The sequence below is a fragment of the Wasmannia auropunctata genome, unplaced genomic scaffold (assembly GCF_000956235.1).
Source record: "Wasmannia auropunctata unplaced genomic scaffold, wasmannia.A_1.0 LD336078.1, whole genome shotgun sequence".
In the NCBI taxonomy this organism is placed as follows: Eukaryota; Metazoa; Arthropoda; class Insecta; order Hymenoptera; family Formicidae; genus Wasmannia; species Wasmannia auropunctata.
Window position 1 is genome coordinate 2071695 of NW_012026812.1, and position 67313 is coordinate 2139007.

General features: G+C 43.5%; 12 protein-coding genes across 21 annotated transcripts in view; 7 read left to right on the plus strand and 5 right to left on the minus strand.

Moving 5' to 3' along the window:
• Positions 1-11308: 11308 nt before the first annotated feature.
• Positions 11309-20281, minus strand: LOC105448825 (protein big brother-like). Its single transcript, XM_011687621.1, has 3 exons — positions 19798-20281; positions 18492-18683; positions 11309-11725 (listed from the first exon to the last, which is right to left on the minus strand). Exons 1-3 carry the CDS (start codon positions 19972-19974, stop codon positions 11309-11311), a joined length of 786 nt encoding a protein of 261 aa, XP_011685923.1. The 5' UTR covers positions 19975-20281.
• A 4060-nt stretch (positions 20282-24341) lies between these two features.
• Positions 24342-26135, plus strand: LOC105448824. Its single transcript, XM_011687620.1, has 3 exons — positions 24342-24381; positions 25081-25216; positions 25697-26135. The coding sequence occupies exons 2-3, from the start codon at positions 25139-25141 to the stop codon at positions 25922-25924; spliced, it is 306 nt and encodes a 101-aa protein (XP_011685922.1). The 5' UTR covers positions 24342-24381; positions 25081-25138; the 3' UTR covers positions 25925-26135.
• Positions 26136-26386: 251 nt separating this feature from the next.
• On the plus strand, positions 26387-28324 carry LOC105448823 (leucine-rich repeat-containing protein 23-like). Of its 3 annotated transcripts, none has more exons than XM_011687616.1 (4): positions 26387-26618; positions 26926-27332; positions 27464-27635; positions 27856-28324. In XM_011687616.1, exons 2-4 carry the CDS (start codon positions 26931-26933, stop codon positions 28260-28262), a joined length of 981 nt encoding a protein of 326 aa, XP_011685918.1. In that variant the 5' UTR covers positions 26387-26618; positions 26926-26930; the 3' UTR covers positions 28263-28324. The 3 variants fall into 3 exon arrangements, with proteins under 3 accessions (XP_011685918.1, XP_011685919.1, XP_011685920.1); XM_011687618.1 differs by lacking the exon at positions 26387-26618 and adding an exon at positions 26639-26659; XM_011687617.1 differs by lacking the exon at positions 26387-26618 and having other exon boundaries at positions 26628-27332.
• A 1358-nt stretch (positions 28325-29682) lies between these two features.
• Positions 29683-33618, plus strand: LOC105448822 (adenosylhomocysteinase). Its single transcript, XM_011687615.1, has 6 exons — positions 29683-29858; positions 30655-30845; positions 31572-31913; positions 32495-32710; positions 32882-33105; positions 33185-33618. The coding sequence occupies exons 1-6, from the start codon at positions 29831-29833 to the stop codon at positions 33480-33482; spliced, it is 1299 nt and encodes a 432-aa protein (XP_011685917.1). The 5' UTR covers positions 29683-29830; the 3' UTR covers positions 33483-33618.
• A 156-nt stretch (positions 33619-33774) lies between these two features.
• LOC105448826 (WD repeat-containing protein 59) lies at positions 33775-39911 on the minus strand. 4 transcript variants are annotated; one of them, XM_011687623.1, is made up of 20 exons: positions 39663-39911; positions 39519-39568; positions 39129-39264; positions 38786-38999; positions 38560-38693; positions 38333-38482; positions 38087-38246; positions 37925-38004; positions 37774-37840; positions 37502-37707; positions 37163-37426; positions 36934-37084; positions 36677-36870; positions 36447-36583; positions 36153-36368; positions 35733-35859; positions 35143-35172; positions 34518-34672; positions 34098-34351; positions 33775-33999 (listed from the first exon to the last, which is right to left on the minus strand). In XM_011687623.1, exons 1-20 carry the CDS (start codon positions 39711-39713, stop codon positions 33860-33862), a joined length of 2916 nt encoding a protein of 971 aa, XP_011685925.1. In that variant the 5' UTR covers positions 39714-39911; the 3' UTR covers positions 33775-33859. The 4 variants fall into 4 exon arrangements, with proteins under 4 accessions (XP_011685925.1, XP_011685924.1, XP_011685926.1 ...); XM_011687622.1 differs by having other exon boundaries at positions 36447-36586; XM_011687624.1 differs by lacking the exon at positions 35143-35172 and having other exon boundaries at positions 36447-36586.
• An 886-nt stretch (positions 39912-40797) lies between these two features.
• Positions 40798-43857, plus strand: LOC105448827 (repressor of RNA polymerase III transcription MAF1 homolog). Its single transcript, XM_011687626.1, has 5 exons — positions 40798-42182; positions 42273-42422; positions 42606-42887; positions 43041-43160; positions 43245-43857. The coding sequence occupies exons 1-5, from the start codon at positions 42100-42102 to the stop codon at positions 43315-43317; spliced, it is 708 nt and encodes a 235-aa protein (XP_011685928.1). The 5' UTR covers positions 40798-42099; the 3' UTR covers positions 43318-43857.
• A 609-nt stretch (positions 43858-44466) lies between these two features.
• LOC105448828 (ER membrane protein complex subunit 4) lies at positions 44467-46192 on the minus strand. 2 transcript variants are annotated; one of them, XM_011687629.1, is made up of 4 exons: positions 45995-46192; positions 45374-45645; positions 45058-45287; positions 44467-44729 (listed from the first exon to the last, which is right to left on the minus strand). In XM_011687629.1, exons 1-3 carry the CDS (start codon positions 46060-46062, stop codon positions 45091-45093), a joined length of 537 nt encoding a protein of 178 aa, XP_011685931.1. In that variant the 5' UTR covers positions 46063-46192; the 3' UTR covers positions 44467-44729; positions 45058-45090. The 2 variants fall into 2 exon arrangements, with proteins under 2 accessions (XP_011685931.1, XP_011685930.1); XM_011687628.1 differs by lacking the exon at positions 44467-44729 and having other exon boundaries at positions 44929-45287.
• A 531-nt stretch (positions 46193-46723) lies between these two features.
• LOC105449105 (rapamycin-insensitive companion of mTOR) lies at positions 46724-53768 on the minus strand. Its single transcript, XM_011688105.1, is given in 9 exon segments — positions 46724-47698; positions 48067-48174; positions 48254-48356; positions 48595-48962; positions 49051-49200; positions 49446-52707; positions 52824-52980; positions 53559-53603; positions 53708-53768. Coding segments are annotated over 9 exon segments (4677 nt in total). The 3' UTR covers positions 46724-47275.
• A 1651-nt stretch (positions 53769-55419) lies between these two features.
• Positions 55420-56852, plus strand: LOC105448829 (hydroxymethylglutaryl-CoA lyase, mitochondrial). Its single transcript, XM_011687630.1, has one exon. It carries the CDS (start codon positions 55536-55538, stop codon positions 56523-56525), a length of 990 nt encoding a protein of 329 aa, XP_011685932.1. The 5' UTR covers positions 55420-55535; the 3' UTR covers positions 56526-56852.
• Positions 56853-57021: 169 nt separating this feature from the next.
• On the plus strand, positions 57022-59892 carry LOC105448831 (periodic tryptophan protein 1 homolog). Its single transcript, XM_011687634.1, has 11 exons — positions 57022-57229; positions 57299-57363; positions 57657-57781; positions 57874-58050; positions 58154-58261; positions 58383-58557; positions 58641-58799; positions 58875-58983; positions 59064-59155; positions 59233-59465; positions 59527-59892. The coding sequence occupies exons 1-11, from the start codon at positions 57161-57163 to the stop codon at positions 59613-59615; spliced, it is 1401 nt and encodes a 466-aa protein (XP_011685936.1). The 5' UTR covers positions 57022-57160; the 3' UTR covers positions 59616-59892.
• LOC105448830 (RING1 and YY1-binding protein A) lies at positions 59882-64426 on the minus strand. 3 transcript variants are annotated; one of them, XM_011687632.1, is made up of 4 exons: positions 63694-64426; positions 63425-63597; positions 62498-62976; positions 59882-62327 (listed from the first exon to the last, which is right to left on the minus strand). In XM_011687632.1, exons 3-4 carry the CDS (start codon positions 62672-62674, stop codon positions 61968-61970), a joined length of 537 nt encoding a protein of 178 aa, XP_011685934.1. In that variant the 5' UTR covers positions 62675-62976; positions 63425-63597; positions 63694-64426; the 3' UTR covers positions 59882-61967. The 3 variants fall into 3 exon arrangements, with proteins under 3 accessions (XP_011685934.1, XP_011685933.1, XP_011685935.1); XM_011687631.1 differs by having other exon boundaries at positions 63425-64426; XM_011687633.1 differs by lacking the exons at positions 63425-63597; positions 63694-64426 and adding an exon at positions 63093-63414.
• Positions 64427-64807: 381 nt separating this feature from the next.
• Positions 64808-67313, plus strand: part of LOC105448833 (WASH complex subunit FAM21) — a 13051-nt gene continuing 10545 nt past the window's right edge. The window contains exons 1-7 of one of the 2 annotated variants that reach the window (XM_011687637.1): positions 64808-65302; positions 65871-65999; positions 66073-66261; positions 66384-66544; positions 66624-66984; positions 67089-67212; positions 67305-67313. The exon at positions 67305-67313 is cut by the window's right edge and continues 180 nt beyond it. In XM_011687637.1, coding sequence (XP_011685939.1) covers positions 65300-65302; positions 65871-65999; positions 66073-66261; positions 66384-66544; positions 66624-66984; positions 67089-67212; positions 67305-67313 — 976 coding nt within the window. In that variant the 5' untranslated portion in view covers positions 64808-65299. Of the gene's footprint in view, positions 65326-65870; positions 66000-66072; positions 66262-66383; positions 66545-66623; positions 66985-67088; positions 67213-67304 lie in introns of both variants that reach the window. The other variant, XM_011687638.1, reaches the window with a different exon arrangement.

The window sequence follows — 67313 nt, forward strand, 5'->3', positions numbered from 1 at the left end:
GCGAATTAAGTGACATGCTAATCACGTCACTGACGATACACGCGCGAATGAATAATCGGTTACTCTCCTCCTCTCTCCCCCATCACGCCGGGAAAAACCTGTTTTCGAAACGCACCTTGCGCGATCGTAAACAGCATCGATTGTCGTGTGAATGCAAAAATTAATTATTGCACAAACACTTAATTCATTATAAAAATTATGCAGGATGAATCATAAAGCCTTTACTATGATATCATCTAAAATAGCATAAAAATAATTTAAAATCACGAAAGTATTCGGTTTAAGAAAATTAAATTATTTAACGTTATTTGATAGTTGATCTTTAAGTATTATTATAATATCAACAATGACAATTAACATAAGCATACCATTTCGCTTAAATAAAGACATTCGAAAAATTATATTATCATATACTCGTATTTTATCAGCCTCGACTTCAAACTTCTGCTTGGGCAGAAAAATTTGACATAAAGTAAAAAGAGCTTTATATTTTTACAGTTCCTAAGTTAACATAATCATCTTTCCAAATCGACCCATCTGCACCGATCCTAGTCGGAAGAGTGAACGCAATTGCGTGACACGCATTCGGGACGCAATCGCGCGGAAAGCTCTCGCCGAGTTTCGAGGTGGTCGAATTCTTTCCCGCGATGACACGCCCGTAATGTGTCACCTGGTCGTGTTCGACAACGAAAAAGGGTTGAGGCAGTCGATCGGAAGAATTTGCCCTTACTGCGAACGCTCGCCCTTCGATCGAGTTCATCGAGACGAAGAATCATTCGGTTTTCGCGCGAGGCGTGACCGACCATTTTCGAACGGAAACGAACGTTTTGTTCTGTGAATCTCTCGCGAACTCTCTCGAATTCAGGTATAATCTTAAGCATAATTTTCACATCGTCTTTTGTTTCTTGGAATATAATTTAGCATGTTTAATTTAATTTTAAGAATTAATTAATAATGACAAAAAAATGTTAAATAACTTAGCGATAAAATTTTGCCAAGTACAAACGGAATCCATTCATAATAAAATCTTTCAAAAAAAAACTATATTATTCTAAATATGTTACTGTGTTCAATTTTTATTTACTTTAAATATTTTATCTGACAGATTTAGTATAAAGTATGTGTAATGTATATTTTTAATTTTATTAACATTATATTACTAACATTTTTACACACACATTACTTATATTCATATATTATCTCCAATTTTACACGAAATAAGGAAAATCTTTTTTAATTTACACAGCGATAACGAATCCTCGGCAATAATCGGATGTCGGCGCACTCGCGTTTCGTTCCGTTCTCGTTGCTCGTAATGTTCCCGTTAATGGGGGCCGGTTTTTACTCGCGGGCTGCAAAAAGAAAAGGAAAAAACTGCTCGTCGTTCATCTTACCTGGCTCGTCCCTGGGAAACGTCAAATTCACCGACTTCCCATGCCGCGATGACGAAACGCTCGCAAGTATGTTGTATATAGGTATGCGCTATGTGTGCGTATCTACGACCGACTACGACTTGTCTCGCTGTTGTTATCATCAGACCGCGAACGAACGTTATCATTTCTTGCGCCGCCGGCTGTCCCCACCCCTCGTCTCAAGCCAAAAATAAAATCGTAGAAAACGTGTCGTACACGTATTTAATATCATGAAAATTATAGAACGTATTTCGCCGTGTTTCGATGTGTTACTTAATTATACAATTAGAGAGTACCTGATCCAGACAATCGTATTTTGTTCACCTGCTTCGCGTTTCCACCCCGCTTCTCTCCTCTCTTGTTTTTTTAAACAGCGTCACGTGTTGCACTCGTCGTGGCGAGACGCACAATTTCCGCTCGCGCGTATTCAAATTCCACGCGCGATCCCGCCCCCGTTAAATGCAAAACAAAACGCGCGGGTTGCGTTCGGGGGGATCGCGCTGCCGCGAAAAACCATAAATCACGATAAAGGGACGCACGTGCACCCTCTCCCGCGCGAGAAACCGACTAGGAAAACTATTAACACCCTGTAACGCGCGAGACAAGGGATTAAAGGGACGAGATACGCGATTCAAATGAGTTTGGCATATGTTACCGAAGATCAAGCTCCACGTTCGATAGACATTTTAAAAAGATATTGATATTAAAATGAGAAAGACAATTTATAGCAATAAAGATAATAATTTATGTAGCAGCGAGTAAATGATTAAAAAAAATTGGACGAATTGAATTAGTGGTGAAAGTCCGCAAAACGGACAGACAATATAATTTTGTATAATCTTATAACGACCAATTATCCAAAAAAGCTAATCATTTCTTTTAGATTTTTCCTTATAATTGACATTATTTGTATCTAATTTTGCAATTAAATATTTGTTGTGATTAATTAATGCATTTTTTTTTTTCAAAAATATGCGTGAGTAGGCTTTTTCTCATTGCCGATATATGTAACTCATTAGGTATATATATGTATATAATTGGTATACTTAAAAATAAATTAACGAAATTTATTATATCAGCAACTTATAATTAATGCTAATTATCGAAAGCCACCATATGGCGCTCGAACGCGTTGAAGGAGAAATGCTAAGCGTACGCGGAGGACGCGCTGGTCCAGGAAGCACCTGCGAGCCTGGCGGAATAATTCATGGAAATATAGGCTCGACAATTAGGTAATAAATAGTCGGAACACCCAGCCAGACATCCCGTGTGCGCCTATCTCACCCTCGCGACGTTTCGCTACGTCGTGAAATCGACAGTGCTGGAGTGAATTAATAAAACGACCCCCGGCTGTGTATGTGCGACATTAAGTGAGTGTGCGTGCGCGCCTCGCCGCGCAGATGTGCCCCTCCAGTGCTCGCGCGTTTGCTCGCCGAAGGGCGCGTTTCTATTATTTTATTGGGGGGATTAATGGAATAGTTTGCATGCCTTAAACAATCAACGCCCAGGGATATTACATTCCTTCTTCGAGCCACGAGGACCACCGTCGATGGAAAGAATGACGGGGAGATGTCGATGAAACATCCGTGTTTTTTCTTAGCCCTTGAGATAATTAATCAGCGTTTCCGAGAAAATATCGATCAGGACCTTTGTGCAATTAGTATTGCATTCGCTGCTTAATAATATTTCATTTTAATAATATTTTACCCTCGTCGTGACAAGATATAGTTTAATCTTATTTCTTGACATGTAATTAGATTCATTTTTTAACGAGAAAAAAACTTCCGATTTGATTATTAATATTTGTTGTATCAGTTAATTAAGTTTCTTTATTTTATTATTTATGTGAAGTAATAGAAATTTTTATTAAATGTTATCAAATCTATAAATCTGTTTTTCTATAACAAGTAAGGGATGATTACGCGAAAATATTGTAGCAGAAATGTGAAGAGAGATTTCACATTACGTTCAAATTTTCCGCCAGATCGCAGCAAATGGGAAATCTACGGGGAAAAAATCGGATTTGGTCAACGAAAATCGACGCGATCGTGTTCATTAAATATAATGCAGTGTCGGCACAATGCGCGACGACAAGCTTTTTTTTCCTGCGACCCGAGGCCTATACCGGGGTACCGAAACAGCGCACAATGCAACCGGGTGGAAAAAAAGGTCTCGTCACCTACCAGCACGCCGCGTGAGATCGCAGATTCGAAAAATCTGGGCCTGCCATTAATCGTTCCTTCGTAGCGACGCGACCGCCCTTCGCTACCGCGCGATGACACGCGTAAATCTGTCGCTAAACGACTTCTTTAACCAGCGAGAGCGAGTGTGCGTTCGCGCTAACATCGATCTTATAATAGTAAATCGACACAGTTGCGAGCGCGGTTGATGTTCTTCATAATGATATCAATGCATTAGTTTGATCCAATTTGTTTCCTAAAAAAAAACTCGTAAGAAAATCTTAATAAAACAAATATTAGATGCGACAATTGGCTCGTTTTTTAGAGAAAACTGTAAATGTAAGAAAAATGATCTTCTATCGTTAAAAAAATTACTTCTATAATATGCTATTAATAATTATTATTAATATCATTATTATTACTATTAGTATTGCAACCGTTATTCAATCAAACTGTCTCTGTGATTTTATTAAAAAAAAATAATAAATTCGCTTTTTAATTCGCCCAAGTTCTGCGAATCAAATCACTGTTACAGGTTACACTTGAGTACGCGGCCCTTCGAGATCCTTATTAGAAGGATATACGCGGAGTCGACCTGAGTCCCGGATTCTCCCGCGGGCTCCGCGCAGTGGGGTCCGCATAAGTGCGTGCCGCTCGGCAAATCGTACCATCAAGCGGAGACGACGGGTACGCATTGAGCGGAGGCGGTCGTCTGTGAAACGCATTTAGCTTGTTGGTACACAGAGCACGACGGGCGAGAGAGACGCCGCGTCCCCGCGCTCATTGTGCGGACGCGCCGGCGATACGACGTGTGCAAGTGCGTGTGTCACGATCATCAAAAATCCGCCCGTCACTTTTGGAAATCGCTTTCCAGGAAACCGAGAGAAACCGGTCGACGAAAGGCCGTCATAAATTTATGTCTTAACGAACAGAATGATATACGCGAAAGAGATAAATGTAGGTAAAATAGCCGTGTAATATTATTAAGTGTCGATATGTCACGATATTATAATTATTATATTTCAATAGAGCGTAAAGTATATAAAAAATTAAATTGAAAGATAGAAGAGGGTTGTGAGACAAAATGAGAACAAATATAAAATCGATCAAAATTATTTCCTCTCTGTATAACTTCTTTTTATTTGTCAAATAAGAAAGAAAAGATTACTTATGAGTGACTCGAAATTCTGCCCTTCCATCTCGCTGTTTGTGCCCCTTTCTACTCCAATAGAGCAAGAAAGGACCACTCGCGTAATCTGGCACCTGCGTTTTGTATCATTAGAGGATTACGGATGTACGTCTCATGCGCGTCCTCCACATGGAGGATGCGATCCCGCGTGATCTTTCTCTCGCTTTCTGTCTCCTTCTCCCGCTCTTTTTCTATCTGCTCTTTTGCCGGCAAAGAGATCAAATTCCACTCGAAGTCCCCCATGAGCTCTTCTCGAAGGCGATCCTTCAGGATCCGACAATGAGACCGAGAGTCGTGGAGTGGAGAGAAAACAGAATCGACAGCAGATGCGGGCCTCTATTCTCGACTTGTTCTGTCAAAACACGGACGACGTTTATAGGTAACGTAGCGTGGAGAATGGTGCGCGCGAGAGCACGAAGAATGGAGAGAAGAGCAGAAGTGTTTTCCTCTTCGTGCTTAGAAGCGTAATTTATCGAGCGACGCGTGCTTTTCGTCGCTGTGAAAAGTACGAGAAATTAGAGCCTTCCTTGTCGTGCCTATAATGGGACGTATAATGGGACGATGATTTAAATCGTTATTGGCGTCATTGCCGTATATGTCAAAGCTCGCGCAACTTGTTTCGTGTCGCACATTTGTTTTTATTCGTATAAAGAAATTAAGTAATTAAAATTTCATGATTTTTAACATTTTTAATTTCCAAATTTAGCCACAATGTGTTTGCGATAACGTTATTATCTATAATATATATAGATATAATTTATAGAAAGATTTTTTCGCACGTTCAACTAAATCTCTTTTTTATCTTATTATATATTTTTTTATTTTATTTTCTTCTTTTTTCCTAAACACAATTGGCGCGAAAAGGAAGACAGCCTTTAATTGCGATTTTCTTTTATGAGACATGCGTGACGTTAGATATGTCTTTCAGGGTGCGACGCTATTCTTCGAACTCTCCCGTATCGATGACACATTCGATTATCACAGTTCGATGAACGGGCCGATCGGTGTCGCCATAAATTATCGCCGTAAACGCGACTCCGTGCCCTCCCCATTATGCAAAATCACAACAACGACGGGGTCGCTTGGCCCACTCGAAAGTCGGTCGACTCCTCTCGTTCGGGCCCCGAAGAGATGCCCGAGAAGGGCGAGAGAGAGTCATCAATTACGATTGGGAATAAATCGAAGGCAGATGCGGCGATCGCCCGCAGGGCCCATCACGGCGGGTGACCGGTTCCTCACCCCCTCTCCCCCCCCCCCGCGGACAATACGACTGTTTTCGGCAAGTACAAAGCGATACACGAGCCCGAATGCGATTGTCACTCTTCGTCCCGTCCGAATTTCGGATTCGTTCCCCGTTTTATTACTTCCGACGCCTTCGACATGACGATTTCTTTCAAAGGCGACAATAATTTCTTTCAAGGCGACACAACAATCTCCTTCGAAGTGTCTTAAGAAATAATGTTGTCTCTCTCGCAAATTGTTTCCAATTATCTACTTAAAAGTAGCGTGAGACGTTACGATGTATATACTCTTCAAGGACTAATACTAATAATTTCGTAAAGCTGGTCGCAAAGTTCTCGATAATGTAAAAGAAAAATTTATGCGTTACGTAAAAGACATTTTTAGCATTCCCTGTGATTCTCGTTAAATAAATATTCTGAAGATCAAATCTCACTTATAAATTATTAGATATTAATAGATAATATCCATTCATGAATTGCATATATCATGTTTTAAAACAATTATATCACAGTTAAAGATAATTTCGAATTATATAACTTCCGCAACAGAATTAATTCTGCAGTCTCTTATATAAATCGAAAAGTTCTATATTCTTACTTCTACTGAAAGTTTATACTAAAATTAATTGCATTCAACGAGACGGCTGAATTATCAGGGGGAGGGGGGGGAGGGAGGGTCTTATCGAGTGTGTGGTTCCTGTGTGCCGTTACTTTGACAAGTTAATAAAAAAATAATCGGCTGCGCGTGTTAGTACATCGTAACGAGGTACGCGATAGTACTCTTTTATCTGCAGACCACAGGAAGCCGGTAGCGGGTCCAACGATAAAAATCCTTCGCGAAGCCCTGCGAGACGTGAGAATGTTGTCGGTTTAACGTGTTAAGCCTCGCCCGCGAGATATTTTTATCTGACATCGATGAAAACAGTTTTTTTCGTCACGCACACCAAAAGATATAAATAACGGAGATATTCTCATTATAAAGGATTCACAGATCCTCCGTTAAGAGGCCTTCGTTAAATCCTCGAAAAGGTAGGGCGTCTTGAATTATCACAGTTTTGAATTATCACAATTCAAAAAATATACAATAAAATAACTAATAAGTGTTAGTGTTGATAATAACGCTACTATTATCTCTAATCGTCGATTCTGACTCCCTATTTCTCGAAAGTTGCAGCCGCCCTGAATTTCCTATATAGCCCTCGCGATTCTCCCGCCGCTCGGCGCAATAAATTTCATATAACTTCGCGCTGTCATGTCGTTACTCGAGTAAAGTCACCGTCTTACGTATCGAATAATCGCGAAAGGTTACACCCTTTCGCAGGGTCACTCGATACTGTCAACGAACGAGTCGAAGGTCCTGAAGGCGCGGGAGGAAGGAAGGGGCCCGCCCTTCGTAGGGCTTCTTATAAGAATTCCTTCGCGCCGGAATGCACGGCGTCATCGTGTTACACTTGCGCCGAGTTTCGCTCAACTGCCAGAGAGAAAGAGGGAGAGGGCCCGTCTCGTTTCTCTTGCCGAACCGGTTTTTATTCGTCCTTAAATCGCAGAATCGACGCGTTCCGCCCTTCGTCCCCGCCGTTTATCGAACGATCCCGCGTCGTTTGAAACAATAAAGCCGATTCCATTCCGGGGGAGATTCGCAGATCCGATTTGGCGGGGCCGGGATAATGATCCCGGATTGCGCCACGCTTCGACGCCCACGGCGTTATTCCTGCAAGGACGACGGAAGGGATATCCCCTTTCCGCCCTCGCGCTGCGCAAATACGCGCGGGATTAAGGTGCATTAACGGCCGCGTCGTATGTTTCAATCGCGATTTAATTATTATGGGTGCTCGACAGTCACGAGTTGCCCGATTCAAACTATATATCCATGCTTCAAATTCTCGAAAGCAATTTTACAGAATTATCTAGATATTTTCCATCTGTAGATATCAATCAAATTTTGTCAGGGCTTTTAAATTTGATTTACTCCCGAATATTTGGGTATAATATTTTTGCCTTCGTGACTTCAGGCATTTTCGCTTTAATTTCAGATTGATGAATAATGACGAGACTTACAAAATGTCGAAAGTTATTTTCTGGTTTAATTCGGACAAATTCGTTTGATATATGGGACTTAAAAATGTTAGGATTTTTCGAGGTCATTGTATTGATAAATACTTTACGCTTCGAGAGTCAACAATGATTTTGCTATTTGCCTTTTCTTTGGAAAGGCTCTTTTACCTTTTACCTTTCCAATTTTCTCGGTACTATTTTAGTGTCGAAGAATCCGTAAGGGAAAAGACGCGAAGATGATTAATGGAATCGTGTCCGACTTAAGAACGTGCTTTTCGCCTTTTCTCCATGTGTGTCCTACTTCCGGAAAAAGGTATGAAAAAGGCGTGCGATTTCCACAAAGCAAAATCAAGGCCAACTTTTTTTTGACATTGCAACAATAGGATAACATGCGGCGTAACTGTCTCGTCAGTCTCGTCACACTTTAATAGGTCACTGGCTGACACAGATCTACTCGGAGAAACATTTCTCATTCCTTGTAGCGGCAGTTCGAGCATAGAATTTCTCGGAAACTGATTCACATGAATTAGACGTTACATTTCTTCGAACGGGCTATCAAAAAGAGAAAAAAAATACTTCATTTCTTAGCACGTGAGAAATGTTAATATAAAAAGAAAAATACGGGAATAGATTAAACGATGATGGTCTTTAGAAATCTTCGTGGTATTATTTGAATTAATTATAATACATAATATGTGAATTCCTAGAATAATGGAACGGTTAGAATTACGATGATTACTCCGTATCACTTAAGACAGATAAAAAATTCAACGAGTGAATTAACATCTACCGACGTGAACGTGAGAAAAAATGTGTATAAACTGTATGTGTGTCGTTCAATAATCTTATCCTATATTTCTTCGTGATTACGCAGGATATTTCGGTGTAAGCAAAGGGAGCAGGTCGAAACAGGCGTTGCAAATCGCTGACGCAAATGATATCTTTAATCTATATAAATTCTTTACAAATATTTACAATAAGAAAACAAAAAGTTTTCTCTTGGCATTGTCGTATCCAACTTAAACGTGAATAACGTAAGCAATGATCGACAATGATTCATCGTACTCGTTAACGTTCGAACGGGAATCATCGTGATTCACATAATTCGTCACTGGCGAGCCGTCGTTCGTTCGATGAGCATAGTCATCACGGCCGTTGTTTGTATCTCCGCGATTAGGCGCGAAATTCACGACGATGTTGCACGCTCTCGCAGCGGAAGACGATTAAAGATAACGATACCTCTTACGATCGCAAAATTTGGAGATTGATTTCCTTCTTTTTTTCAGCATAATCACGAGATATATCGTGTTTATATCTCCTCGTGAGAGTAATTGTACGCCATTAAAATTTAAGAGTACAATAATGTAAAAAATGTCAATAAAATCAAACGCTGAATTAAAAAAAATAATTTATAATGTATTTCGAAAAGATTCAGTTCTAAAAAAAATATTCGAAAAGACAATGATGTGCCTGTTCTCTCTAAAAAAATGCTCAGGAATATTAAAGTTACTAAAAAATTATTAAAAAAGCGAGTATTGTATAAAATGATATGCCGCGATTTCCGACACGAAGATGCCTGTTCTACGACAGAATTAATTATTATTCGCCGTTTTATTTTTCGTAGAATGACATTCGTAGAACGAGTGTTATCTTGAAGCCATCTATTAATCGCCGTTATTGTTGCTCCGTGAAACGTAAAGATTACATCAGGCTTCAAGATAATGCTATTGTTCTAAAACAATCGGTGCTCGTTTAATGACGTTACGAGGCCTGAAAATACGCAGAATTAAAATGTAAAGTGTACGAGTGCTTTAATGTTCGAGCGATCATTCGACAGAGCAGATGCGTATTGATAAAATAATGCGTGCTACTGCTCTTCGAAAAAAAGCATTAGAGCGCATCGTTTTGTCACGATAATTTTAGAATTTGACAGGCGTGGAGCAGTCGATAATTGAGAAGATTTAGAGTCGTTTTCAGATACGACATTAACGATAAAAACGTATAGAATCGAATAACGAAATTAAAACTCGAATTACGATATAGTTATACACAAAACATAATTATATACAATATAATACAAGTTAATATATAACTATCTTTATATAAAAATATATTATATAAATCAATAATTATATATAGCAATAGGTTTTTGTATAACTATAGGTCAATTTTCAATATATTTACAGATAATCTCGCGAAATCATGACTTTTCCAAGACTGAAATTCAATTAATTATCAACCGATTGGTACTAGCAACATCGAGATAATAACTACATCGAACTTATGAACGTTTCACGTGAAGTTCATGAAAATCGTGCGCGGGAAAGCCATGGTACAGGCGACAGTTCACCTCGTACTTCGTCTCGATCAACGATTAAACAAATGATATCGGCCGACGGAAACTAACGGGTCCACACAAGCCCCGAATTTATGGGAATACATCCCGTAACTCTACGTGGCGCCGAATAATTTTCCTAACACGCAAGAGGACATTTTTAGAAACTTACTTTCTCCGCGACAACCGCAAAAAATCGATTCGTTCGACGGCAGGAAGCAAAATCCCTTTTGTCCTTCGCGAGACGGTATTCGTGTGCACAGTTATATATAAATATACTTAAAATTGACCGTGTACTTCGGTGAAAGTCAGTTATCGCTGCGCCAACACGTCCGTTTGTTAAAAGCATGCTGCAAAAGGCGAGTTTATAGCATCAAGAAAGAAGGAACTACGTTGTTTTTTTTTTCGAAAACTTGTCGAAAAATCTCGAAGATAAAACACGCGTAGCACAAAATTCGGCGGGAATATAACGGGCATTGAAGATAAATCCCTGCACGACGAAATAAACGCAGGGTATTTTATCGAGCGAATGAATACGTGAAAATTAATTTTCGCAGCCGAAACGAACTGCTGCACGCGTGGCAATATAGCGAAAAATGTAAACGAAAATTCTTTTCTTTGTATATCACTGAAATTTGACTAGCAATCTTTTCGTTACAAAAGCAGACGGAACGCGACAGGTTCGCGACGCGCTCACGGCTCGTTCACGTCGCAGAACAGGCGTGCGAAGCTTCGCTCGAGTATCGATATATTCGGTATCGTTCTCCAACAAGCCGCGATTTCGCGCTAAAACGGTATATCACGCCAAGGGACTAAAGGAGACCTATCGTCGTCGAGAGATCATCATCATCGTCGTTTTACCATCATCGGGGGCAGTCGGAGGGTATGCACGGGCCTCAGAAGGCCCGCAGTCGTTCCATCTGATCGGGATCCTGGCGGTGCGGCAGGTGGGGCTCGATGCCGGTCGCGGTGGCACCCGTGGCACCCGCGCCGCCCACGTGCCGGCTGTGGTGGCCGTGATGGTGATGGTGGTGGCTGGTCGAGTGGTGCGTGTCGTGATGATAGTGATGATTGAGATGCGGCGGCTGCGCGACCGACCCTGGGCCGCCACCCCGATACGTTCGCTGTTTCTCCTCGAAATCGCGAATCCGCTGGTTGTAACGTTCAAGCTGGTCGCGCAGCAGCGCATCCTCCTCGGCGGCGCGCTCCTCGTCGTACTCGAGGCAACCGACGCCGTCCAGCCTCTCCAGGTCGATCCAACCCCGCCACCTCACGCACACACCGTTCATGATGAGATGCGAGCGCAGGTGTATCTGGAACATCGCCGTCGGGGCGGAACGAAATTGTTATACGGGTTCGTTGCTAACGTCGTGCAATCATATCGCCGTGGATCCTGATGATCGGGATACTCTTGGATGGTCTCGGGATCGGTGGAGAGTTTGATGAGAGGTATTGTTTGGGAAACTTCTGACGCAAAGTGTGTCTTGAAGTGAAATCGTTTTGCGTTGAACATCTCTTGTAGGATGTAGGATTAATTGCAATGAGAATAAGAGTAAGATTTCCGGATTTTCCAATATTGAAATAGATAGCAGATGAATAATTCCTTCGATTCCATGCAATTCTTATTGCAGGTGAAAAAAAGTCTATGATACACGTATCTTGCGTAATAAAATCTTGCGTCCATTGTCACATAAAAATATGAGTTATCAATATATTATTTCCTCTTTTCTCAAAATGTATTATAGATCGCAGTACAATTGACGTCCATTATAATGAATGTCGGAATCGAAAAGATTCGAAGGGCTTAAATATCGTTCTTCCATATAGTTCTTTCCTTATTATCGAAATCATTATTCAGTTTAAAACGATTTTATAGTTTCAAAAATTTTCAATAACTATATCACTGAAGTTTGACGACTCGTTATTTCATCGAATGTCGAGTGTATTGTATTAATTAAAATAATTAATAGCTATTTCAATAGCGCAATGTCATATCTAACAGCTATACTCGCAATTTCAACATCGTTCGTAAATATAAATTAACTAAACGAAGTTTTTGTGAAGTCAATATCTTTGTCGCGACGGAACGGTACCGCCGGATTCGAACGCGTTGCTCTTCCTCGAAGTCTACGGGAGAAAATGACGAGGCGCGTCGATCTCCTCTCAAAGCCGTCATCGGTCGCTCGTTTCGCTCGCGGCAACCGCTCGATCTTCCTTTTTGCGAAATCTACAGTCGGCGCGGGTTGTAGGAGGGCTCCATTACGTGCTCCACGACCCGCAAGTTTCAATCACGCGGCCTCCCCCCTCCCCCACTGTTCTTTCGTCCCCCCCATTCGTGTCCGACAACGGCGAACGTTCGCTTATTTCCGGAGAACGATTACGCAGATTGGAAGGTACGAGGAGGCGCCTCGCGATCCGCCTCGAGATGAAGGGAGAAATGAGACTGAGAGAGGCGAGACTACGTTCCTCGTAAGAAGTCAATTACGAGCAGAAGTAACCCTCGTGTCGATATCGCGTTTGCACAATCCTCGCCGTAAAAACCTGCCGTAAAAAAACTATTACCTCGCATATTTCGATTAGCCGCAATCTTTACGGGAGATTAGAAAACCTAGTCAATCGTGCGCGGTGCATCTTAAAATGTCCAATGGAATGTTGGAGAAACTGCGGAAATTCTATTTAACACATCGACGTGTTAATTCTTTGTTTTTTCAGTTTGATTTAATTATATACTGTAACGTGACAGACATATGAAAAATGGTACGATACAATAAATCCCCGAAAGTTAAGAAACATAAGAAATATAATTTTATAACAATATATAATAATTACGAATAATACAGAATGTTCGGTAAATTACTTATTTACTAGAAATTAAAAAAAGAGAAGAAAATATAAAATTATAGAGACGTTAAAATTGTACGATCTCGATCTTCTGCGTCTACCTGTGTTATTTTCCTGGTTTTATTTATGTCTAATTAATACGGGAATATTGCTGTAGGCGGTGTTTTCCGAGTAGAGTCTAATGGGAGGCTCTCGAAAAGCTGACGATTACCGGGTTCTGCCGCCGACGATGCAACACGGTGTTATTTTATTTTCTGGCAAACGACCCGACTTCCGGTCCCGCCGCCGGAGCCCAGATATTATTACGAGGTCAAGAACGCTCGGGGAAAACCAGTCGAGACCGTGCTTGTAATCCCGACGTAACGAACGGCGACACGCAATCAACGAAATGAGTCAAAGATCTAAACGATCATGGGACTGTGTGTACAATGTCTCATTCTCGATTTTATATAATCAAGGATTTTAACACGTAATTCAATAGTTGTAACATCAATGATAAATAATGTTACAGAAATACAGTTATAGAAATTCATATCACACAGGTATATAAATATATAGATAACATGTCATATTATATCATGTTATATCATGTCATATTATATCATGTCATATTATTTCTATTATTGTTACGCAGTATAATTATTTTCGATATACATAATTAAAACCGTATTTTTCCAAATTAAATAAGATCCCTGAAAAATAAAAGAGAAAGTTATGCCAAGCTATCGTTTGTGTGTTTCTTTTCCAAATTATTAGAGAATCGAATTTTTGTTGGCATACTGACAGCTATACGTTCTATTTACAACGCAATTAATTCGGCGTGAGACTCACGCGAACGAGCGAACGAATGCCCCGGCGGTGGTAAATCGGACGTTACATCTCGTTACATTCTTTCGCACAGCGCTTACAGCTGCGTCTCGCCGACAATGCGCCGCGGGACGTATTTTTATGCAGTAATAATCGAGCCGCGGGGGGTGCGAGCCACGCGGGGTGGCGGAGTCTTAAACGTTTTTCCCTAATCGAATCGCTCGCGGCCCTCTGCTCTCAAAGGACACCGAGTCTCGGGTTTACGTCTTTTGAAAAAAAGCGCTTTTCTGCGTAATCAGCCGAGCAGTTGTTTACGTTGTATTAAAAAAAAATGCAGTGTATAGATTTTTCTGCGTGCCTCTACGCATCCGGATTGATTCTCAAGACGTTGTTATCTCGCGGGCAAGCGCGAAGCGATAAGAGCAGTTCCTGCTCGAGACAGAGAGGTTTTCCCTTTCGCACACGCGATCTTATGCATATTAACGCGCCTCCAGATAAAGCAAGGCCAAATGATTATACATTAAATCTTATGCAGTGCGCATATTAACATAAGTATGAAACGCAAGCAGGAAAACACGTTCGGTCTTTCGACGTATAAGAATATTCATAGCGTACGTGTCCTTTGCACGTTTCTTGGTAAAGGACATCGCGAGCTCTGTTCGTGTTATATTATTTTTAGATGCGACTGCAGTTTTATAAAATGTTATACCTTTTCTGTTTTCAATATAGAGAAATAATTTATTTTTTATAATAAATATTACTTGTAATAAAATTCGAAAGAAACATCGTGATGCAAAACTCTCACGAGTATTCTTCGAGCATTTACTAAAATCGACGATTATAGATTAAAATGCGTGAGAAATTGTTTCCTTAAAAATCGCATGTTTACCGTTTCAGATCGGAGCAACGCGCGTTTCGTAATCGCGGTGATACTGACACCTTTTGCATCTCTGTGGCGTCGCGAAACGAATCGAGTCGAGATATGTATATTCCGAGCGGCAAACGAGACGCGCAAAAAGTCGTCACGAAGATCGGCGAGGAGAGAGAGGAGTGGACGACATACGACGTCGTCATTAGTCATCGCCTTCCTCGTTCTCACGAGGAAAGAACAGTCGGCAACATTTGTTTTTTTTCTCTCTCTCCTTCCGCGCACGGGCGTGACGATCATTATCGTCGCATAATGCCCGTCGTAATAGGCGATATTTAAACTGTAACGCGCGCCGTGTAACCCTTTCTCTGATTTGCATTAGCGAGCGGAAAAAAAGTAAGAGTGCAGAAAAAGGAGAGGAAGAGAAAGAGAGAGAAAGAGAGAGAGAGGCACTAGCGGGCACCGCGAGAAAAGGGGTGAAAAATCGGCGGCAAGGGCGGGCGAAGAACACCTAAATGCCCCGAGACAAACGACCGGCTATTTCACCGGCCCTTTTGTTTCTCGATGGGCGTCGCCAGCAGCGCCTTTTTGCCGCCCGGTCCACTATTCCACCCGGGACCCGTGAATATACCCCCGGAACATTCGTCAACGGTGTATTCCGGTAGAAAGAACGGCGCGCGTGAGGGGCATACGGTCAGCACGGCGCATCGTCCTTTGTCTCTCGCCCAGGTCCAGTTCTATACCCTTAATTTTTACGGATGTGCACAGGATGTGTGTGTGCGTCCCCGGCATCACTTCCGAACTGTAAATTCTCGAAACGGTCCAAGGCTATGTGTATAAATGAAAAAAAAAAAGCATACCCGCTGCGAGCTAAAGGGTACGCATCAGGATTGTTGCATCACCCTGACCCGAGGATGCATAAAAGTCTTCGAAAGATCTCATTCTCGAGTTCTTGTAAAATTTATTTTTCCCCAACATTCTTTGCAATTCCGACCAGATTTTTTTTTAGTTCCATTTTTTAAGCTATCCTTCCATGCTTGAATAGTCCCGAATATTTTGTATTTCAAAAAACAAATTTCTAGGACCAACACTAAAGCGACCAAAGATAATATCGCAATGCTGTTAGTATTTTTTCTGAATTTAACGCCAAAATTTATGTCAGTGAGAGCTTCGTGGCTCTGTTATTATACGCACGGAGAACTCTGTTCTCTTCTTTTGCCTTTTTTTCCGTTCGATGGGCAAAGGGTTAAAAGCTTCGTCATTAAGCTTTCGTCGGGCACCGCACGCGCTCTCTCTATCGCCGCGTTTATCTCGATCGCGAATAAAATCTCTCCTTTAATTATTACCGTCGCCCGACGGGGCACACTCGGTGGGCACAATGCACGCGGGCACGTGTGGTCGCGCGCCGCTCTTTATTCTCTCGCTCATTGTCGATTAAAACAAAAAGAAGGCCCGCGGGTCGTCGCCGTAAACAACATGCCGTGCGCAGGATCTAATGAATCGCTTCCGTTCCATTTCGTTTCCTTTGCAAAAGGAGACCCGAGACGCGAGAGGTAGTAATGCTTAGGAAAAATTTTGGAGTCATAAATAACGTAATAATAATCAATACCGATGTGATAAACGAGAAGATATCAATTGAGCGTTTTTTTTTTAATAGAATAATCAACATGAAATATTTTCAATATTATTTAAATTTTGATTTTTCAATCTCAATTATTTTTTAGTTATTAACTGAATACATATTATGTCACGTATATAGCTTTGAAAATAATAAAAATTCTGAGGAAATAAAAATTGTGAAAAGTTTAGAGAAAATCAGATATTCTATCCGGATGAACTGTGAAAAAAAAATACTGACAAAAACTGCGGATGTCGAAAATTTGGAAAAAAACAGAGATACTATGGAAGGAAAATTCAGCAGGTTACTAGGACTGTTTGTCCGACCTTTGCGAGAGACAGAGAGATTTACGAGCCATTATGTACCGTGTGACTGGCGGAGCAGCTTCGAGGCATCTGGCGGCGTTTAACGGATTTCTACAGCGCTAATTGCCACTAGTGCCGACTAATAGCAACGCGGCTTTTACTTTCCTGTCGTTTATAACAAAGTTACGTGAAAGGATGCCCCCTCGATTACGAAAGATACTCGAATCAGCAGCGCAAGACTTATTTTATTCCCTCAATCTAATAATGAATAATTAAGATGCGCTTCCAAGATTCAGATAGATTAGAAGACTTCTTTACTTTTCTTTTAATTACGAATTTAATAGAAATTACAGTTATGTTAATAGAATTTAATTTATAATATTTAACATTATATTTGAACATTTGTACTGCTAAAGTTTCGGAAAAAATTATGTACAATTAAAACATTGTCAGAAAAAAATCAACTTTAAATTAATCAGAAAACATCTAGATTTAGATGATCTTCAGATAGATTTCTCATGTATTACAATACAGATTGTATAAAAAATACAAACTTATCATTTATAAAATCAATGCAATATAGAGGCTTGCAAAAATTACAGGGAAAGGTAGCGATTGAATAATCTGGAATATGTATTTCGAGGCATCTGCGAAAGGATCAGCGCGCGCATTTTGCAAAATGGCGTTGCGACGACGCCGCTATCGATCGCGATGGCGACGCCGAGAGAGGCGTCGGCCGCGGCGCCGGCGTACGAGATTGCTACAGTCGACGACCTAAAGACTATTTTTGGGGGGAGGATGCAAATTTTGCATCCATTATTCGGAAGCTGCGTTCCTCAATTTAGATCATTTTCCCATCATTCTAATAGCGTTATCATATTCGTCGCTATACATACGTGTTACGTTTAAATCGTCTTGGTTTTTAATTTTCGGCCCGTTTCAGAGACGACAAATTCGTATACCTTCGACACGAAGATAAATTAGACCAGTTTGTCTGGCTCAAACAAGGTCGGACCCCCGTGGAGGGGCCCGAAATTTCTGGGGACCGGATGCGCGGGTGACACGCCGGCGCCATTGTTCGAGAAGTGGCGGCCGGATACTAAATTACGGATGCGAAAGGTTGCACAGCATCTAACGGCCCCTAATTTGCCCGCTAGTACTAACCAATTACGACCGCACGACTCGTATTTGGGAACCGCTTTTCGAGATCCAAGCTGTCGGGGTCAAAATCGCCCGCTGAAAGGCGATTACAACGGAGGAGGTCCGTTTTTTCTCCAGTTTGCGGGATTCGGCAATTTTTGTAAATTTTGCACGAAAAATAATTCAATCTCAAAAGTCACTGGGATCGTTAAAAAGAAATACGCCGTTCTAAAATACTCTTTTAAGTTCGAAGCCGATGATTTTTAAAAAATTTCCCCCCTGTAGACTTTCGCGCGATGTGAATTCTATTTCTTCCGACGATTTAGTTAATTTTTATAACAGGAGGGTATTTAAGAATGGAATTTTAGGTTCTAATGGCGAGGGAAAATACGTTTGTGTAATTGAAAATCGGCTGTGGTCCATCGGGATGATATGGTCGGGATATAATCCACGATAATCGAGACGGTCTTAAAAGAGCCGAGAAGAAGATGTCCACTTACCTTGCCGGGTTCCTTGTCGAAGTCGCAGTCGCTGGGATCGACGGGATAATTTCCGGATGCGCCGCCAAAAACAAGCTGGAGATTGGTGCCCGTCGCCGCGAACGCGATCTCCGTGTGGCCTTCCCGACAGCCATTTTGGAAACGTACTTGACGTTCTTCGAGCGGCCGGTCTCTGTAACCAGTGTATCTCACCTGCAAAAAAAAGCAGAAATAATCGCCGTTAGCAATATACATATTAATGTATGGAATTTCTTATCCGAGGAATTACAAGTGTAAAACAGTCATCAAGATGCAGTGAAGCAAATTAATTTGAATTTTAAAAGATACGCATTTAATTTGCGTGCGTACTTTTAGATTTTACATTTATACTCTTTTCAGATACTACTTTCAATATACAGATTTAATAATATATCTAATGTATCATTATATTTCTAATTTTATCAATGTTCCGTTGAACAGATAATTTTGCAAAAATAAAATACGGAAAATCGATTGAGATATCGTGAATGTCACGAGCACTGATCGAACGATATAATTTTTTAACGATAAAAATTGCCAATGTTTTCTAATAATTTCTAGCGATTCTTGTCAATATAAATTCATTATACTTTTTCAGATTGCTAAGAAAAAATCTCGATGTCTCTTCATTATTGTCCCAATAATTAATAAATTAGATATTCGTAAAGATAACGTATCGAATTCTCGACTGGATTCTCATTTCGAGAGTTTCTCTATGAATCACGGAAATTAAAAACACGAAATGAACACATAGAATACTAATTCGCCGCTCGTGGGTGATCCACAGGTTGAAACAAATTCGAAGAAAGGACGACATTCCTACGGCATCGCGTATTCCACGCCGGCGAGCGACGGGAAATCCTTTGATCCGTGTCGAGATCTCTCACACTGCGCATTGCGCCACGTAATTCGAAAGACATTTCCTCGAGGCATCCGACCGAGATTGATCAGCGAATAGTAAATAAAGAACTTAACGTCGATGTCAAAACAAAGTGATTAGTTCACAGAATTAATAGAGCAGCGATTACACAATGCAATTACTATAAATATCGCTTAAAAGCCTCTCTCGGCATATTATATCATCGTCTCACTTATCCTTCGAAGTAACGTCTTTAAAGACTTAAATTGGAGAGTCGTCACATAAGATTATGCCAACTGTAATATTCATGTTGGCTCGCGTATTTACAAGCAGAATTCAATTCACAACACAACGAGCATTACAGTAACGAAAGTAGTACAGTGCGTCGCGCGCATTTCTTCCGCGTCTTTCCGCGGCGCGGAAACTCACCTCACTTTCGCGGCTCAGCCTTCTGAACAGCTCGTCGCTCTCGAATTTGGCTTTCTGATCCGGCACGACGCGCGGCATCTTAAAAACTAATCGGGTCGGACGTGGTTGTTCGTACAGACCCATGCCGTCAAACGGCAGGACGCCTACGCCGGCGTGCTCACTCATTGCGTGCATCATCTTGGTCGATGCAAATTAACCGAACTTGCTGGACCACTCTATTCGCCTCCTCCTCCTCCTCTTCCTCTTTCTCGCGGAGGACGTCACCGAGGTCCGTGACTGTCACTACTGTTATTAGCTGCCGGAAGTACGCACGAAAGAGATATTTTTGCGAAACGAGCTCCGAAGGTACGCAGATGACGAGACGCGGGGAATCACCTTATTATATATCCTCTTTCGCGATTTTTCACCACGCTCGATCCGCGGGATAACCACGAGGACCACGAGCTCCCGCGAGCAACGATACGAACAATGTGGCGCCTCAGTGAAGACTGGAGCATCAAAAAGCACGCCGAGTTCCCCCACGCCGAGCTCCTCGCTCCTCGCGAGCTCGCGCGCGGAACGCCTCTGGACCGCCCCACAATTCTCCCTCTCTCCCGACCACGGAATCACGGAGCTTCTCCTAGCCAGCCAGCCCGGCTCCCGATTTTCAACCCCATTTCAACCCTCCGGAGCCGATAGATAATCGTAACACCCGAGAGCGGCCAGCTCTCGCACCACCCCGACGCGACGCCGAGGGTGAGAGGAGGGAGGCTTGTGCCCGGCAATCTGGTTTCATGATTTTATAAATGGACGGAAGAGCGTTATTGCCCGCGGTCTTGCGAGTCGTTTATTTTCAAAATGCCTCGAAACGCGCCTTATCTTCTTTTAAACGGAGGGGAGGGGGTGCGGGTTGAAATCGGAAGTACGTATCATACGAGAGCTTTAACGGAAAAGCTCCCGGATGATACAGTTTCGGTAATACTCTACATGAAAAAATTCACTAAATTTGAACGCGGTATGCCGAACGCTTCTGTTTATTTGTATCCTCGTTCAACGATAAAGTGTAATAAATTGATAAATAATAACATTGATAACAGTTGATACTTCATGAACCAATTAAATGATTATTTAACACTCTTTCCATAGTGAGTCAAATTAATATTCCAAGAATAGTAAAAAAGAGCTAAAACATTTTGCTGATGCAGATAGATTTCCATATATAGGTGTCACAACAAAAATGCATCGCTATAAATGTATTTCGTATCTGCTAAAATATTATTTGTTTATATATAGAAATTATAAGCAACATTTTAGCAAGATCTTCTAGAAAATATATATTTATTCGTCTTTCGTCGCTAGTCTTTTCTGCGTAACACAATCAAACTTTACAAACAAGTATGATTGGCCTTAACATGAAAAGGTCACAGAAAAATTTTCTTTCTAATTTCATTAACAGTTCTGATATAAATTCTGTCTCTGTCATTTAGATTGATTAAGTAAATATCTATAATATCACAGTATTTACTAATCATTTATCTACTTCAGTTCTCGCATTTCTCGCAACCAAAAATTTTTACTGTACTTGCAAGACCATTTTTTAAAAGTGTGCATCTTATAGAAGGAAAAACCGACGATTTTTTATCAAAGTAATCTTTCAAATCCGGTACTATAAATGATCCCGAATGATCTTTTGTAAATTAGTCTAGTCAACAAGAGCCATGTAATTCGCATGAGATCCATGTTGTGTTAAGCTATAGTTGTAAGTAAAGTTTTATTACTGCAGGTTCTGTAACGGAACAGGCAAAGTTCTGTTATCAGTTCCTTCCTCGTGCGCATTTTTCGTATCTTTCCGCGGCGGACTCACCTCGGTTTCGCGACTGAGGTCTCTGAACAGCTGGTCGGTCGTGAACCTGGTTCTTTGATCTGTATGAACTCGAGATATACAAAACAGAGAGGGCAGCGGTGCGTACGAATTCTGTGTATCGAACGGCGGATGTACGTACGGCTCGATATACAGCGAGGCGTACGGATCCCGAGTAACGAACGACTGACCCATGGGATGTATTATCCTCATCGACGCAGGTTAATTGCGAAATCTTCTGGATACTCTTTCCGACTCCTCTTTCTTCTCGCGGATGTCACCGAGGTTCGTAACTGTATGTCACTATCTTACTATATAGCTGCCGAAAGATCGTGCTTTTCGGAGCAATGAGCTTCGAAAATATTCAGGTGACGAGAGATCACCTTTCAGCCTCTTTCGCACAATTCACCACGAGTTCGATCCACGAGAGAATCACAAGGAGACACTCTCGCAAGCAACGATGCGAGCAACGATGCGAGCAATGTGCCGTCTCCGTGAAGACTGAAGCGTCAAATTTACATTCCTACAGATTGTCTACAGAGAAACTATTTATTTATATGTCTAAGAACTGTCGGTACTTTTGAATATTTCCACAAGGGAGAAATCGAGAACTGCGTATAGCCAATCAACTTGCAGCGGAAAAGCAGCAATTGTATTGACTGTACAGTCTATACAATTGCTGCTTTATATACGATTCGAAAACTTGGACCGATTTCTAATATATACATATATTGTGGACACAATAGGCTTAGAAGAATAGAAGACAATGAAATTTCTTGCTGGTTTTCTTGAACGACGGCCATAAAATTTTTTTTTTGCGCTCTTGACAATACGAAGGGATACGGACCGTTTAGTTTATCTACAGCAATATACTACAGTAGGATCGGAGAGAGTGGCCGGATTGGCTGGCTACAGTGTCTCTCGCTGGGATACGGGAAATACGTGTCGGACGCAGGGAAGGGAAGATGCGCCCATTTCGGTCGCCGGATGCTTATATGTATAGATAGTATAACACCACGTGTATCCCCTCAAGGGCAGAAATCTTCATCGTCTCTCTCTCTCTCTCATTCTCTCTCTCTCGAGTGGCGGGGCTCATCCATTTGAGAGGATCATTGTCGAGGATCCGCGCGCGATTAAGATCGACGACCCTTCGGCAAGCGCGCGATCTACGGCGTTACCGGTCATGGATATCCATTTATCCTTTTTTCCCTCCCTTTTTGTCCCCCTCCCCTTCAAGCTCTTGAGTGCAGACGATGTTACAGCTTCGATTCTCCGGTTAATCCTGCACTGTTCCGTTCGTCTCCTGTACGTTCGGTACATGGAATTTTCTTTTAAAATTTACTCTGAAAATCATGTTAATCATAAGATAATATCATATTTCGACAAATTTTATGTGATTTCTTCTGTTTTCTTACTGCACACTATACTAAATTTGTTATAATATATATATATTAAACAAAATAGTGAAAATCACATCAAATTCGTCGAAATACTGTGTTGTTTTACGATTAACATGATTTTCAGGATAATTTTTAAAATAAAATTCTCTCCATGTACATTCAAACGAAACAGACGTTTAGATATTTTAATCACAATTTCTCGAATAAAGTATGTTCATTCTATATAAAATATTTTCGCATTGTAAAAATTGGTAAGGCAAACAGCGAGATTAATCCATCAATCACAATAAGTTTTATTACTGATCTTTGTAGCAGCCACATTTTATAAAGTGTTTCCCATTTTAAGAAATTTGAAGTGGTAAAAGAAGGAGAGAGAGAGAGAGAAAGAGAGAGAGATCACAAGGTTGAATAATTGCATGAAAAATTAATGATTGTTCATTCTGTTCTTTCATTGCATAGCATTTCTCGGAAATGATTTATCTTTCCTAATTTGTAGATATAAATCTACAAATATGGAAATTTTGCTGTACATAAGGACGACAAAAATATGTTTTTGTTAGAAATGCAGAAAAATAAAAGTCAAGGTTAAAATAATTTTTTTTTGGCTATTGTTCAGGTAAAACTTTCTTTTGCGTAATAAATTCTCAGTTTATAGAGAGAGATTTTCAATTCTTTCTCCCTTCTTTTAAACATATTATTTTTCATGCAAGATCATACATGCTTCGTTTAATTTCTTTGTTTCTTTACAATACCATTCATATGACAATATCTGCAGTAGGAACATTCGTTTTCTCTTTTACGACACTATCCTGCACAAAATACAAATTTAAAATAATTATCCGTGAAGAGGATTTTTATTCCTTTCTGTTCTCTTTTAAATACCAGCGCCCCCGTGTTGTTCCTTCAAATTCTTATTTTCATGGACACGTAGGTACACATTTAAATGTGATTCATGATATCTATTACATAAAAACAAAATCGAATACAAAATCGATTGCAAAATTGTTATAAAACTCTATACAATTAATATATTTATTTAGTTCCCTAATCGTCGCCCGTGGTCGTTTCCTTTTGAGCGTTCGTTCGCATGAATATCTAAGCGTGGCGTAAGAGAAATTTCACGCGCGTCCCCGAGATGAGCGAATCTCCGCCCCTTGCCGCGCACCATTGGTCCAGCAGCCTCCGCCAATCGCAGCATCCTCCTGCATCCGCGAAGGGAGGAAGTGCACGGTGCACGCACGATGCACACGGGCGCACACGCGCGCACGTGCGTGCGTATGACATATTGTTAGCTGCGTACACATTGTATACGCAGGAGGACGAAGAAACATGGCTCGACAACGGGTTCGTTTTCCTACGCGTACAGACTCTCGAGAGATTAGCTCTTCATCCATTTTCTACTCTCAACGTATATAGTTACACATACGTGCGCGCACGTGTGCGTGTAACTAACAACCTAAATCTCATCTTAACTCTGTAATTTGCAACTTCACTCATAGGCTCTAGGGAAGCCAAAATAAATGCAGATTTATTCATCTTCTGCAGAAACTTATGTAAATTTCCAGAATCCATAATTAAATTTGTGGTCTGCGCATTTCGTATGTACAGTCTCGATTACGAAATTCTGATTAAGCACGCGTTTAAAATTTATAATCGTTGCTGTGTAATGTACAGATAGACTTCAATCAACTATCCGATTTACACTTGCAAACCTTGATATCTATTAGTATCTATCTAATCACCTAATTTATTATTAGAAAAAAATGGTAATTTTATAAGTTTAGAAAAATTTCCAATTCCTTTCACTTTGCATTAAATAGTTAGACATACAGATTTTATTAATTGCATTTAAATTTCTCTCTGTGCGAAAATATCACTTTAAAATATGAAATTTTCTAAATTATAAATCTAAAAATTGTTTCTAATTTTCTAAATATTATTAATTAAGGCGACAATATATATAAATAGTCGTGAAATACATAAAAATCCGCACGCGTTTCGAAGGGCGGCGAAGATCAATATCGTGAACGTTTCCGTTGCCAGAGAAACTTGGGGTACTCGCGCTATACACTGCAAACACCCGCGCTATCAAGTATGCAGGATGTCGAACCGAGGAAGGATACGAAGCGAGGACGAGCTTACCTGGCAACGAAGGGCGTACGAGCGTCACCGTTCTAGGGTGAGCAGTCATGAATTATATAAACATTAATCTCTCGATCCAACTCTGTTTAATATTTTATCGGTCGATATTTCTTTCATCGGATCTCTCTCTCTCGATGAAAGCTCCGAAAATCTAACGGAAACCTCCGTGCTAAAAGTAGCCGTGGAAAGACAGCGCTCTTCGAATCACAAAAGCGATAAAATAAATAATATTCTCGCGCGAGATTGTAGCTCTCTATAAAAATAATTTATATGTCAAATGATATTATTATACATATATTACATTCGTGTAATTTTTATGTTATAGGTTTAAAAAATTCTAAATAATTATGTTGTATTAAAGACAGTTACACATATACATAATGGAAATTTTGACTTCGAGGTTTATTCACTGATTGTGAGTTAAATGTTTTTTTTCTCCTACCTCTAGACTTCACTTTTATGACGACACAATCTTCTCAGATAATTTACGATTATCCTCGTCCTCGTTGCTTTGCAGGTGAAAACGGCCAGACCGACGGTGGACGTGAACCCGCCGGTGGGCAGACCTCACGTCTCGTTCAACGCGAAGAGACTGCAGCTGGAGCGCGAACGGCAGGCGCGGATTCTCAGGGACAATTTCATCCTGCTGAAGAAACTCCGCGAGATCATGCACCGGAAACGACGAGTCGCGGAGGACACTCAACGGGTCCAATGGCAGGAATCTCGATGCGTCAGGGTTCGTTAGGAAGATGAGAATTATGGATATCTATTTGCCATTGTATCGTTCGCGATTTACATGTGTATGAACACGTCTTTTGTATTTTTATGCGCAATTACGAAGAGAGTAGCACGCACTCATCTAATCGATCTCTAACAAATCTTTTTCTACCTTGATGCAATCATTTATCTCCGCCCCGCTATGGATTTCTATAATAAATGTTTTCATAATTAATATTTCCAAAACTGCATTTTCATCTTTCCTGAACAGTGTCTCGAAGTCGCGAGATGACCAACAGTTTGTTGAATTAATAATGCAGTTCTCATTACAATTTACATAATCGTAAATTATCTGAGAAGATTGTGTCGTCACAAAAGTGAAGTCTAGAGGCAGGAGAAAAAAACATTTAACTCACAATCAGTGAATAAACTTCGAAGTCATAAGATTTCCATTATGTATATCTCTTTATTTTTCTAAAGATAAATATACGCAATATTTTTGAATTATCGGAATATAATATTTAATCTGTATCGATACATTTCGTGTAATGGATTTAATTCAAATTTCAATCGTCTGTGATTCAATTTGCCGAATCAAAGCTGTAAAGCTATTATTGTTTAAAATTCACGTCGATACCGATTTGTCTCTCATTGGTTTTCAAATTCCAGTCGATATTGTCCGATGTATCGTTATTGACGTTATTAACGCGTCAAGGAGAAAGGTTAGAGTTTTGCAAATAATATCACATTCTTTTAATGTAATGTAAGCGTCTCTTACATTAACACATCTTACAGATTTATATATATGTGTCTAGCTATTAGAAAATTTTATACTCATAATATATTACACCTAACAATAAATATATAAACTTGAAATTAAGTTAAATGCTGATTAATTTTCCACCATCTCATTGATCTTATCATTAATAAAATTAATTATGCAAATGATCAAATATTTCTATTAATGCTATAAATGATAGCCTGAATAAATTCAGTATGCGTGCATTTTTATCCCTCGATTCGAGTAAGACTAAATGGAGGAAGAAAACTACGATGAGGAGAAATCCGAGGATAAGCTTGATGAAGAAAAGGACTACGGCGAAGCGGACCAATCCGGATATGAATCAACGATTTCGGACGAAACCGAGCATACTACGCGCGTGCTGACACACGCCGAGGCCGGCGAGTGTCTCTACAATTTAGGAAAATGCGAGGGGGACGAGTACGCCTATCTCAGCCTGGACGCCTCGGACAGAGATCTTACTGATATCGGCGTGATACCATCCTTCAAATACGTTCGTTACGTGAACGTGTCGGGGAACAGATTGACGTCGGAGGCACTGCGCGCGCTCGAGGCGATGCCGTATCTGCAGACGCTGCGGGCGGACCGAAATCGTCTGACCAGCGCGGAATTAAAGCCGATGCCGTATCTACAGGTGACCCGCTCGCCCCTTGACCCTCGTTTTCTCCTTAACGGGGATTAAGCTTAGTTAACCGAGAACCGCCGCGACCGCGCGTAACGACAGATCCGCCGCCTGCAATAAGACGATTTTAAATGCGTATACAGGAGCTCGCCCTGAACCAGAACAAGTTGACCGACACATCCGGCATTCATCATACATCGCTCGAGCGTCTGGAATTGAAGCACAACGACATTCGCACCGTGGACATGGATCCTCGGATCCTCGCGAGCTTGAGGACGCTGGAGTTGCGCGGCAACGCGCTGGTCAGCACCGCAGGTGAGACGCGCGCAAAGACGAGACGCGCCCAGGACCATTATTTATCTCCCGCGAGATTATACCGTTTGCCGAGGACGATCGTAAAAATCCGGGCGAGAAATGCCAAGCCGCTCGCACGGTTCACTAGAGCTCGTTGAAGCGGGGAAGATCCCCCGGTGGCCAACTCGACTTCGACTTCGCGGAATGGACTTCGCCCGAGTAACGTTTGAATCTCTCGCAGGAATCTGCTGTCCCAGTCTGACGCGGCTCTTCCTCGCCGAGAATCAAATCGAGAAGATCGAGGATTTTGGGACCCTCGTGAACCTGAAGACGTTACATCTGCGAAGTAACAGGCTCGCGAACTTGGACGGTTTCACCGAGCGGTGTCGCAGCCTGAACTACGTGAATCTGCGCGATAACGAGCTGCCGAGGATTTCAGAGCTGAGAAAGCTGGACTGCCTGCCGAACCTGGAAACGCTTATCGTTCTGGGGAATCCTCTCCTCAGAGAAGAGGCGAAAGAGGAAGAAGGGAAAGAATATCGGCGGGTCATTCTGGCGATGCTTCCGAAATTAAAGAGGATCGATAAGGATCCTGTGCTAGATCAGGAAAGGAACGAGGCGAAGGCGTTGCTTCAAAAGATACCATAAAGAGCGAATCCAATTTTGTAGACTTTGATTTAAGAAATTAAAGATATTTTTTATATTGAATATTTTAAAGAGATTAGTATTTTATCCCCCAAATATTTGAAGACACAAATTCATATTTCTAATACATTCTTGGTTCCAACAGGATTTTTCTAAAAGGTGATTTCTAAAAAGAACTTTTCTTAGTCAATTATCGTTATCGTTATGTATTATATTTACAATGTTTGATCAATTATTTATTTATAAAACAGATTTCAATTAACGTTCCTCCCTATTTTTGTATTATTAATTTAAATTATATTAATTGCCTACCACAAATTTTGATACAGATATTATAGATAAAATAACTTTTTTTTTGTAATTTAGCTGTATTGAAAACAAGTCACATTAATATAATTCAATGACTCGATCAGTAAAACTCTACTTAACGAATAATATATATTTTATTTGAAAGACACTGGAGCTTTTTTGGAACAGAATGTTGCGATAATTTACAGTGAGAGGAATCCGATATTTCTTTGGCACCCCTTACAAATTCATATAATACCCTTCGCCCCTTACAATCCATAATACCAAAATAACCAACTCGCACCATCTCGCAATAATATGTAAAACTACATCTCGCGATAGATGCAGTACCGACGTATTTTCGGGACATAGTTCAGATGATAATTCGTGTACAAGTGAGGTTCAATGAATCGCTGGGTCACTAGATTGGTGATTTTACCGACGTGTCTGATTTGTCAGTAAAATTGTCGGTAAAATCACTAGTCTATGTGACCCTGCAATTCATTGCTCCTCTGTACATAAATAATCATAATTTAATATAATATAATGCCAAATCTCATTATGTTAAACTATGCTTAGTTAATTAATATCAAATATTGTTTACGTAGGGCAATAAACCCTTTCGTCATTGCAACGCGCGTTTGCGGCTTCCCGTCGCGGATCTGCGCGGATCCTCCATTTTCTCCTAAAATCCATTCCACGATTGCACGAATAAGTTATCCGAGAAACAAAACAGTTACGCTTCGAGAAATCTCGTAATAATCGTTATTCTCTGCTCGACATACGAATAGAATCAGAATAATCAACCGCTTTTTCATTGCCCGTTTCGCGTTTCGAACACGATGGTCGCTTGATCTCGTTCACGCAAGGCGATCGCGAGACGGAGAAAACGGCCGATCGTATCGCAGCGTTAACACCAACATCGAGTCCGTTCGTCGAGTATCAATAATAGTGCACAAACATACCTCTCGACGGCAGTTCTCTCCGGGTGCTGTTTCCGCGTCCATCGAACTCCCGCATTTTCGCGAACAACGGGTGCCGCGCGCGCGCGCGATGAGAACCGAGAACTGCAGTGCGCGGCGCGGTCGCGGCGACGCGTCGCGCCCATCGATAATCGAATCTCGAAGTATCTCGATTCGCGACGATCTCGCATTCAGCGCTCGGAGCAACGTTTTTTTCGTGGAGGTACCGGCATCGTATAGGTTAGCTCGCTCTCACGTTCGAACGTTCGCTCTCCCATTTGCCTTCCGCGCACCGACCCGAGTGACACGCACTGATCCATCATGTGTGACAAGCAGCCGTACAGAATCGGTAAGTGGCAAGTGGTCCGCGGACGGACGACACGAACGTGCGAACGGCAGCAGTGATCACGGGAGTACCGCGGCCGTTCGCGGACACGTGCTCGCGCGCAACCCGTTGATCGGAGCAACGTGAAGTACCCGCCGTTCCGAGCCGAGTGATGGCACGAGCGAGCGCGCGAAATGTTCGATATTAGCTGCGCGAGCGTGTCGAGGGATGTAATTGTTTATATATTAAAGGATTACACGCTAAAAAATAATGAAAACCTTGAGTTTAGCCTTCGGCGGTTTGCTAATCGATTTTTTTAAACGTCCGACGTTGTCGTTGAAATTTTTACAACGCCGGTGCGATAAAATAGAAAAATAATTATTTTGCTGTAATAACATCTGTAACAACGTAATAATATCTGTGCGTCACTCCGCATATTTTCTAACATTGTGCCATTGTATTTTGTAACAATACATATTTTTCTTTTGAATTTTCTTGACTCCTTTAATAATCGAGACGTAATCAGAAAAAAATATAATCTTATATATTTTTATATAAATATATATAATTTTAAATATAATAAATATTTATATTAAATGGATTCAAATGGAATTAAATTTTTGTAAAATGGAGTGTATGTGATGTTAATATAATAGCCTGTTATATTTGATGATAATGTATAATCCAGTTTATATTTAATCAAATATAAATAGTATAAATTATATATATTTATATGTTTTTAAATATTTATTGACAATAAAAGACTAGTTTTGACGACCACGATTTTCCCGACTTAATTTGAAGTTAAATTCCTCGACAGCCGACCTTTCCCTGGCGGAATGGGGTCGAAAGGAGATCACCCTGGCAGAGAACGAGATGCCGGGGCTCATGTCGATTAGGAAGAAATATGGGCCGTCCAAGGTGCTGAAGGGTGCACGCATCGCCGGCTGCCTTCACATGACCGTGCAAACCGCGGTGCTGATTGAGACCCTGGTGGAACTCGGCGCGGAGGTGAGCGCTAGGAAGCCTAACGCTTCTAACGGGCTTAATTCACGCGTGTATAATTTGATTTGTAGCGATAAGTAGTGACAGTAACGCCGATAGAATTTCACGCAGCTGTTTACTTGACTGGCGAAAGAAACTGGTGAAGATAAACCCATGATTTACACATGAATGTTATCGTCGTTGACCCTGCGATCTCTCTCTCTCTTTTTCCTGCAAATCTGAACACATTCAGTCGAAAACTTTTTTCCCTTGACATTATTCAGTAGTAGATTTTCATTCTGATATATGATGACTAAATGAATAAATGTGAATACGAGAAAAAAGATCTCTTTGCGTTTCAAAGTCTCTCGTTTAACTTGGATATATTAATCTTTTACAAGAATCTACACATCTTGAATCGATTCCTTATCTTTGAAGTTTTTTTCCTATGAATTAATATCTAATTCTAATTGTGAAAATTATTCATATTAAAAATCAGAATTATACAGCGATTTTTCAAACTTCCACAAATTAGAATTATATGTTGTTAAAAAAGTGTTATATAAATCTATTTTCAATAATTCAATAACCTTCACGGCAATTTATATGACAATATCAAAATATAATTCAGTTTTATATTTTTGTTATTATAAAGCATCCTAAAAATAAGTTCCGTGTTAAATGCCCAGACATTTAGAAATCTAATACCTGAAACCGAATTTTTTTTTTGACAATGTCATTTTTCTACTGCAGGTGCAATGGTCATCCTGCAACATATTCAGCACGCAGGATCATGCGGCAGCGGCAATAGCGAAGGCTGGAGTGCCGGTGTACGCGTGGAAGGGCGAGACCGAAAGCGAATATATCTGGTGTATTGAACAGACCCTCGTGTTCCGGGACGGCAAGCCGTTCAACCTGATCCTCGATGACGGCGGCGACCTCACTAATCTCGTGCACACCAAGTATCCGCAGTATCTCAAGGAATGCCGCGGCCTGTCCGAGGAGACCACCACTGGTGTGCACAATCTCTATCGCATGATGAAAGACGGTACGCTCAAAGTGCCAGCGATTAACGTCAACGATTCCGTCACGAAGGTTTGTACATGCTCGCGGCAGCAGATTCATGATAAATAAATTAAACATGATAGATAAATTTACGAAATTACGGATAAGCTATCGATATGGAATTGACACTTTGGTGTGTCAATAAATTAAAAGAAAATATCGTTAACGATTAGAGTTGAATAATCATTCGCGCGAATTGAGATAAATTGTGGGATTACGCAAAATAACGACAGTGACGAAGGAACTGATAAACAGATGATAAGTGAATCGTAGATGCGTTAACACTTGCAGAAATCCTGACGCAATGCATGACACTGCACTTCCAAAAACAAACACTTATATTTCACATAGTTACACTTTTGCAATATAAATGTTTTTCAAAAACCTTCGTTTTTTTAGATTTTTGTTAATTTAATCCTTGTCATTTTTATTTTGAACAACATTTATATTGCAAAAGCACTTCGTTTTTTAGATTTTTTTAAAATGTAATCCCTCATTTTTATTTTAAAAAACATTATATTGTAAAACTTCGTTTTTTAGATTTTTATTAATTTAATCCCTCTCATTTTTACTTTAAAATGACCACTAACTTGGTCTTATATGTTTGACAGAGTAAATTCGACAATTTATACGGATGCAGGGAATCGTTGATAGACGGTATCAAGAGAGCGACCGACATCATGATCGCCGGTAAGGTTTGCGTGGTGGCCGGATACGGAGACGTGGGTAAGGGATGCGCGCAGAGTCTCAGAGCTCTCGGGGGTCGCGTTATCATCACGGAGATCGACCCTATCAACGCGCTACAAGCGGCCATGGAAGGATACGAGGTAACAATCGGAAAGCATATATCCGATCAATTGTAAAATTGCGTCAAATTGTCTCGGTTACTGATTGCGCGTCATTACACCACGTCATATCGCAAATTAGAATTGTGTCGTTTTCACGGACCGTCGTCACGGTTTTACGACGAGATTAATAAATACCTGTAAAATCTGCAGGTGACCACGATGGAGGAGGCGAGCACGAAGGGCCAGATATACGTGACCACTACGGGATGCAAGGACATCATCGTGGAGCGTCACTTCATGAACATGCCGAACGACGCCATCGTCTGCAACATAGGGCACTTCGATTGTGAGATCGACGTCGCGTGGCTGGAGGCGAACGCCGAGAAGACCAACATAAAGCCCCAAGTGGACAGATATAAATTGAAGAACGGCAGGTGTGTTTCCGCACGCTGAATCGAATAAGCTGTACCCCCTTTCGATAAATACGAATTAAATCACGCTCTCGTATTTCAGGCACATCATCCTTCTCGCGGAGGGTCGTTTGGTGAACTTGGGCTGCGCGATGGGTCACCCGAGCTTCGTCATGAGTAACTCGTTCACGAACCAGGTGCTCGCACAAATCGAACTCTGGACGAAGTCGGACCAGTATCCGATTGGCGTGCATATGCTGCCGAAGAAGCTGGACGAGGAAGTCGCCGCGTTACACCTGAATCACTTGGGCGTGAAGCTGACGACTCTCACGTCAGAACAGTCCAAATATTTAGACGTGCCCGCGGAAGGACCTTACAAGCCCGATCACTACCGATACTAGTCGCCATAACTCGCGTGCGTGAAAATTTGTAATAGAACAATTGTAATAGAACAACTAATTCAATTGTTATTGTAATTATACAATTGATTTTGTATGGCATTTTTGTTTGACCGATTAAAATTGTTCTCTTTTTCTATGCCGATCTCACGTAACAACCTCAAACAACGACAATAATTTGTAAATGTCTAATTCGAATCTAATCTATATCTTAATACCGTAAAATTCGTTTGTTTTCATCGATTTACTTATCTGATTAATCATTTTTTCGGACAATTGATAAAGTTATCAATAATACGTAGAATAAAAAGAACTTTATTTTTTTCTTCGTAACAATAACTATCACAGCTCATGATTATGTATAGTTTCGTCTACCTTACCTAAATCTTAAATAGCACTGAATTTTCCTGCAAACAGTGACAGCCGCAGCCCGTGGGACATACTATCTCCTTAGCGAACCACGCCGCCAAATGCTCGATGTGTCCGCCGTGGCCGCAAAACATGCAAGAGTTGCTCGCACCTAGATTTTTTTCAACAAAAAAAAAAGACGACGCCTTTAACTTTATTTCAGATTAAAATACTCCGTGAATAGCAAAGTACTCCAAAGGGCGCACGCACCTCTGACTGTAACGTGGCAAACAATACACTGGAAGCTCAATCCCTTGCAATTAGCGCACTGCGGGCCCGGGCTGATCTTGCCGCAGATTCGGCACTCGTTCTGCAGCTCGACGTCCTTCTGTACGCTGAGCGAGGACGCGCTCAGGTGTTTCAACACGTGCGCCCGCGCGTCCAGCAGCTCCCACCTGTGCAACGCCTCGGCATACGCCTTCTTGTAACCGTCGTACAACGCCGTGTATTTATCATCGAACAATCTGCATAAGGACATTCACATATCACAGTCCGAAATACACATTCGCGTAAGCAGAGAAATTTCGAAAGGCATTTCTAAATTTAAACAGACGACATTTAAATCGCCTCCCACTTTTTCTGCGATACTTTTCAAACATGCTGGTACTATGTATACTCCTAGAAACGTACTTGTTCTTCGCCGTGTCCCCAAAGTCTTGGATGACTTTCAAATCGTCCAAAGACTCCGACCACGAGTTCGAGCGGTGTTGCTTCAGATTCTGAAAATTCCATCCCTCTAACGTGGTGTCCGCCAGATGTATCGTGTGATAAGGCGAACCGCCAGGCTGCGAGAAACATATTAAATGGAATAGATTCACAATTGATACATATATACGAATTACATACGAGGTATATATATAATACACACGCACACAGCACACGCACAATAATTAACATTAGCATTTGTACTGACGATTATTTGTTTGTATGAGGTATAATTGATTACGACAAACAGCACATGTCATTTAACCACTAACTGCGATTTGCTACTTTCACAAAAATAACGCGTTAGTACACACGTTAGTTTTATTTTTCTGTTTTTCTTTATCAATCGCGTCCATAAAAGTAATGCAACGCGAAATATTCGTAGCTAAATATTCTCTGAGCAGTCGCAGTGAACAAACGCACTTGGTGGTAATATTTTCAGTCCGATGCTGAGGACGAATACAAGATAACGATTGTACAACAGAGAATCCTAAGAACCAAATCCAAGACTCCGAACTCTTTGTGTTAACGAAACTCGGAAAAATCTTACCTTTAACCACCATTTTCCTACGGAAAGCCTCTATAACAAACGTAACATTGTATCGTTAGCAGTGATATATACATATAAAATAGAAAAAGACATACGCCGGTACAGTATTTTATATCTATTGCGCGAAAGATTACAATTTTAATTATCGTACATGATTAAAAAAATTCTCTGAAATTTAGCTGAATAGTCTTCAATAGTTTTAACGTACAACATACTTTCCATTAATATCCGTTTACGATCAAATATGCATACCGTACCGCCGTATATTCGCGTCAAATTGTACAAATTCCATATCACTTTAAAAAAGAAAAAAAAACGTTATATGTTCCCTCGTGCATCGGAAGAAAGAGACACTGTGCTGTGCAAGTCTCCATTCTCCAGCCTTAAATACTGAGGAACGCGTATGCAGATTAGAAAGCGAAAATATGATCGGTGAACACGTGTGTAATGTAATTTCTCCTGTCTGCTTTGCGGGAAAAAGTGATTTTCCCGATCAAAATGCCAATCCCCGTCATGAGGAGAAATTTTCAAGTGTCACACACACAACTTGCGCGCTTTTTTGCTCTTTCATACAAATTGTATGTACTTACACTGACGTTCACGGATTTGCTGGTCAGCCTGGTTTGCGAAGCGTCCGTGTTCTCGGATCGGTAGCTAAGAGCGCAGCTCATCATGCCGGCCATCTGAACATCAGACTGCTTAGCGTAATGTTGTATTCTAAATAGATAAGAGTAATTACATATGGAGCAAATACATCACGATCGATTGATGACAGTTAAAGTAATCGATCTACGGAAAGATCGCATATTTAAGTTGAAATGTTTTCAAATAGATCCTTTTAAAGTCTAATACGTTTAAAAAGTTAATACATAAACTTCATTAACAGCAAGTATTAATTTAAAAATTACATTCTGTTATTCGATGTTTAATATTGTTTCGATTTAATGTGTTTCCTTTCGGAATAAAATTTTAATTATTATAATTATAACAAAATCGGAAAGAATGCTTACAAGAAATGAATTAAGTTTTGTCCCCAGGGATGTAGAGCCCATGGGGCATTGATGTCGGGAGAATGACCCGATTGGCAAGAGTTCTGCTCAGCATTGGATGGCTGCGAAATGATTAAACCAGCTAAACACCACGTCTGAATCAAGTCAGGCCTTTCCAGGGTAGCGGCCACGTTTGCATTGTGTTGATACATGACCGGAATGTCAGCGGTATTGATTCTGAAAGGAGATAAAATATATTTCCATAGATTTCTCAAACGTCACGACGCCTTGCACGTGTACAATAGCCGTACTCACGTATATTTCTCGGCGAGCTCCTTATTGACGAAGAATAATGACGAGACATCGTATATCATAACCATCGGATGACAATTCTTGAAGTACGATCGATCGTGCATTCTACCCGCGCCATGCAATCCACGTCGTAGGTCCTTCTGCTGATAGTATCGCGATTACACGGATAGCTACGCATATTATGACACGCGCGTATATTTGTACTCATTTTTATCGATTCAAATATTCCTTACACGATCCTGAAAGTAGTACGAGCTGATAGACATGTTGTCGTTAGTTGGCGCGTAGGAACTCCGGTACATAGGCATGAAAGGCTCGCCGTTACCGATGCTACTGTCCAGGGCGGACAGCGCTCTGGGTGTCGCGTCGCCCGGTTTTATCGACGATCTTCTCGCATAGGAGAGACGGCCGAAGCAAACGAGGATACCTGTTCGGCAAACGAAATTAGAAAAATGTTGAAAGTTGAGAGATGAGAGAGCGCATTACGCACCTACGCAGCAAAATTTGGCGCCGGACGTTCTGGGAAACGGTATATAGGAGTCCTGATAGTTCGCGCAGAGATTGGAGGAGCTCAGAAAGTTGCTGTTATCCTGCATGTGGTACACCAAGTGACCGCCCTCGTCCTCGTCCTTCTTGCACATCTGTCGAGCGCGGCGCAAATCAGAATTTTTACATTTCGAACGCTAATCGTCAATTCGAACAGGAGAACCCGAACTTACTTGCTCCAAAGTTATATTCAGCTGCCGAAGACACGGCTCCAAGCACGATCTGTTCTTCTTGACGCGGTGCTGAGCGGTTTGCACGAGAACCTTCAGCAGCTTGGTCATCGTCGCGCTGTCGATCGTCGTGCCCGGGCAAAACTGGAACGTCGGTTGCGCGCTGCACGGATAATTCACCGGGAAATTCACTTTTAATATCACATTGTAGTTCTTTGTACACGCGGTTATCGTGCAGCTCCTCTCCACCACGTCCATCGCGTTCACCTGAATCGAAACGCGAGCGTTAGCCGTCTCAAATCATTCCGGTATCGCGCGCCGGTCTGTAAAGCGATGCGTCACCTCTATATTTGGTATATTCATGTTTATCAGGGAAAACTCCTGCTGCAAACTCTTTGGCTGAGTGGGAGACGAGACTTTTTTAGAACTGTCCGGAAGGCTGATCGTCTCAGACTGCGGCACAGGCTCGTCCACTTTGGTAATGTAGTTTATCTCAGGCTCGCTCGGAGAAGTGTTCAGCTGCAGTTCTTGGACGGATTGCAGAGTTCCTGCAGAGATATTTCTTGTACATAGAAGAATTTTATCACAGAAATACCACAATGTATTCTACGTACTTAGATTACTCTCTTCGGAATACTGACTGTAGACTGACAGACCATCGTCCATGCCGTTGCTGCACAACTGAAAATAAGAAACATTTCTGTTGCTCGCAATTTTTATAATTCGTAAAATTGTGAAAAAGATATATATACATAAGTCGCTTACTTTCTTTATAAACGGGCTGATTTTAAATATCCTGAGACACTGATCCTTGGACCATGTAACGAGTTCGAACTCGCTGTTTTCTACAAGCACACACGAACAGAATTAAAACGATGTACAATAATTTCTTTATATAATATGCCTTCAATTTCTTAATATAATTACCTAGTTTCAAATGCCGCCATTGAAATTCGAGCACGACGTCCGTGTGGCCCGCAAACGTATATATCGGTGTATTGAAGTTCGACGTGTTCCATAGTAACAGACTGTTTTCTCCACGTCGTAATTGCGGTACTACTATCGTCACTAAACCCTCCCCAAAGGGCTGTAAACAGATTTACGGTTGACGCGAATCATAGCGAAGTAGTTGCAATAAAAATCTATCTAAATTCTATATCTACGCGTTCCTACCGTGTATCTTGCTCTCCACACAGGAGAATTCGTCGTCAAAATACTATCGGCCCTGCGCGGATTAACGATATCGAAGATCTTGACGGTGCAATCTTGACTCGACGTCGCCAATTGATTTTGTTGAAAGGGGCACCAATCTAAACCATGTATCTAAAATTTGACTTTGACTTTGGACACTTTCTTACGGAAGTCATTCGAATTAGCGCGGCATGGCTGTGTCGACATACCTTCGTCAAGTGGGCTGTTATATACTGCACAGGGCTCGTTGCCTTCCGTTGGTCCCATATCTTGACGTCACCGTCGTGCGCGGTGGCCAAGGTATGCGACGACAGCGAATTCCAACGTACCTGGGACGATCCCGCTGAGAAAAAAAAAGGAACAATTATTTTTCCACGGTCGAGAAAAAATCTCCAGCATAACTTCTGCTTCATCTAACCAACTGCTTCATCTTACCAACTGCAGACAGCGACAAGCATGGTTTTCTCTGATCTCGTATATCCCAGATATGTATAAACGTGTCGATGCTGCAAGAGGCGATGATATCCGGCTCCCTGGGATGCCAATTCAAATCGCTAACTACCCGCGTGTGGGCTTTCAGGCTCTGCGAGGTCTGCAACTCGAATCCTCCCGCTCCGTTGAAATTCAATATTTCGATTCGCGTGTTGCTCTGAAGAGAAAATTATTCCAAAGTAAGATATTTTTCCATGTATCTTCTCCCACTAGTTTCTTTGATAACCGATCTAATTGACGATATAAGCGTACACATTTTTGCATTAAAAACAGACAGGAAACTTACAGAAATTGCGCACAAGTGGCAATTCGAATCGCACGGGTTCCATTCGGCGGAGCCAACCTCGTACTTGCTCTGTCGCTGAAACTTCTTCACCGTATTCACGTCCTCGTCCAAGTGTTTCACCGCCAAGTATCTACGTCTAGATAAGAGACCGAAAGAACACAATTCTTGTATTTATATGTAAAATCAGTAACAGCATATTATTTAAAGCACAGTAACAAATTAATCAATATTTTTTCCTCGCGCAAAACACGCGAGTTTCACGAATATATAAGACGTCTTTGATGTGATCTTTCTGTGCCAAAGACTTGGCCGACAATCATTCATGAACCAGCAACTGTTAGTAAATATTTGTCGCGGATGATCGTCGATTTACGAGATTGAGTCACTTACCCGGCCAACAGAACGTAGTTACCGGTCGCGTCCACTGCCATGGTGTTGGCCTAAACGAAAAAGCGAGATGAGCACTCATTTCTCCGGCGCAATGATAACCGTTACCTCGGACAAGAGAAGTCACGCGGTGCTTTCTCGACTAACCTGTAAATCGCGGTGCTCCGTGACCACATAGTCACTGTTTCGTTTCGACATTTTGACTTAAACAGACTTTCACAGGCTCCTGTCCGCGAGACAGGCTGTCACTCCGTCCTACATCGATCCTGCCGTTGGTCTACGTCGGTCCTGCGAGGTTAGGATCGCACCAAATAAATACAGCTGCGACCCGAGCGACGCGCGCGCCACGGGTTACATCGCCACTTACACACGAACTCACGCATGCACCGCAGAATGCTTTATATACACACAAAAGATATGCTTTAAAATAGCCCTCAACGAAGATATTGAAAGATAATATTTGGTTATTAACAGGATAATGCTTTAATTATTTTCTCGTCTACATCCAATTTGTTGGCATGTCTGCGGCCTCCAAAGTGTTATACATTTAATACTTTATACATATCTATATCGCTCTTTGTAAACGTGTTACGCTTATGTTAATTTGGAAAAGTTTTATTGAATTTTTAAATTGGACGGACGAAGGCCCAAGAGATAAAAGAAACTACAGCAGTTCCAATGGAATTTCGTGTTAAATTAAAATTTATACGCCTGCAAACTTCGCTCGTCTTCCCCTCTCCCCGCTCCCTCTCTTTCCAGATACTTTGACGTTTCAACGCGTGCAGTCGTCGTCCTCGTTTTTAAACGCAGGGAGTGCGGGAGACCGCGGCCGCGAGAGAGACTCGATGTGTATTCCGTTTTGGACAAAAAGAAACAAGCTCCCCGGTCACGGTCTCGTACACAGACACACACGCATACGTACGCACGTGACCGCTTACGGGCGCGCGCGCGCGCACCAGAGGACGCGTCTCACGATCACTCTCACGCGCGCGCGCGCCTCGCTGACGTAACGCGATTGGCTGCGCGCGTACGCGTCTCCCCCTCGCCTCGCTCGCGCGGCGGGGGCGAGCGAGCGAGACCGCGGATGGCCGAGAGAGGTAGAGGGCGCGCGTGCGAGCGAGAGAGAGCGATACGACATCCCGCCGTTCAGCCCCCCCCCCAAGCCCCCGCGCTGAGAGTCCCCGCTGACTATTGCTATTTCTGTCACGTACGTACAGAGAAACACGCGTGTCTACGTGTGTGTGTGCGGACTCCGTGGGCACGTAGAGATACATATACATACACACTTACGCCGTTGCGTCTCTATGTGTGCGGTGAACGCGCGCTGACACCGAGTCGCAATTAGAGTTGGTAAACTGGTCGGACTTGCCGCGCGAGGAAGGTCGAGCTGCATCGTCGGGTGTTGTATGCGGGACGGATTACCAGCGAAATCGACAAGTGCCATCGCGGTCCAAGGAGGAGGAGGAGGAGGAGAGCAAAGTTGTTCCGCGGCGGTGACCGTGATAAATACTACTACGTATTCAGCAGCGAGCGCGACAATGTCCGTGTTTATGGATTGTTATCGTCAGTAGCGGGCTAACGCTACGCGTGAGGCATTTGTGTCTTCTCGACAGTGCGTATATATACATCTCCGTCTCTCTCTCTCTCTCTTCTCTCTTTCCCTCCGCGCGCGAGAAGGAAACTGGCCACCCGCGGGCTGAGCATCTGACGTCTCCTGTCAAATTCGGGAGAAACTCCGGGAAAAACTCCTGCGTCCCTCCGCCGCTCCTGTGCGCTCTGTTTAACGTGCGTGCGCGTGTGCGAGCGTGTGTGCGTGTGTGTGGAGCGTCCGTTCGCTCGGCCTTCGCCGAAGAGACGTTTCATTTTTCCCTCCGAGCTCAGTCTCGTAATCACGAAGAAAGAAGGAACGCGCCTTTGTTTATCGGCGGATTCGTCGCATTCGTCGCGTCGCGTCGCGTCGCGTCAACGCTCAACTCTCTCTCTCTCTCTCTCCCGCATCTCGTGTGTGTCCCGTGTTCTCTCTCACTCCTCTCCCTCCTCTCGTATCAAAGAGCGGGCGGCGCACGTAGGACAAATACCTCATCTGTGTGTGCGCGACTCCCCGGGGGAGTGAAGGACCTTGATCTCGCGCTCGCCGTGAGCCCGCAACTGGAACTCGATCGCCTTTTCCCCCAAATCCTTAACCAGCTATCTGTAATGTGCAAGTTCAGCAACGAAGCCGGGAAGACCAGTACGTCGACAATTAATCTCGTACACTCGAAAAGGAAAGGAATCTTCATACACATAAAAGAGATGCTCAACGACCCGATAAGTCCGCGAAGTCAAAGAAGCTACCTGACGTTTCGCTTGCACTGAACGGGCCCGGTCGTCGAGGAATCTGAGCAAAACTTATCCGAGATTCGCCTGAACAGCGAGGACCCAGCGTGGGGTCAACGACGAGATGTCAACGTTGTAAGTCGGGTGTAACCCGGCCGAAGGGGTGTAACCGACGCGATCACTTTCCAAGTTTCCAATCTCTCCGAGGCAGGAGCCCGCAGTTTTCTTTTCCGCATTGAACCCGAGAGATCGCTGTTATCAAAGCAGAATGAAGCTGCTGGAGAATTCGCATTTGGAAGCTATAAACAGTGCCTTGTCCATCAAGACCGGAGATAGCAAGATAATCGGGAGGTAATGGATCGTTATATCTTTAAATCGATTACACCACTCGTTATATCTCGAGTCGTCTCGTTATTATTTTGCATTTCTCTGTCGTTGCAGGATCGAGAGCTACTCCTGCAAAATGACAGCCAACGACAAGCAGATGTACAAACGGTATAACGCGGAGCAGGGGGGCACGCCGCACGATCTGCAAGCTCTGTCACCACCGCAGACGTCTTTGGGAACGTCCCCGGCTCAGGGATGCTTGAGGTATCCTCGAAAGATGCTCGTTGTTTATCTATAATACTTGTAGAAACGCTCGGTCGATTTGTCAGATCATGTTATCTCGCGCTGATTACACTGTAATTTTCGGGATAAGATTTCATTATGACATCATGTATGCGCCAAGACGATAACACCGTCTCATCTCACGTTGTTTTTTTCCTCGTACAGCCGTAGCGTTTCCGGTGACGAAGAGGGTCCGCTGTGCGACACGATCAGCAGGAAGACGTTGTTTTATCTGATCGCCACGTTGAATTCGACCTTCAATCCGGACTACGATTTCTCGGACGCCAAGAGCCACGAGTTCAGCAAGGAGCCGAGCCTGCAGTGGGTGATGAACGCGGTCGACGGCAATCTCAACGCTACCGCGGGCGATCACTATCGGTCATTGCGCTCCGCTCTCTGGGCGGCCGTCGACAAAGAGATATCGTTGCACGGGTGTGATATTTACAGGTAAACACTCCGAACGTTCACGATCGTCCTTAATGTAAACAACAAGGAAAATACACGCAGACCCGAAAATATTGAGTTTAAATTTTGTCCCGAATATAAAGCGTGGAAATTACTTGAGAATAATACGAAATGATGAGAGAGAACGTTTTACAGTTACAATCCAGACTTCGCGTCGGATCCTTTTGGGGAAGATGGATGTCTGTGGTCCTTCAATTATTTCTTCTACAACAAAAAGCTGAAGCGCATCGTATTCTTCACGTGCCGAGCGATAAAGTAGGTTCTCGAAAAAGGGACACATTTGCTCTTCTCTCCGTCCTTTTAACTTTCTAACGCGATTTATCCGTTTTTGTTTTTTAGCCCTCTCTACGTGCCGGATTCCGGATTTGGTAGCGACTTCGCCATGGACGAGGATGACGAAGACGGCTATTAGATTATTTTTGCGCGTGCACACACACACATACACACCACACACACACACACACACACACACACACACACACACACATATGAATTCATGTTTGCAATTCTTAGTCCACAAATTTTGACTCTCTTCGTACTACTTTTATTTTTATTATAAATCAGTCAAAAATATTTTTTGAATATGGCTTTTAGAATTTCTGTGTTTGACACTAATATGTCACTAATATGTCACTATGCGACAAAAATCTCTTAGATTGACTTAGATGATAAAAGTCTTATACTTTCGTAGTTTATTAAGCGACACTGACGTTGAATACCTTTCAATGAAAAATCTCTCACAAGGAATAATCATTTCCTTTAAGAAGTAGATTATATGATACCATATTATCCCTTTATGAAAGATCCTTGCAAATTTATTAGAGCAAGCTATAAGAATTCTTCTCTGTCTTTGTGATGTATTACGTTATCATACTCTCGATATAATATTAAACATATATTTTGAAGGCAAATTGTACGTAATAAAATCCAATAATAATTCTGTTACATGTAACATTTTCTCGGTCATAAACTCGCCCAAGCACTATCTTTCATTTTATGCGTGTGTCTCAAATTATTAGATTAGAAGTAGAAATACTAGTTTATTTAAACTTCGCCGTTAAATAAAATATTAGGAGAACACGATGAAAAATGGTTCAATGAAATTAAAAAAAAAAAAAAATTACACGCTCTCATTCTTCCTCATCTCTGGTTCAAACGAGCATCGGAAATAACTAGACCTAGTTACAAAGTGAATCAGACCGAAAATAACCAGCGACTCCGACGAGCTCTCGATCCGTGTGTCCCGTTTCTCATCATGATCGCGCGTGTTTAATGCTCGACGTCCGAGCGTACGTGCCGTACGTCAGTGCACTTCTGTCGCCTCTGAATGTTCAGCGGTATCTCGCGAATGTCTCCGCGGGCAAGATTCTCGAGTTAAACAAGTCCGCTTATGAGAACCCTCAAAATGCTCCGGTTCCTGGTACGTAAACGCACATGCAGCTACCGCGCGATTTCGGAGACAATCGAAGTTGGTAACTTTCTCGTAATGACTTGCAGATCAGTCTGAGCATTGGAGTATACGCCGGCATATACATAGCTCAAAATTATGAGGTACGCATACTTTCGATAAGATAAGAAAGATGTTTTGATTTGTTTCATGACGGAATAAATAATACGTAAGTCTATCGGCATTCCTTTCTTCGCGTGTAAATAAAGACATCTAAATTCTCCGTCCCGTTATCCATTTCATCTGCGATTCATCTCTCCTTTAAATTAGTTCCGAAAACGATGTGTGGTCCCTAATGATTTGAAATCTGGTCTGTTTTGCTACAGGTGCCACGAGTGGATGAACCGGCGAAACTGTACCAGCGAGCGCTCCAGTTTCTAGAAGAGCATAAAAAGAAGCCATAGCATAGTATCATTGTATCTCCATCTCTCTCTCTCTCTCTCTATTAAACCAGTATCGAAAGAATGTATATGCCATTAATACGAAATGCAACGTTTAGCCTACGTCTCCCGAGGAAAAAAAAACGCCAATGTATATACACGTACTCGATGCAATGTACATAAAGACAAGCCACTCTTATTTTTCCATACTTTTATTTTAATAAACAATATTTAAACGCACATGTGTTTGACACGCATGTCCTTGCAGTTTTATAATTTAGCTATTAATATTTTCACGTGGGGCGCGCGTATGCCAAATACTTACAATGCCGCCTGGCCGTTACCATCCTATGTCCCATCAAATGTACATGAAGCCGCCGCCGGAGTACTCCACTCTCGTCTGCGGCTCGACGAATGCCAGCCAGTCGCTCGCGTGCGTCGGCAGCAGGCCCATCGACTGACACTTGTACAGAGCTAACGCGATATTCACTAACTGTCCTAGGAAGTACACGAACTTTTGTCCGCACGCGTGCGTACCTTCGATCACTTTGAACGCTGAGCAAGAGGAAGCATGTGATTATAAGAGCGGCGTCGTGCATTTACGCGCGCCTATATATATACAGACTAATTTGTCAACTCACTCTGCTGGAGGGTGAACAGCGCCTTGACCGGCTTGACGATGAGCATACCGACCATCATGATGGGGAATATCGAGACGGAGCTGCCGGCCATGTACAGGATGAACAGGTTCATGGGCACCTGCTTGAGGGGCCCCAACGCCAGGTCCCACGACTTCTTTATTATCAGGTGATTCGAGTCGGACTCCCTCATGTACTCCACATTGTGGAAGAGGGAGCCGGTGGGTGTGTACCCCGGCGGGGACGGTATCTCCACGCTCTTGTCCTGTTTCGTTCTGCGAAGAGAAATACACGTGGGTTCGTTAATGATATCTGCACATGTGTGAAACAACCGAAGAATCAGAAACCAGCTCCGTTCTTTCCAGCGGCGCTCTTTGATCGCAGGGAGGGGGGGGGGGAGATTAAAATAATATACACAAGATTCCGATCGCCGCGGGCAAGGTCGGTCACGCGTACGTCGCGCGTAAGGTTGCGCGGTTGGAAAAGAACGGGCATTAATATTTAATAACGCCGAGTGTGTCGTGGCTGGCCACGATATCGTCGACGATATCGAAATTGACGTCAAATCGACACGTGTTACTCAGCGAAGTGTATCCGCCGTCAGTTGTCAATTAGGTTACGCACCTGTGCGCGAAATCCAGGGCCCACTTCGACCGCTTGGAGCCTTGCTTCGAGCTCGCTGTCATCGTCATCGGGATTTATTCGCGCCGATTGGAAAGCTCGGTGTAGCCTCGGTTTCGTCTCCCTCCCTGATATAAACGACTATATGGACGCGCGATGACGCGAATGATCGGTGACATCCGGAGCAGCCGCGGCGGGCAGGCAGGGATTCGTGGTGGTGACGATCGCCGCGCCGATCGGCGGCGTATCTCTCGAACTATCTCCCAGGGGTAGCGGTAGCGTCGATAACGCGATGCCCTTGATTAACGACAATTAGACATCAGAGGGCTGAAGGGGGATGATGAATCTCAGGGAAGATGGGGAAAAAAGGGGTTCCCAAGGGCGAGACACGTAGACGTTTGTTCGATATTCCACACATCCTGCTCTTTTTTTTTCCATCTTTTTTTCCATCGTATACATGATACATAAATTAATGCGTATAAATAGAAATGAAATTGTAATATTAAGTATAAAACTAGCAACGTTGTTACACGATCTCGCGTCGCGGTCCTCGCGACGAAAGAAGAGAAAAAAGAAAAAAAAGAGTCGACTGCGACATTAAAAAGTAATGCGAATAAGATTACAATGGGGGCATACGATATAGATATAAAATATGAATTAATCGGTCGTCAACCCGCGCGGACTACGCACGAAAGTCTCTACGAGACCAGGTGAAGCAAAAAAAAAAAAAAATTTTTTTTTTTTTTTCGAGTCGTCGGAGTGTCGCTTGTACAAATTCTCCTCGAGCGTACGCGTTTTGCGATCTGTATTTCGTAAGCGGACTTGAATTTTGATTTTATAATATACTCTACGACGTCCGGCATCCTCCTGGAAAAAGAGTTCGTTAAGAAATCTGCGATTATGTCGGATCTTTCGGCAAAAATAGAATCGCGGCTGCCACCAAGAGACCCAACGTATGTACAAAAGTACGCGTAATCCTGGGGTTGATTAATTATGAATGAATAATTATATGTAGAGATAAACGCGAGGCGCACAAGAATAGGAAACATTGAAGTATGCGTAAGGATACGTCTGATTGCCGGCAGTGTGTGTTGTGTGTGTGTGTGTCTTTCCTTTACGTGTATACGTGTAACTTTTATTACTTTTATATATATATATATATCTCATTATTATTTTAATACAAAATATGTACACACAGCATGTGACGTACGTGCGCACGCACGTACACACGCACACGCGTACACACGCGCGCGCGCAGTATCGCGATCGAGAATATTCGAAAAACTACGAATCAAGGCTGATGGCAGTGTTTGTACCTGATACTTTTAACGACCTATCGGAACTCTTTGACGAACGTTTTCGCTCTTCCGGCTGCAGGATCTCGGCTATGATCTTCTCGTCGGTGCGCCGCTCTTGCGACGGACGCACGGCCTCCAGGGGCTTCTTCTTACGTTGATTCCCCGCGTTGCACGAATCGCCACCGCCGCCGCTGCCACCGCCGCCGCCGGCCGAGGAGCCCTCCTCGGCGACCGATGCCAGGTGTGCCGTTTGTATCTCAGTCAGAGTAAGTCTTCCGTTAATCTTGCCCTCCGCAGGACTCACAGACTGCTGCCGAGGGCTAGCCTCGGAGCTAGGAACAGGTGATTGCAGGGGATTCTCCTCCGTGCCGATCGGTATCTTTAGGATGTTGACTGGTTCAACGTAAAGCTGCAAATTATGTCGCAAATTATTTTATTAACTTAAAGAGTAAGAGTTACTCGCATACGCACGCCGTATTTTAATTTCATTGAATATACAATATTTGTATAGGTAATTTAGAATACGAGAGGAGAAGCCAATAATGAATAGTTTCGATAAACTCATAGCTAACTTATTAACTCATAAATATCGTCATAGGTGATAAATTTAGAGACGAGTTTCTCGCATGACTGTACCTCAACGAGCTTTTATTTTTAACAGTTCCTTCGACTGATTACGCGCCGCGCCAACTATATAAAATAACGCTGACAATCACGAGTCATGGGATTACGCGGGAATCGCCAGATCGGAAGCCGTGCGTCAGAAAGAAAACTCACCGCATCGAATGGAGAATCCAGAAACAGCTCTTGCAGAAATCGCCGCGCTGGCATTCTGTACGTACCGCTACCCAGGCGAGCGGCTACGTCCGAAAACAAGCAGGTATCCTGGAAGAAACGAACGTATGTAAAGGACTCCTACATGCCCAGGCGTCGTAGAAACGAAACGTACGAGATACGACGATACCTGAAACTTCTCGGGATACCGCTGCCTCAGTCTGAGTAACGATTGACGACTGTGACGATACCACACTGGATTTGCAAGCCGTTGGGTGTGTCTAAGTATTTCTCTGTACAAACACGACCGAATTAGACATAATGTATCTCGTAAAATTTTTATCATTCACCAGACATCACAAAAAAAATTTTCCTTTATCCTAACTTTATCCTAATTCAAATTAATTAAGAACTATAATTCCTTTCTGATTTTAATATGACAATGAGCAATTTTTTTCGTCGTATTTCAATTATGTTTGTTTTCTATCCTCAACATACGAATACTTCAATAAAAGATCGTGTTTTCGGTACCTTCGCAATTTCATATCCTGCTCCGTGCCAGCGTCCTTGCCATTCTTGCCGTGATAACAAACGAGACACGTGCGGCAATGCTCGGTATCGGCATCGCACTCCGAACTCGACTCCTCGTCGATCTCCGTTGTCTCCAACTCGGATCTGATGCTATCCTCGAGAATGGTCGGCTGGGACGGTTGGGGAGGCTCGGGGAAGATCGCGAGCATCTTCCGTGGCAGGCAGACACCCATGTAGTACAAGTTCTCGTTGTCGTCCTCCGGAGGAGGTGGCGTCGGTGTGAGAACCGCGTTCTCCGCAATCCAGCTGCGGGACGAATCGTACTCCGACAGACTCTGCAGCGAGAGACGGCCGTCTAAACTATACATCTGCAAAGAAGAAAAAAAAAGTTCAATTGTTGCCTGTCGTGTTGTTTAACGACACCGGTGAATCGTCCAGGCATGATCTTTCACGTACTTCTAAACTACTTTGAGAATAACTCGGCCTGCGATGGCGTTGTAAACTACGTAGTCGCGCGTATCCTTCAGCATCTTGTTGGCTTAGTCTTTGAATACTTGAAACGGGACTTGGAGTTTCGCCTCTCTCTCTAAAAAACAGAAGACAACACTAATAACGAAAAAAAACCAAACACTAATAAAACTAAGACAAAATTAATATTAAAACGCAGACACAGAGATCAAAATATATTCAAATTCATCTTTTTCTACATTTAAATTGTAAAAATAAAAAGTCAAAATCCTTCTTGCAAGTTATAAAATTTCGACAATTAAATTTACACTTACAAAATCCACTTCAAATTAAAATGATTTTAATCTACTCTCGATATATATTTTCGTCTTTAATTGTTTCACTCACATAAGGAAGTATCGTCGCGCCTCGAGATCCGTGGCCGCGCTCTCGGATCGATTCCTGGTGCGGCGCACGATCGGCTCGAGCAGCTCCGGTTTGCCGTCGCTGAGGCTACGATGATGCCGCTGCACGGGAATCGGGCTTGGCATGGGGTATCTAGACGAGGGCGGTACCACGGGCCAGTTGTCGCCGCGTCGATGCCTCACGCACGGCCAGTTGAAGTTCACCAGCGTGTCAGCTCCGGCTCGCGTGGTGCCGATCAGGCTGAGAGCGTACATCGCGGTGGCGCGCACCGAGTAGTACGGACACGTTTCCGCCATGGACGTGATCATCTCAATGATACCCAGGTGGCTCAGGTGTTCGACACCGGCGACGGACGTGCCCGCGTGGCCGAGGGCCCAGAGAGCCGATTTCACCTTGAGAATGCCGCCGTTCGGGCCGGCGAAGTGATCGTCGCGCGACGACTCGGTCTCCATTCGCCAGCTTCGTTCCGGAGTGGTGTGCCTGGAGTCGTCCATGCTGGTCTTGCGGCGGATCTCCATCAGTGACTCCGTTCGCGGTTGACTCGCCGTGTCGCGAGCCTCGTTCTCCACCGTTTCGTAATCCGGGATTGTCTCGAGGCGGCTGCACTGCTCGACCGCTTCGTCCGTACCGGACTCCTCCGACATGATGCAGGAATCGTCGACAGCGGCGGAGGCCGCCGTTGCCGCCGTCGCCGCCATGGCGGCGAGACGACTCGTTCTGGTGCATCGCGAGTTGGACTCCGAGTCGCGACCGCCGAACTCCAGCTTGAATCGCTGCAACACTCGGGCGAAGCGCTGTATCACGTTGCGGCGTAGCAGCAATTGCATCCCCAGGTCGTGCTGCGCCAGCTGACCGATCAGATGCGGCGGCACGTAGATGTCCCGCGGCACCATCACCACGTCGCTGGCGGGCCTCCTCTGGTAGCTCCCAGTCTCGTCGCGTTGACGATACGTCAATGCGTCGTGTATCTCCCCCTCTACGAGACCCACGTATCGCTCGGCGAAACCGCCGGGCCCGATCCACTTCTCCAACTCCTCGGAAGGTGCGGCGAGACTCGCGAAACCCTGCTGAAGGGAGTAGAGACGGATCTTCAATAGATAACCCTTGTCGCCTAGGTGCTGCAGCCACTTGTCCCAGTCGCGCGATTGTCCGCCCTGTTGCAGCAATGCCTCCAGATACTCGGTCTCGTCGCAGGCCTCGTGCAGTGCCTCCAGAGCGGCCAACGCCACGGCCGTGTAGCTGTCCGACAAACGATCCGCCAGCAACGTCATTGCCCAGCGTACGGCGTCCGTCATTCTGGCGCGTAGAATCAGCCGCAGGAATTGTGTGGCGTAGAGACGCGTGCTCCACAACGTCGCCTCGGAGATGATCTTGCTCAGTACCTTCCTGTTGGGACCGTCCCGGGAGTAATCCAAGCTGGAGACGATGAGTTTGACGTAGCAGTCGTGATTGGTGGCCAGCGCGAGGTCCTGCAACCTCTCCAGCAGATTGAAGCTCTTGAGCACCACTGTGCCCTTGGCCGAGTGACTCAGCTGGCCGAGAAACAGAAAGTACTTTTGGCAGCACGTGGTGGACATGTGACGTGGTGAGAACAGGCAATCGTGTGCGGACTCGGCAGTGCGGATGTTGCCGATCTGCTCGGCGATGTCCCCGATCAGCTCGTTGAGCAGTCGCGCGCCTTCCGGTTCGTGCAGCTCCAGCAAGCAATTCAACAGATCGCAGCCGGCGAGGGTCGCCTCGCGCGCCAACGTCGCGCTCGTGCCGAGCTCGACTCTGCTGTAACCGTTCCACGACGGTTTGAAGTAACGCACGAGTCGTTTCATGAACAGCCGATGATCGGAATCGTGAAGAATTCGCGTCGCGTCTTCGCGCGATCGTAGAATCGCCCGCACCACCGGCCAGTTCCAGGCAAGCGCGTCCTTCGAGCTGAGCACCTGCGCGTCCTTCAGCAGAGGCGTGATCGGCGACTCCCGGCCGATTCGCAGCCAGTGCCTGCCGGATGGCCGTTGACGTCGCGGCAGAGTCGGACGTAACCAGGTGCCCGCTTGAAGAATACGATCGAGGAAGAGACTCGCCGGCGTCGGCCTACGTCGCATCATGGTGTGCATCCGCTCGAGAATGGTGACCGCCGCCAGCGCCTGATGCTTACCGGCGCTCGCGTGCTCCAGCAGATTCGGCAACGGCGGCGTGAGGTCGCAGAGCTCGGACGGTAGGAGCGAGTGCGCGAGATGCAGCAACGCGCCGAGGAGCACCGCCGCGCGCACCGAGATGAACGTGTCGCTGGAGACGATGGTTTCCGCGAGGGCGCGATGCAGGCCGCACTCCAGAAGAACGTAGACCAGCAACGCCGAGTGTATCTCCGTGATGTTGGGACAGTGCGACGACAGGGATGGCAGTATGGACTTCCCCTCGGCGGCGACGAAGCCCTCCGACAACTTCCACGAGTCCCGCGAACGGCTGGGATCCACCGCGGCCAGCGCGACATCCGGCTCGTCGGTCCACGTGGGCAGCGGGAGGTCCAGTAACTCGTACAGCAATTCCAGAACGGCGCCGCGCATCTCCAGTTGGTCCACGTACAGAATATCCGCGATGGCTTTGAGACCCGAATTATTGTCCGGCCGGCAAAAGTGGAGGACACCCGGGTACGAGCGCAGGATGCTCAGCAGGGCGAGTTTACTGGCGGCGAATCTCTGCTCGCGCTCCTCCTTGGTTCTCTCCATGCTCAGGGAGTGGAGCTCGCAGTAGGGTGCAGCGAAGCACAGGAGGGAGACGCTGGCGCGCGTGTCAGGATTGTTCAGCAGCCGCAGCAGCACCCCGACGACGGCCTCGACCGCGACGGCGCTCTGCCCGGTCATCGCGGCCCGGGCGAGCGTGCCGACGCCGCCGCAGCCTATCAGCAGACTCGAGTTCAGGACGCCTAACTCGCACAGCACCGCCAGAAACGCCTTAAATGCACGGTCCCTCTCCTCGATGCCGCCGTTCGTCAAACTGACCAGAGATCTCGCTAGCACGGAACTGAAATGCTTGGGGGCTAATACTAGGATCCGCCTGACGAGCCGTAGCGCCTGTATCCTCTCCATCTCGTTACGCAGGTTAACGTCCATGCTACGCGCCAGGAAGTACGGGTACTGCAGCCTGTTGATCGCGACGACATCCTGCTCCTTCTTGAGCATGTAGCGCACCGCCCGTAGCGCGGCGGCGCGCACCTGCGTCGCCTCGTGGATCAGCCCCACCCGTAAACTATAAAAGAAAAAACAAATTTTCGTGACGATTAATTGATAATCGGCGTTTTTTACAGATTTTTTTAAAGATTTTTTTAAAGATGGGCAGATCTAGCTGTCGCGGCGGATTCTTACCAACAGAACAGATCCTCCGCGGAGTATCCATAATCCTGGCACTCGGTTTCGTTAATCAGCTTAACGAGAGCGGTGAGATACGCTAGCTTCTTTACGCTTGGAACATTGTGCCGCTGGCAAAGATTAGTTAGGGCCTCCTTGACGTTCTCCTTTAATCCTGCAAAGCATAAATTATAATTCCACCGGTGACTCGTGAGCAATTCGTGATAAAAACAAAAGAAATAATCATGTCTCGCGCGTTCTCGGGTGAAAGAAAAATCAATAGCTAAAATAATTGCGCAATATTCTCGTACAGTCTGATCTGAAAACAGGACGAAGTTTGGAGTGGAATTGACTGGCTGGTCTTAGATACCATCTCCCTCCATCGCTTTCCTGACCTTTTCCGTTTTTAGATCAGGCCGAGTGTACGAATACATTTCAAGCTGTCGAATGGCAAGAGATCCGTATCATTCGATATCGCTGAAAGGTATCCGCATTTTTTTTTTTTCTTTTTGCGCGTTGAAAACACGCGCGGCGAACCGGTCGCCGATCTCCGGGGGGCGCCGAGAGACGCACAGCAAACGTTGCGCAACATTGCGCGCGCCAGGCGAAAGGTAAATAAATACACGGAAGTGCGAGGCGGCCCCGGACGGCCGGTCGAGTCGCGGCGGCGGTGGCACCGGGGAGGGCGAGGGGATGGAGAGGGGAACAACAATATCCGCGACCGCGACGATGTACGCAGGTTAGGTTACTAACCTCTTGACAGGTCGAGCTGCACGCAGTTGTCCTCGTCCTGGCGGCCTGCAATCAGAAAGAAAAAAAAAAAGGCAGAGGGAGTGAGACGTGAATCGCGCCGCCGGGCGCTAACGTTTAAGAAACGAGTTTCGAATTGCAATCGCACGCACTTCGACGGGTACGGCCGGTGCGGAGGCTCCTACCCCACATCATCCAGCTCGAGATTGCCATTGTCCGACAGCCGGGGGGGAAGGGGGGGACAGCCTTGGCTGGACGATCCGTACGACGCGACGAGGATGGGGTCTCCCGGGGGTATTCTCTTTCCCTTCAACCGTCGCGGTCGCGCTGCTGCTCGACGACGCTCCACCCGGTGCGTGCGTGGTCGTCGCGCGTCATCCGCGCGTCGCGATATGTCATTCTCGACCGCGGGAGCACCGAGCGAGCGAGCGAGCGAGCGGGCGTACGAACGAACGATCACGAAGCACTACGAGTGCAGGCACTGACAGAGACGTACGTGCGTGCGTGCGTGCGTGCGCACGCGAGTCGACGAGTGCACGCACGCGAGAGGAGAGCGCCTGTCGACGCGAACGTAGGTCGGCGCGCTGCCGGACTTTGCGAGTTCGGAGCGTCGCGCGCGCGTCGTCAACGTCGATCGGCGGGAGCCGTCGGTCGAGTCCGCTCTGCTACTCCGCTGCTGCCGCGTCGAACAGCCGACGACGGTGGCGGACGGGGACCTCCCGCCGGGAGGAACTGGAAGGCGACGGCGAGAACGACAACGACGACGGAAACGGGAACGAAATCTCGCGGCGCCGCGCGCGCTTTCGCCGCTCCGCTTTCGCGCTCCTCCGCATGCCCGGCTGGCGAAGGCGCCGCGCGTGGTACGGTACCGCCGCTCGCGGCTCGTCTCGACTCTCGTCCGTGCACCGCCCACGAACGTGGGAAACAATTGAAAGGGTTACGTTACCCGAATGTCGTGCAAGAGATAGATATAAGGAGGGGATGGAAGGAGGGGACGATCAAATGATCAAATACGTCATGGTAATACGAGAAAAAGACGTGGAAAATGCAACGATTTGTGGCAAATGCAATTTACGAACAAAACCAAGTTGAAAATGGTAGATTGCGTATTAATAACATTTTTGTTTTATAATAAATACCTGCAGTGTACAAGTACTTTTTTGCTGGAAAAACTTGATTAGGAATTATGAAAGTTCATTTTTATATTTAACTTTGAAGTCCAACAAGAGAATATATTAATAATTTTGATTTTAGAAAACAAACTTCTATTGGAATTTGTTCGATAAAACAATGTAAATTCTGCATAATTATATGACGATACGATATCCAATCAGAGAATTTAGTTTCTAGGGTTTTTAGATAGTGACATTTAGTTCAAATTCTCATATACGTCGATATCGCAAGCAGTGTGAATCCTGCGTAAGGGTGCGTTTCCACTGAGCGCGTCATGGTCATCCGCGCGTGAAGTGTAGCGGGAGAATAAATTCAATAAAATATAAATCTCTACTAAAATGTGGTTTGAGTCTCCGCTAAATAAAGTTCGAGTCTTCGCTAAGTGGAGTTTGAGCCTATATAATATATACATATATGTATACTGCTCCTCTGAGTAAAATATGAATTTAGCGGAGACTCAAACCCCACTTAGCGAAGATTCGAACCCAACTTAGCAGAGACTCGAACCACATTTTAGCGGAGAATTATTGAATTTATTCTTCCGCTGCACTTATAGCGCGCGCGCATTCGAACCCCACTTACCGAAGATTCGAACCGCGGATACTTTCAAGGTGCCGTCCCATGGCAGAGATTTTTCATGTAACGCTTATCGCGTAACGCCTCTGATAGATTACGCAATACGCGTTACATGAAAAATGTCTGCCATGGGACGGCACCCTTAAAGGCGCCTCGCGAGAGTCGCGAGTCTCGTGACTCGCGGTGACGTATCGCACCGCCGAACACACGTGTAGGTGTACATCTCGCACGATGATAAAATCATTCTCAAGAACGATATTGTCGGGTATTCGTAATCCCGTCCAGAGCTACGCAACGAGACATTCCGGCGATTTCGTGAAGGTGGTCGAGGTTGGACCAAGAGATGGCTTGCAAAATGAGAAGAAGATCGTGTCGACTCGAGTCAAAGTCGATTTCATTAACAGGCTATCCGCGACGGGATTGCGCAGCATTGAGGTTACGAGCTTCGTTTCGCCTAAATGGGTGCCTCAGATGGCGGACAACTCGCAGGTTTTCGAGCAAATTGAGAAAAAAGACGGAGTATCCTATCCGGTGCTTGTACCGAATCTGAAAGGCTTGGAGAGCGCTGTCGCGGCAGGCGCGAGGGAAATCGCCGTGTTCGGCGCGGCGTCGGAGGCCTTCTCCAGGGCGAACACCAACTGCACCATCGAGGAGAGCGTGAGGAACTTCAGGGGGGTGGTCGAGGAGGCGGGGAGGCACGGCATCAGGACCCGGGGTTACGTGTCCTGCATCGTCGGCTGCCCTTACGAGGGCGATACCAAACCGGCCGTCACGGCGCACCTGGCCTCGGTGATGCTGGATCTCGGGTGCTACGAGATCTCGCTGGGCGACACCATCGGCGTGGGCTCGCCGAGGAGGATCAAACGCGTGCTGCACGAGCTGCTCCACGTGTCGTCGAGCGACATGGGCCGCTACGCGTTGCACTGCCACGACACCTACGGCCAGGCCTTGGCGAACGTGCACGCCGGTCTCGAGGACGGCATCCGGGTCTTCGACTCGTCGGTGGCTGGACTCGGTGGATGCCCGTACGCCGCTGGCGCCTCGGGAAACGTCGCCACGGAGGATCTTCTGTATCTCCTACGGGGCCAGGGATTCGACACTGGCGTTGATTTTGACAAAATAGTGGAGATCGGTGATTACATAAGTAAAGAGCTAGGCAGAGCGAATCAGTCGAGGACTGGTGTGGCTGTGCTTGCCAAGAGGAATCGCCAAAGATGCTAATCGATATTTGATATTTCAGGGTGCTTTCCAGCAAAAAAGATATATTAGATATAATCACACGTTTGGCTGTTAAATAGAAAATTTTCTGGAGCTTTGGAAATGTTTTATTCCTTGATGCAATGTCCATATGCATTCTCTTACTGGAAAGCATCCTTGCATCCATACAAGTTTAATAAAAGCAAGGCGAAACCAAAGCATTTTAAGACTTCCAAAACTGTATATATAATATGTATATATAATTACTGATATATTTTTATATGTTTATATAAATGGGAATTTTATGATATTGTACATTGAAGATCTTAAAAAATATATATATATTACATATATCTGTGCACATATTTTATGTTCGATAGTAAACCGCGTTTATTAACACAGTCAGCTTATATAATTTTATGAATGAATAAGATAAAAGTGCATTTTTATTTGAATCTTCCTTTATTTTTAAAAAGTAGAAAATATAGGAAATATATGTCTATAAGCGATCAGGAGACAGGATTGGCAGTTGGCACTACTGCTCGAAAAAACACGTGTACTAGCAGTGGTGAGATAAATTAGTGGCTGTGGAAGCTCCAGTGAAAGTTTTATTTTATTGTCGAATAGTATCGAGTAATTTTAATGAATTTCCAATAAAGATGGAAGCGAATGTCATATGTTGTACTACATGGGTGAAAAAAGGCGTCGCCGCGGCCGTTCCGGAAAAAGTTATTATTTTTGACGATATTGTAGGTTATGTCATTTGTCAAAAATATATAAACTCATGCGATTTTTAGGTTGAATTAAGGCCCGACGAGCTCGAGAAGATCATAAAGGAGACGCAAGACACTTTGACTTTGGAGTACGTAATAAAAAATGCAAATTATCTCCATTAAAATAAATTTGAAAATTCACAACTTTGTCTCATCTCTTTCGTAACTCTCTTTTACTTTAGTATCCTTATCTTCTGTCAAGAATTCAATTCCTGAATTTAAATTTTGAGTTTGCAGTTTAGATCAACCTTGTATTAATATATTACTTCGATAATTTTTGAAAAAACATTGAAAGACAGTAATATATATCTCAATTTTTCATGCATCTGTTTTCTCGAAAACGCTACATAATAAATATTTGAAAAAAGAATTTATTTTATAGAGGTGATGATGACGATTCTGACGAAGAGGCGGTTGTCTCCAAAGTGCAGCCCAAGACAGAAAGTAGAGGAGAACCTTCGACAGCTGGCACTGATGAATATAACTTTGCAGACTATGATAATGAATGTAAGAGAAAAATTGTTAACAATTGTACACTGGGAATATAATAAAAAAGTGTTTATTTTTATTTGAATCTTAATTCTATTGTTTTATTTTAGCTGGCAATATGTATTGCCATATTACCAATTTAGCCACTATTGATGGAAGTGGCAAAGATCCTCTTATAACAAACGATGAAGAAGATTCGGACAAAGAAGATGACATTATCAAACCTGATGATAATTTAGTATTGTTCGGCCATGTTGAGGGAAACGCCAGCATCTTGGAAGTATTTGGTTTGTATAATATTGATTAAATGTATAAAGCATTTTGATGCTATATAATTTTAAATAATGTATAGATTTCTTTCTGACAATTTTTTTATGTGTATGATTACAGTGTATAACGAAAGGGAAGGATCCTTTTATTGTCATCACGATATACTGTTACCTTCGTTTCCATTGTGCATAGAGTGGCTTAACTATGATCCTACCAATCCAAAATCGAGTGAGTGATGTAACTTTAATAATACTTTAAGTATATTGGAAACATTCTTATTGAAATTATAAATTGTATTATCTATATAAAATTAAAGGATTTAATTAAAGATTTATACCTATGCTTTTAGGTAATCTATGCGCCATTGGTAGTATGAGTCCCATAATTGAGGTATGGGACTTGGACATGATAGACTGCTTAGAGCCAGCCTACAAATTAGGCCATAAGCCAAACAAACTGAAGAAGCAAAAGCGCATCGGTCACAAAGATGCAGTTCTAGACGTGTCGTGGAACCACAATTACACGTTAGCTATCAATTTCACGAAAGTACAATTGATGTGTAACATTTGTAACAATTAATTTCATAATTATTGGGAACATTTTGCAGGCACGTTATCGCTAGCGGTTCCGTCGATCGGACAGTCTTACTGTGGGACTTGGATAACGGTAAACCTGTGAACAAGCTGGGCCCGTTCAACGAAAAAGTACAATCGCTGAAATGGCATCCACAAGAAACGCATGAGCTATTAATAGGATGCGCAGACAGGTAGATAGACTGTCCTGTTTCGATGTAAACGTTTATATCGTACATTGCCTACATTTAATTTAATTTCTTTTTCAGAGTAGTGAAATTATACGACTGCATGAATGAAGTACCTATCACGAACTGGGAGGCGTTGGGAGAAGTGGAAAGGGTGTTATGGAATCATTATAACAAAAATCACTGTATTGTACGTCTTCACGCGCGCCTGAAAATTAATTTTTGTCATATGAATTAATTTTCGTCTGTAACAATTGCGTTCCTTTGCAGATTAGCACGGATAATGGTTACATAGAATACTTCGATATAAGAAAACCTAAGCCACTGTGGCAAATTAAGGCCCATGAGAAAGAAGTCACAGGCAAGTAGATCTCAAATATATTTAATTTCTTGTTTTGCATTACAGTTCGTAAATTTTATTTTGTATTTCTTTTCCAGGTCTTTCTCTTAGCACGACATGCCCGGATTTGTTGGTCTCTTGTTCGAACGACGGTGTAATCAAAGTATGGGATATAGATCAAAAGTCACCTACTCTCGTATGGGAGCAGACGAGTAATCTGGGCGCTCTGCAGTGCCTCGCGGCGAATCCGGATAATGGATTTTTATTTATTGTCGGCGGAGATAATAAAGAGCACAATTTCAAAGTGCTGGATCTTATGGAGATACCTATGGGTACGTATAGTAATTTTTAATACAAGTGCCAATGCGTATTAACTTTTACTCTGATTAATAGTGCGAGAGAGATTTGTGAAGCACGTCGCACCGAAAAAATCGGCGGAATCTCGGCGAGAAGAGGCGATGGACGTTGCCGAAGATACGTAAAATATGGAAATTGAAAATTATGAATTATCGAGCATCAAGAAAGAAAAGGAATGAAGGATGTATATACCAGCATCAAGATTGATTTAGAAATGTTACGTTAAAACATATTAAATGGAAGTTTCATAGAAAATGTAAGTAAATCTTTTTTTTATATGCGTTTCTTCTTTGTACAGCCAGTTAACAATCTGTGGCATTGACATAAAAATATAAGGATAAAGGATGTATCTACATATTTGGTAGGCTAATATTAAACTCCTTACGTTCTTGTTTCTCAAAACAATGATTTATTGTTTCCCTTTTAACAGTATAATTTTAATTCCATTATTTTCCGTGAATCTTACGTCATGTAATTTTTGTTGAAAATAACAAGTACAGTATTCTATTCAGTAGTTTTATTCGACATTCGGGAGACATCATTTCATAAAAAAAAAAATCATTTAATGAAGCAAGCTCCCCTGATTCGCACAGTGCTATGCCATAAATTTGTAATGGACAACAGCACTCGCTTAATCTCTCGTGAACAAGAGATTACACGTATTGTATTTAGAAACATTAATTCCAAAGAATTAAAAAATTTTAGTACAGACTCGAAAACACACGCTGTCCACTTGAAGAATTGTTGTATACTATTAAAATACAGATAAAATACAGATTTGCGCCATGTAAAAATAAGCAGTTACGTCATGTAAGACGGAAAGGATTTGTATAACTTATACGAATTCACAAAATTGTAAAAATACCATTTGCATGGAACTGTTTTTGTAAAAGTGGTTAGGTTATTCAATTACCTGGCTATTTCTCGGTTAGAAATTCGTTTTGTAAAAGCTACATCTTACGCAACGATTCCTTTGATTAAGAATTCAAGATATCGAGAAAGCAAGTCTGAGGGGGAGAGGGGGCAGTCATGAGGATCATTTTTACAAGTCAATATTACCAAATGTTTGGCGATATTATTCGTTCCTCGAGTGTACAATCCTCGATTTATCTATTAATCACTATTACTCTGATACTGATAGATTCTTATATTTACTTTCATTTTTTTTTATGCAGAATCGTATTACAATGATCTCGATAAGTGTATAATTATGGGGGCCTGATATTAACAATGTTAGAAACCCCTTCTTTTTCTAGTTTACCCGTTTACTTAAGGAACTTGCTATGGTCCTTGCAGCTGCGATTTAATTTTGAACAGATACAAGTCTTTATGAAATTTTGTTGGGCAGTTTATATAAATGTGGTAAACGTAATAAACTTGAACGATTCCTCTTGCGTGCATACGCATTTGCATTTTCGGACAAAGTATTACCTCGTTTCATTCTACAATCTCAACTCGCTTATTTGCTGAAAAAAATTGAAATTTTATCTTTCTCCTTTTTTTTTTTTCAGAGAGCGTTGCTCGAACATTTAATACGCGCGCGAAGTATATTTATATATTACATATCTGAAAAGTTATGTTCGAACTGTATATACAATTGTGATTAAACGCTTTTGGACTTAATTACGAATTAATACGAATTTAATTACGCTCAGTAAAAGTGTAGAATAAATTAGCGAATCGTGAAGAGATCAGTAAAATAACTTTCCATTATTTAAGTAGGTATATTATATTTCAAGAAAATTCATCTCGTTGACGAATTAGAATGGAATAAGGTGTACATATATATGTACCAGTGCCAGTCGTGCTCTCTGGTTAGTCTTGTTAACAAATTCCGTAACGGAAATCGCCTTTACGATGCGCTCCCTGGCAGTGGTCTCGTAGAATTCAATGAAAATCGAAGATATAATTACGTCAACAATGTTTCATAAAGTTCCGTTGCACTGATATTTACAATTTGTTTCCTTCCATTTTTTTTCCCCGCATTTAAATCTAACGCGGAGTGTGCCACGTCGATAGAGATTTCGAACAAATTCGAATACATGTTGCAAGTACGACGTTCGTAAAATAAGCGATCTTTTAAGTACATTTTTTTCGCCAAAAAAAAAAAAGACGCGTACAGAGAAGTGGCGCAAATTATTCAATACTTCGTGCAACAAGTAAAACAGTGACATACAATGTACACATATTCCTATCCCGCCTACCCTTGAATGATGATACACGAATCGTGCTCAGTCAATAATATCTCCGCCGACAGCCGACATAAAATGCTGATACCCCGCTCTGGGGGTACACGTTACACAACTCGCGACGTACAAGTCAAACGAGAGAGGAGCGTTGACTGTGTGTCAACAACGCGGTCGCGTTTTCTTCCGTCTAGAGGAATGGTACAGCTGACCGGTAGAGAGTTGACATACATACAATATATATTAATTGGAATAATTCATACACACATATGTAACATTATAGTCATTAAGCTAGGCGTCGGTTCCCACGTCGAGGCTTCTCGAGTCCTGATTCGAGTCGTGCTGGCTCCCGCCCTCGGAGCTCGCGTTGCTCGACTGATCCGAGCCCTTCTTCACCTTGGGCTTGTACTCGGTGATGGTGACGGTGACATTGTTGACCGTCACCTCGTTCGACTGCGCGGTGCTGCGGTCGATGTTTTTCAGGCGCGGCGGATGCCTGTTCTTGCGCCTCAGCTTGTCCAGCTTGCGCTCCTTCTCCTTGACGCCGCTGGTCGTGCTACCGCCGCCACCGCCGCCGCCGCCGCCACCGCCGCCGCCGCTTCCTTCCTTCTTGCCTGGTTTCAGGAGTGGTACATACTGTTGCTGCGCAACCTGGACACGAGACGAGAGGGTAATGCCGATTATGATGCCGTTAAATTCTGACGTCGAGATAACAGCGTGAGAAATAAATTGAGAACAAATAGCATTGAGATAAAACTTTTTTCTTTTCTGTATAAATTATGAAAAAAAAAAAAGTATTGCGAGACGATCACGGGACTGACCTGTTGAGCTACCAATTGGGGATTTATGCGGGGTTTCCGCGTAGAGGTACCTTTGCGGACGTCACACATGAGGCACTTAAATGCTTCCGCTGTATTCCTATAAGTGCAGACACTGCAGTCCCAATAATTTTCTTCCAAAACCTTCGCCTGGCGTTTTCCGCTTCCCGAATGGTTCATTGTTTGTCGCAGTCGATCGTAGAACGCTGTACCTTCTCAAGAGAAAGTTTCCCCTCTTTTGCGGCACCTTCGGCCTCATTAAATTTTGCAGTTTTGTGAACACCGGGTTTTGTTTTTTCCAACAGAGCGTGACTATATAAGGATATGCAATAAAAGCGCTAGACAAAAGAACGTCTAAGGCAACGTTCCGTACATCAACTAAGCGAAATACACAATAGTCTGTTGTGATTGATCGCTCCGGATTGGCCACCTATGTCTTTAAATTGTATCACTCTGGCATTACACATTTTCTTCCAATGAATCTGTAACGGAGAAATACACAGTCTCGTTAATTTGAGTGCATTGAAAAAAATATTGCGAAAAAAAAGATATTTCTGTACAATAAAACGACGTTCGGCGATGTCAAAATATTATTTACCAAACTATGAGTTTATTGATACATTTTTTGTATACGCGTTTAAATTGACGTTTAACCAGGAACACCTCGAGAAGAGAAATTAATAAATATTTCAAAAAGACAGCCAGTGTCTTGTATAAATGAAAATTTGCTTCTCAATGTCTTAACTCGAGAAGAGAGGGAAGACGTAATTAAAGTTCAAACTGGCAACAAATTAGTTGCGATCGTCACACAGAGAAAGTTAATTGGTGCTTTGGCGAGTTATTTGACTTCAACAACCATCAACACACGCTACACTGTCCCTATTTATCAATACAGAAATGACCTCTCGTCTACCCTGGGGGTTAACTCACATTATTTACACTCGCCGTTCACCGATAGTGAATTCGTTCACGCTGATTACTCTCTCCAGTGCCACACTTCGGTCCGGTGCTCTCCTGTCCCCTCACGGCGCGGTGAAATCGTACACGATTCAGCGTCGCTCTGCACTATCGGGCGACGCTCCTCGAGGTACACTGTTTATTTTCTTCAAGAACCAGAAATTGCTATGCAGTTAACGTACGTCCCGTTCTCGAGACGAATGTCGTACCACAATAATTGTGCTGGTCCACAGTCCACTTACAAGGAAAGCGTCCGCGGCAATCGCTTCTGGAGCTCCTGCTCCGAAGTTGCTCCGCTCGGTCGCGACGACGTCCCGGAGAGCCGAACAACACGTCGTTCGCACTCCGTCAAGCCCGGAGTCCCGCCGGCGACGAGGTCAGCGGGTCGGCGCGTCCTCCCAGCGGCGAGGCAGACGTAGTAGTAGCTCGTCGACGCATCGTCGTCGTCGTCGTCGTCGTCGCCGCGCGTACAATGTATGCGTGTGCACGCACGTGCGCTCGCGCGCGCGCGCGCGTCGTGTCAATGCCGTGTGTGGTGGTGCGCGCCCGTTACACGCGTGTCCCGTAGCAAGTGCCCGCTGGTACTCCGCGTTCGCGCATTCCTGGCGTCCCGGCTCGTCGGACGCGAGAGGGGAGAGAGGGTGTACGCCGCGCGGTACGTCAGGCGCGTCGCGTGAAGGGTCCAGTCAAAGAGCGAGCCGCGAGGAGGAAAAAAAAAAGGAGGCGGTGACGATGACGATGACGATGATGATCCGTTCACTACCGAACCTGCCGTCGATCGTCCGTCATGCCAGCGTGACGAGCGTGCTCGTCGACGATCGTGCGTACTGGCGAGGTGTGACGGGACGCGTATATGTAACTCGAAGCGCGGGAGGATAAGCGCGGCGTCGGCGGCGGAGGTGGAGGAGGAGAGGATTATTGACAAACAATCCGACGGCGGTTGCGTGCGACGATCGCGCGCGGCTGTTCCGTTCACGGCGTGGTCCGCTTCCGCTCGTTCCTACCGTCCCGCCGCCGGACGCTCGGGAAGTCGGGAACGCGGAACCACAGGTCACAGATTTCTTCTCCCCCCCTTCTTCCCTTTCCCCAGCGCGACAACTGCGTCCCGCAGATGCTGAATAAATAATTGATATATTCTTCTCTTTTTCTTTTTCGTAAATCGTTTAAACAGATTTCACAGACGCGTGTCTCTCTGTCTCTCTCTCGGTCGAGCGTCGTAAAACCAATTAGCTCTATTTGATTCATAAATTTTATCATTATTTATAGTTTGCAAAAAAAATGAGATCGTAATATAATTCTATATTATTTTTTATATCAATATAATTGTACGTTGTGAATTTATAATCGTGTTTTCTTGCAGAAAAGTATAATGCTTCTCGTAAACATTTATTTTCTTTCTATTTTTTCTATTTTTATTTTTTTTCCTCAGGTGACAGCCTCTGTTTACGTCGGGATTATCGTTCCTCCCTGGCGTCGATTTTGACAGAATTGCATTCCTTGCAGCTGAACCTTCTGCACTTTTTAAATCTCTCTCTGTTTTATCTCTCTCCCTCCGACACGCAATTGTACACTTGACCGAGCCGGGGCGCTCGGCTCGCGTTGCACCACTTGCACCGACAAATAATAATCCGCCCCACAGAGTGCAGCTCGGCGCGCGTTTCGCTACGTGTTTTTCTGCCTCTCCGCTCTCTCGCCTCTCTCGTTAATTTTTTTTTTTTTTGCGATAGGGAGTCAAGTAACAGTCCCTCCGACTCGCTTAAATGTGATCGCGAGAAGGAAAGTTCCTCCGCCGTTCTCCGCCGTGTCACTTGGTCGCGAGCAATCGGGCTGCGCTCGACGTTACTCGACATGGTGAGCGAGACGTTTGCACTTAGGTTAGCAAGAGCGACATGATAATGGGACGTGATAAATCGACTTTTCCGAAGCCGCGTTCGGGGTTGAGTAGTCGCGATCGGACCGATCGCACAGTTGCGATCTTTTCGTCTTCGGTCTTTCGTCGTTTTGAAAGACTTTTTCTAATCCAACTTTGAGTTCGTCGACGAACGTTGCTGTTTAATCCTCGAAGTTGTATACGTGATTTGTTGACATTATATTTAACATCAATATGTATGTGTATTAGTCTGTAAATTGATGCGTAATTTTATTATGTAAAATGGAAGTTGTAAAAGTTCAAAATTGCAGGAGGGTCTTGTAGTCGATTTTATATGATGTGTAATACATATAAATATAATAAATACGATTTTATATACATATATATATAATCTAAAAGTAATACTGCTTTTGCAATTAAAAAATCTTCATATATTCATATATATATATATATATATATATATATATATATATATGTATGAATATATAAAGATTTTTTAATTGCAAAAGCAGTATTACTTTTAGATTGATCATTTAATCTTGTGTGCAGGATGTGTCGGATGGTATAGACAAATCATGGGATCATCCATGGACCACCGAGGAGATGCGGAAGAAGAGGAGGGAGTGGAGTCTGGCGGGTGATGTCGGGCTTCTTAAACATCTTCAGCAATTTTCCGAAGTATGATCTACATTGCTTTGCCTTGCCAGCCGTCGTATTCGGTAATTGCATTGATTTTCGTGTAAAATTTTAGAATCTAGTGTCCAAGGCCAACAAGACTCAGGCTGCTCTGGACACGCTGACGACGCAGTTAAAAGAAACGGGGATACTAGTGGACAATGTTACCAATACATCCCTGGCACTGGCAAATACTCAGTTTATCGAGAGTCGCGTGCAGGAGGACGACATAGAGACTAAGGAGAATTCTGAGGAGAAGCAGGAAGTAATCGAGAATTATAATTTATAATATTTGTGTTTCGATATAATGCACCATTTTTAACAAAATTCGTGCCTTCTAACATTTGGATGAAACGAATTTTTAATATTTTTACATTGTGTTATCAGAGTGCAAAGGCTCAGAATTCGACGCCGGAGAATCTCTTGGCCAGCATAAGCGAGAGCGTCAAGCAAGGTTTAAACATAATGGATGAAAAGTACAAAGTAATGGATGTCGCTTGCAGCGACAGCGAAGAGGAGGACGACGAGGGTGGCGCGGTGGTATTCAGGTTAGCGTCCTTATCCGCCGTACACATAACATTTGCTTTGTGCTAAAATTTATATTTCAAATCAAATTTCGGTTCACAGTGTTATTGTGGGACCCAATGATCCATATCAAGATCGGCCCTTGCCGTACGTTATCGGCTCCGATAAGTGGATAGCGTCGAATAAGATAGGTCTGGAGAGCAGCAGCAGCGAGTCCGAGCAAGCCGACGAGGAGCGGGAGGAGTCGGAGAGCGAGAAGGAGGACGCGGATGCGCGGAAGGTGTTCAACAGTCGGCACAATCCGGAGATCAATATCGCGAGGCTGTCGTCGTCCTCCAGCGACTCGGACAACTACAACGACCACAGCAATAACATATCTTACGGGAATAACAAGGCGGATGCGGTATCTCAGAACAATATAAATTCCGCCTCGGAGTCCGCCACACCTAATACTGTATCGAAGGTATAGCTGATCTTGTAAACCTCTTTCATGATATTTGACACTCGAGATTTGGTAATTTTTATATTTTAAAGATGCTACAATTATTCTTCTCTTTTCTTTTGCAGACATCGAATGAAACGGCGCCCAATTTTGCGGAGGAGTTAGCCAAGCGACTGGGCACGGTTCGCCAAGCGCAGAAGCCTACCGCCGTGGATGAAAGCAGCGAATCGTCGATCAATCGATTTAAAGGTACGCAGTTAACGACACTTATTGGCAAAAATATAAGTCTAATAAATAAAATATTCCCGAGATTATAATTGACCGTTTAAACTTTTCTACAGATGATCTGT

Coding starts and splice junctions, on each gene's coding strand:
- LOC105448827 (XM_011687626.1), top strand. CDS start 42,100: ATGAAGCTGCTGGAGAATTCGCATTTGGAAGCTATAAACAGTGCCTTG. Junction 42,423..42,605: donor CCGGCTCAGGGATGCTTGAG/GTATCCTCGAAA, acceptor TTCCTCGTACAG/CCGTAGCGTTTCCGGTGACG. Junction 43,161..43,244: donor TTCACGTGCCGAGCGATAAA/GTAGGTTCTCGA, acceptor TTTGTTTTTTAG/CCCTCTCTACGTGCCGGATT.
- LOC105448824 (XM_011687620.1), top strand. CDS start 25,139: ATGTCGAACCGAGGAAGGATACGAAGCGAGGACGAGCTTACCTGGCAA. Junction 25,217..25,696: donor ACGAGCGTCACCGTTCTAGG/GTGAGCAGTCAT, acceptor GTTGCTTTGCAG/GTGAAAACGGCCAGACCGAC.
- LOC105448826 (XM_011687622.1), bottom strand. CDS start 39,713: ATGTCGAAACGAAACAGTGACTATGTGGTCACGGAGCACCGCGATTTA. Junction 37,708..37,773: donor TTCCGAAGAGAGTAATCTAA/GTACGTAGAATA, acceptor ATATCTCTGCAG/GAACTCTGCAATCCGTCCAA. Junction 35,860..36,152: donor CAAAACTTAATTCATTTCTT/GTAAGCATTCTT, acceptor TTATCTATTTAG/AATACAACATTACGCTAAGC.
- LOC105448822 (XM_011687615.1), top strand. CDS start 29,831: ATGTGTGACAAGCAGCCGTACAGAATCG. Junction 30,846..31,571: donor TGGTGGAACTCGGCGCGGAG/GTGAGCGCTAGG, acceptor TTTCTACTGCAG/GTGCAATGGTCATCCTGCAA. Junction 32,711..32,881: donor CGGCCATGGAAGGATACGAG/GTAACAATCGGA, acceptor TAAAATCTGCAG/GTGACCACGATGGAGGAGGC.
- LOC105448831 (XM_011687634.1), top strand. CDS start 57,161: ATGGAAGCGAATGTCATATGTTGTACTACATGGGTGAAAAAAGGCGTC. Junction 57,782..57,873: donor TGCAGACTATGATAATGAAT/GTAAGAGAAAAA, acceptor GTTTTATTTTAG/CTGGCAATATGTATTGCCAT. Junction 58,051..58,153: donor CAGCATCTTGGAAGTATTTG/GTTTGTATAATA, acceptor GTATGATTACAG/TGTATAACGAAAGGGAAGGA.
- LOC105448825 (XM_011687621.1), bottom strand. CDS start 19,974: ATGATGCACGCAATGAGTGAGCACGCCGGCGTAGGCGTCCTGCCGTTT. Junction 18,684..19,797: donor GGCTGAGCCGCGAAAGTGAG/GTGAGTTTCCGC, acceptor TTTTTTTTGCAG/GTGAGATACACTGGTTACAG. Junction 11,726..18,491: donor TCGACAAGGAACCCGGCAAG/GTAAGTGGACAT, acceptor GCGATGTTCCAG/ATACACCTGCGCTCGCATCT.
- LOC105448823 (XM_011687616.1), top strand. CDS start 26,931: ATGGAGGAAGAAAACTACGATGAGGAGAAATCCGAGGATAAGCTTGAT. Junction 27,333..27,463: donor AGCCGATGCCGTATCTACAG/GTGACCCGCTCG, acceptor ATGCGTATACAG/GAGCTCGCCCTGAACCAGAA. Junction 27,636..27,855: donor CGCGCTGGTCAGCACCGCAG/GTGAGACGCGCG, acceptor AATCTCTCGCAG/GAATCTGCTGTCCCAGTCTG.
- LOC105448830 (XM_011687632.1), bottom strand. CDS start 62,674: ATGAACCATTCGGGAAGCGGAAAACGCCAGGCGAAGGTTTTGGAAGAA. Junction 62,328..62,497: donor CCCAATTGGTAGCTCAACAG/GTCAGTCCCGTG, acceptor TCTCGTGTCCAG/GTTGCGCAGCAACAGTATGT.
- LOC105448829 (XM_011687630.1), top strand. CDS start 55,536: ATGATAAAATCATTCTCAAGAACGATATTGTCGGGTATTCGTAATCCC.
- LOC105448828 (XM_011687629.1), bottom strand. CDS start 46,062: ATGACGATGACAGCGAGCTCGAAGCAAGGCTCCAAGCGGTCGAAGTGG. Junction 45,646..45,994: donor GCCCTGGATTTCGCGCACAG/GTGCGTAACCTA, acceptor TTCTCTTCGCAG/AACGAAACAGGACAAGAGCG. Junction 45,288..45,373: donor GCTGTTCACCCTCCAGCAGA/GTGAGTTGACAA, acceptor CCTCTTGCTCAG/CGTTCAAAGTGATCGAAGGT.